At 34.9% G+C, this 72,089-nt stretch overlaps 3 protein-coding genes across 3 annotated transcripts; 1 reads left to right on the top strand and 2 right to left on the bottom strand.

The window, feature by feature from the left end:
* Positions 1 to 7,920: 7,920 nt before the first annotated feature.
* LOC128225850 (uncharacterized) lies at positions 7,921 to 8,421 on the bottom strand. The gene has a single exon (XM_052935747.1). It carries the CDS (start codon positions 8,419 to 8,421, stop codon positions 7,921 to 7,923), a length of 501 nt encoding a protein of 166 aa, XP_052791707.1.
* A 7,990-nt stretch (positions 8,422 to 16,411) lies between these two features.
* On the top strand, positions 16,412 to 46,096 carry LOC128225849 (receptor-type tyrosine-protein phosphatase epsilon-like). Its single transcript, XM_052935746.1, has 28 exons — positions 16,412 to 16,595; positions 18,109 to 18,233; positions 18,485 to 18,610; positions 18,886 to 18,978; positions 20,275 to 20,415; positions 20,578 to 20,718; positions 21,160 to 21,300; positions 25,113 to 25,203; positions 27,161 to 27,301; positions 28,164 to 28,298; positions 28,566 to 28,677; positions 29,046 to 29,173; positions 29,503 to 29,630; positions 29,973 to 30,060; positions 32,805 to 32,878; positions 33,062 to 33,098; positions 33,263 to 33,360; positions 33,670 to 33,792; positions 34,066 to 34,217; positions 35,000 to 35,135; positions 35,356 to 35,505; positions 35,812 to 35,893; positions 36,030 to 36,103; positions 36,756 to 36,893; positions 37,481 to 37,606; positions 38,625 to 38,785; positions 45,015 to 45,153; positions 45,969 to 46,096. Exons 1-28 carry the CDS (start codon positions 16,412 to 16,414, stop codon positions 46,038 to 46,040), a joined length of 3,336 nt encoding a protein of 1,111 aa, XP_052791706.1. The 3' UTR covers positions 46,041 to 46,096.
* Positions 46,097 to 48,651: 2,555 nt separating this feature from the next.
* On the bottom strand, positions 48,652 to 54,691 carry LOC128229366 (uncharacterized). The gene is made up of 3 exons (XM_052941250.1): positions 54,578 to 54,691; positions 53,480 to 53,645; positions 48,652 to 48,839 (listed from the first exon to the last, which is right to left on the bottom strand). The coding sequence occupies exons 1-3, from the start codon at positions 54,632 to 54,634 to the stop codon at positions 48,715 to 48,717; spliced, it is 348 nt and encodes a 115-aa protein (XP_052797210.1). The 5' UTR covers positions 54,635 to 54,691; the 3' UTR covers positions 48,652 to 48,714.
* Positions 54,692 to 72,089: the final 17,398 nt, after the last annotated feature.

Genomic DNA, 72,089 nt, shown 5'->3' with positions numbered 1-72,089 from the left:
ATTTTGAAGTGCTACTAAGGTAAGTTGATATATAAATGTAAATATAAACTGCCTATTTCTTACATGACAATAATACAGTCATAAAAAGGGGTGATAAATTTAATCGTGCAAAATGAAAGTGATTCGTAACAGAGTTTAAAGGGACTAGTTCATGTTTTTGGTAACCCGTTTACCCGAAAATACATCGGAAAACACCAATTGCTTAACTCTATGATAGCGAAGTTGCAGCAAAAATATCCAATTGAATTATAATAAATGATTAATGACAATCAGCCAATCACGCAACAGCCTTTTGCATAAGAAACGTTTTTGGTAATCTTTGACTAGAGAGTTTTAACTGTCAGTATCTTAGTTTTAACACTGGTTTGAAACACTTTATTACGTATTTGAAATCAATTCGTAAAAAGTGCCTTTTAAAACCATGAGTAAGCCTCTATCAATTACTGATTATAAATGACGTATTTTAGATTTGGGAGCATTGCAATGTAGATAATGTCGATTTCATTTCGGACTTATTGTAAGAAGACCAACAACGGATGCTGAGCTGTGTTCAGCGAGAAATGCCCCACGAATGGCTTTAGATTAAAACATGGACATGCGCAAGCTTCTAGAGTACTCTCTGAATAAAACTAATTAATGTATCAATAAAAATGAGATGCGTCTGTTCGTCACTTCGATGAAGTTTGGCTGTTTTGTAATCTGCTTAATTGACTCTACGTGCATGTGCATCTGTTTGGCGATATGCATGAGCATGAACACTTAACAGTGTTATCGTTTGAAAAAGGACAATGTTTAAAGTAAATATTGATGGGCCTTAGCCATTAAAACTTTATTACGATATGAATTTAAAGATAAGCCCAATTTAATGGCAGAAAAGTGCAAATGAATAGAAAAAGTCGTTTAACTTATTCAGAAAAGTTGGTAAATATTTAAATCTCATTGATTTCTGTCCTTGCCTAAGAATAATTATCTTCATGATCTTCTCGAAGGTCTTTATGGATATTTTTTGTCCTGGGCAAGCTATTAGAAATACTTATAGTACAGTCGAATCCCGTTGGCTCGAACTCGCTTGGCTCGATTTCCCATTTGGTTCGAATTCGATATAAAGGAGCGATTTTATTCTATTAAGTTTGAGCATTACCGCTTGGCTAAGATTTTCTAAGGCTCGAGGTATTTTTACCGGACCTTGGGAGTTCGAGCCAACGGACGATTCAAGTTTTAATATTTTTTCTACCTACAAAAAGGATTGGACCACATATCACTACCACAACCACGCATATCAAATTTCAGATATAAGCTGGTGCGAGAGACAAAGTATATCCGGTGATGGAACTTCTACAGCATTACCACCGCTGCCTCAACAACAACCATCACCACCATCAACATTCCTACCACCTCTATCATCGTCATCATCATTCTGCGCGTTAGCATTTACGCTACTAAGCACGAATATCTGTACTGTAATATTTCGTTTTTAAGACGATGAACATTTTAATGATTTGATAGTTATTAGCTTGAAATTTCAGATTTCCATTATAATTACAAAATATTGTCTTTGTAGGGTCGGGTTCCCTTGCAGAAACTATTTCATCACTGTGCATTAGTAGTCACTGGCAAGCTCCTATTTTGATGTCGTATTCTTGGAACAAACGCGTATAATAATGATAATGCAGAATACGCAATTTTTGGACTCATAAAGATAAGATATTATTGGGAAATTTCTCGAACACCAGTTAATTTCATGTATGTTTCTAGATTCAGAAACCACAACAACAACAACAACAAAAAAAACACAATAATAATAATAATAATAATATTATTATTCTATTATTATTATTATTATTATTATTATTATTATTGTTATTACTATTATTATTATTATTATTATTATTATTATTATTATTATTATTATTATTATCATATAATCATAATAATCATAATCATAATCATAATAATCATAATAATTATAATTAACATAATCATCATAATGAAAATCATCATTATACTAATCATTAATATCTTTATTACGCTTTGATAAAGGCTTTATTAAAAGTGACTGGCAAGGTTCATATGAAGTAATGTCTTTTCACTTCAGGCTCGTTTCTGTATCGTAAAGCTGGTCATAATTATGATCGTTGACTTTCACTAATGGCAGATCGTGAAATCAATCTGAATTAACCCCTGGTATTGTTATAAAACAAAGTTAAATATCTTTATTTTAAGAGAAAATCAAATCCTTAATATTGAGAATAGTGTATTTACTTTTATGACCCTTGAACTGAATTCGATTTGGGGTTATTTATACCTCTGCGGTATTTCAAACCTAAATGTTAAGATTAAGGAGGGTGTGATCGGTCAATTTATATCAGTTTTTATCAGTAAGTTTAAGTTTGTTGATGTTTAGCTTTAAATATTTGCCGCTGATAGTGGTAATTTGTAAACTTCCTTGTCGAATATGGTCCATTTGATATGTGTTGCTGGATAAATAGGAATATTGTTTTAAAAAAGCTGGTGAGTGCAAATGGCGCTTGTTCTGGTAAGCATTTGCTTTTTAATAATTACCTCTGCCTTTGCAATTATATGTTTCACCTACTTGTGACGTTTTCAAATTTTAAATGTGTTCACATTATTTAATAAGTCTTCATTTTATCAAAGTTTTATCAAAGTTTAACTTGGTGGAAACGTTTGACCCCGACGCGTGAATTTTGAAATACCAAATATTAAAGCAGACGGTGGAATTTGTAGGGCCTTAAATGTAATCCGATTCAATTTTTATGAACTATTAAACTAAACAAAATTAATAAAAATGCCACTACTTGTGTGACAAGTAAAATTGTCAGTGAAAAATATTTTGAACTTATAAAGAAATTTTGACAATCGATTTGAGATTTTACCACAAACAATAAATTACTTTCAACAGATTTTAGCGTAACGTAAATAAGTGGTCTAGCGGCGTGAAGTTAGCGGCCTTGCGGCCTAGCGGCGTGAAGTTAGCGGCCTAGCGGCGTTAAGTAAGCGGCCTAGCGGCCTCATAGCCTAAGCCTAGCAGCCTCACGGGCTAGCGGCCTAAATTTGTTCTTTAGCAAGCAATTGTTGTTACGTTTTCTTGGAAAACAATGATTAATTAAATAAATGTTTGTGTTCATGCATTAACATAGCGGCCTTAAATTATTTCCTTTTTTAGAGCGTTTTTATATGCGTTTTCTTCTAAAGCATTTTTTTTTCAAAACGGCGATCAAGAAGCCAGTGGCGTTTAGCTAGCGAACTGGCGGCCTATTGTTGTATTGTTTTTTAAAGCATGAATATCATTATGGCCGTGGTTTTACGTGTTCGGGCAATAACTTTTCTAATAAAATATACACAAGTATACATGAAAAAAGTTCATATATCATTGTTTTAAGGAAAAAAACATGTATAGATGCTTTGAAATAGGAAAACATTTTAGGCCGCTAGGCCGCTAGCTTCACGCCACTGGGCCGCTATGTCGCTAAACAGTTTGATCGACTTTTTGGAGAATTTATAAATCATTATAAAATAATAAATGCTTCGATTGCAAATTTGTACATTAATTTATTATTGTTTTGAAAGGAAACGCACATACAAATAGTCTGAAATAGAAAACAATTTAAGACCATTAAGTTAATGAATCAATGAAAAACATTGATTTATTATTGTTTTCCAAGAAATGCATGAATGTTTGCTTTGAAATAGAGAAAAAAGTTGGGTCGCTAGGTAGCTAAGCCGCCAACTTCACACCGCTAGGCCGCTTAATTCACACCGCTAGACCGCTAACTTCACGCCGCTAGGCCCGCACTTACATATATTTTAGCCACTTAAAAAACATTCATAAATAAATAATCATTATTGTAGGTTATAGGCCTTGAAGATATGTTTTGTCATATCGAAGCAAGGGATATTTACATAGACTAATTTATCTAATCCGTCATTTCTTAACCACAAGATCCGGATTCTACTATTAACAATATATTGTAGCTTCGTTCGGTCTAATTTTCGTATCGACGTGTTTCGGTAACGACAATCAAACATTCAGCAGAATTTGGTTCACTCTACCAAAACTCGTTACAACATACGAATGTTGGTATATCATCTTATCAATAACATTAAAATGACTCTTTATACCGCCTACTGTCGGCGCTTCATACGGTTGGCGCTTAATATCGCCTATTTCGGGAGCTTTCTGTGGTTGGCATTTCATATCGCCTATTGTCGGCGCGTTCTGTGGTTGGCGCTTCATATCGCCTATTGTCGGCGCGTTCTGTGGTTGGCGCTTTATACCGCCTATTGCGGGCACTTCCTGTGGTTGGCGCTTCATATCGCCTATTGTCGTCGCGTTCTGTGGTTGGTGCTTTATATCGCCTATTGTCGGCGCTTTCTGTGGTTGGCGCTTAATACCGCCTATTGTTGTCTCGTGATATGGTCCACGCTTTATATTGCCTATTATTAATCAACTATTACGTATTTGACGAGATACAGACACAACTGCGGTATCAATACCAGACAATTGAAGACAATATATGCCAGAATTCGCTCCATATCGACCAAACTCGGCCAATATCAACAAAACTCGCCTAATATGAGTTTCCTCCGTTCTGATTGGCTACAAAACTCGCCTAATATAGGATTTGAGAAATGGGTTATTTTTACTGGCTGTCGAAACTCGCCTAATATGAAAAATTTGATGGAAATTGCTTTTTAAAGGTAGCCATTTTGTTTTCCGTTTACCGACTTTTTAAAAAAGAATGTGCTTCGTATAACTTTATTTGGAATATTTGAACCTATTGAATGATTGAACCACTTTGTACGGTTTGATATAACAGTTGTATTTAACCCGTTTGTGGATTTTACGACTATTATGATTTTGTACGCCGACAAAATGGACGACGAAAGTAAAACATTCGACGTTTTGGCAAACGATTTACAAAATAAGACGAACAGACATGCTTCCTTACAATGTACAGTGCTTTATTCATAAGTATGTGCAATGTCACTATAAGGATGCATGTCAAAATCAGCAAAGTCAAGTCTAGAAAAGCAGACAACATAAATGAATAAGAGATAAATACGGCTTCAATGAGAACTAAAGGTAAGTTATAAGAATGTTTTTAACCAAAACGGTAATAGTTAATTAATAAAATACTTATTAATTAGGTGATTTCATATTGGCCTAACCCTTTCGGGCTCAGGCAAATACAGCTAACCTCGGACAAATAACTAGGCCAATATGAAATCACCTAATTAATAATATTATATTATCGTCTCGTGATATGGTCCACGCTTTGTATCGCCTATTGTCGTCTAGTGATATGGTTAACGCTTTTTATCGCGTATTGTCGTCTCGTGATATGGTCCACGCTTTATACCGCGTATTGTCGGCGCTTTCTGTTGTTGGCGCTTTATAATACATATCGTCTTCTCGTGATATGTTAAACGCTTTATATCGCCCATTGTCGGCTCTTTCTGCTGTTGGCGCTTTATATCGCTTATTGTCGTCTCGTGATATGGTCCACGCTTTATATCGCCTACTGTCGTCTCGTGGTATTGTCCACGCTTTATATCGCGTATTGTCGGCGTTTTCTGTGATTGGCGCTTTTTATCGCCTATTGTCGTTTTGTTATATGGTCCACGCTTTTTTCGTCTATTGTCGTCTCGTGATATGGTCCACGCTTTACATCGCCTATTGTCGTTTTGTTATATGGTCCACACTTTTTTCGTCTATTGTCGTCTCGTGATATGGTCCACGCTTTATATCGCCTTTTGTTGTTTTGTTATATGGTCCACGCTTTGTTTTCGTCTGTTTTCGTCTCATTATATGGTCCACGCTTTATATCGCCTATTGTCGTTTTGATATGGTCCATGCTTTATATCGCCTATTGTCGTCTCCTGATATGGTCCATGCTTTATATCGCCTATTGTCGGCGCTTTCTGTTGTTGGCGCTTTATATCGCATATCGTCTTCTCGTGATATGTTAAACGCTTTATATCGCCTATTGTCGGCGCTTTCGGCTGTTGGCGCTTTATATCGCTTATTATCGTCTCGTGATATGGTCCACGCTTTATATCGCCTACTGTCGTCTCGTGGTATTGTCCACGCTTTATATCGCGTATTGTCGTCTTGTTATATGGTCCACGCTTATTTTCGCCTATTGTCGTCTCCTGATATGGTCCACGCATCATATCGTCTATTGTCGTCGCGTTATATTGTCCACGCTTTATATCGCCTATTGACGTCTTGTTATATGGTCCACGCTTGTTTTAGCCTATTGTCGTCTCCTGATATGGTCCATGCTTTATCTCGTCTATTGTCTTCTCCTGATATGGTCCACGCTTTATTTCGTCTATTGTCGTCGCGTTATATGGTCCACGCTTTATATCATCTATTGTCGTCGCGTTATATGGTCCACGCTTTATATCGCCTACCGTCGTCTCCTATTATGGTCCACGCTTTATATCGTCTATTGTCGTCGCGTTATATGGTCCACGCTTTATATCGCCTATTGTCGTCTCGTTATATGGTCCACGCTTTATATCGCCTATTGTCGTCTCGTTATATGGTCCACGCATTATATCGTCTATTGTCGTCTCGTTATATGGTCCACGCTTTATATCGCCTATTGTCGTCGCGTTATATGGTCCACGCATTATATCGTCTATTGTCGTCTCGTGATATGGTTCACGCTTTATATCGCCTATTGTCGTCGCGTTATATGGTCCACGCTTTATATCGCCTATGGTCGTCGCGTTATATTGACCACGCTTTATATCGCCTTTTGTCGTCTCGTTATATGGTCCACGCTTTATATCGCTTATTAGCGTCGCGTTATATTGTGCACGCTTTATATCGCCTATTGTCGTCTCGTTATATGGTCCACGCTTTATATCGCCTATTGTCGTCGCGTTATATGGTCCACGCTTTATATCGCCTATTGTCGTCTCGTTATATGGTCCACGCTTTATATCGTCTATTGTCGTCGCGTTATATGGTCCACGCTTTATATCGTCTTTTGTCGTCTCGTTATATGGTCCACGCTTTATATCGCCTATTGTCGTCGCGTTATATTTTCCACGCTTTATGTCGTCTATTGTCGTCGCGTTATATGGTCCACGCTTTATATCGTCTATTGTCGTCGCGTTATATGGTCCACGCTTTATATCGCCTATATTGTCGTCTCTTGATATGGTCCACGCTTTATATCGTCTATTGTCGTCGCGTTATATGGTCCACGCTTTATATCGTCTATTGTCGTCGCGTTATATGGTCCACGCTTTATATCGCCTATATTGTCGTCTCTTGATATGGTCCACGCTTTATATCGTCTATTGTCGTCGCGTTATATGGTCCAAGCTTTATATCGTCTATTGTCGTCGCGTTATATGGTCCACGCTTTATATCGCCTATTGTGGTCGCGTTATATGGTCCACGCTTTATATCGTCTATTGTCGTCTCGTTATATGGTCCACGCTTTATATCGTCTATTGTCGTCGCGTTATATGGTCCAGGCTTTATGTCGCCTATTGTCGTCGCGTTATATTGTCCACGCTTTATATCGCCTATTGTCGTCTCGTTATATGGTCCACGCTTTATATCGTCTATTGTCGTCGCGTTATATTGTCCACGCTTTATATCGCTTATTGTCGTCTCGTAATATGGTCCACGCTTTATATCGCCTATTGTCGTCTCGTTATATGGTCCACGCATTATATCGTCTATTGTCGTCTCGCTATATGGTCCACGCTTTATATCGCCTATTGTCGTCGCGTTATATGGTCCACGCATTATATCGTCTATTGTCGTCTCGTGATATGGTTCACGCTTTATATCGCCTATTGTCGTCGCGTTATATGGTCCACGCTTTATATCGTCTATTGTCGTCGCGTTATATGGTCCACGCTTTATATCGCCTATATTGTCGTCTCTTGATATGGTCCACGCTTTATATCGTCTATTGTCGTCTCGCTATATGGTCCACGCTTTATATCGCCTATTGTCGTCGCGTTATATGGTCCACGCATTGTATCGTCTATTGTCGTCTCGTGATATGGTTCACGCTTTATATCACCTATTGTCGTCGCGTTATATGGTCCACGCTTTATATCGTCTATTGTCGTCGCGTTATATGGTCCACGCTTTATATCGCCTATTGTCGTCGCGTTATATTGTCCACGCTTTATATCGCCTATTGTCGTCTCGTTATATGGTCCACGCTTTATATCGTCTATTGTCATCGCGGTATATTGTCCACGCTTTATATCGCCTATTGTCGTCTCGTTATATGGTCCACGCTTTATATCGCCAATTGTCGTCTCGTTATATGGTCCACGCATTATATCGTCTATTGTCGTCTCGTTATATGGTCCACGCTTTATATCGCCTATTGTCGTCGCGTTATATGGTCCACGCATTATATCGTCTATTGTCGTCTCGTGATATGGTCCACGCTTTATATCGCCTATTGTCGTCGCGTTATATTGTCCACGCTTTATATCGCCTATTGTCGTCTTTTGATATGGTCAACGCTTTATATCGTCTATATTGTCGTCTCCTGATATGGTCCACGCTTTAAATCGCCAAATGTCGTCGCGTTATATGGTCCACGCTTTATATCGCCTATTATCGGCGCATCGGTTAATATCCTAATGACGATTTGATTTAGGCGTTATTAAGAGTGACTGTATAGGTTAATATGAAGTGATGTCATTTCACTTTAGGCTCGTTTCTTTATGATCATCTTTAAGCTGGTGATTATTATGATAGATCACTATCACTAATGGCATATCGTGAAATCAATCTGAAACACACCCCTGATATTGTTATTACATATAGTTAAATATCTAAATTGAAAGAGAAAATCAAATCCTTAATTTTTAAAATATTGTATTTACTTTTACAACCCTTAAACTAAATACAATTTGGGTTTATTTATAATTTCATCTCTGCTTTACTTCAAACCTAAATATTAAGATAAAGCTTAACAGGGTACGGTCGGTCGATTTATAGGAGTTTTTATCAGTAAGTTTAAGTTTGTTGATGTTAAGCTTTAAGGATTTGCGTCTGAAAATGGTAATTTGTGAACTTCCTTGTCGAATATGGTATGTTTCATATGTGTTGCTGGATAAATAGGAATATTGTTTTAGAGAAGCTGGTATGTATTAATGGCGCATGTTCTGGTAAGCACTCGTTTTTTTTCTAAAATAATTATCTCTGCCTTTGCAATAATATGTTTCACATGCTATTAATATTTTCAAAATATGTCCACTATGTAGATATTTCTCCATAATCAAATCAGACGGTTGAGTTGTATATTGCTTATCTATTCCATTTAAATTTTTAATGAACTATTAAAGTATCAAAACTTTAACTAATAGTAGAGCTTTTAAAGAATGCAATCCTGATGTTTACATCAGCACTCTCACAGATTGAACCTTTTGACTTTTTTGTCTGTTATCAATCCGTTCTTGTCATCAAATGGAACATGCACTACGTTATATGAATTATCATATATTGTACGTGCTACTTAATGTGATACTTGTTATAGCAACTTTGCGCGTAAATCATTAAAAAAAACTGTATGATATTAAAACGTGTATATAGATACTTAAAATACTTTTATCAATTACGCTATACTTTTAGTTTGTTTTGTGTGTTTAAGAAAATATGACGAATTATCATTATATTTTTCGCATGACGCGTGCTTTTATTTTGTTTGGGTATGTGTTTGTATGACGATGCGGTAGAAATGCTCAAGTCGGTCCAATATTCTATATTATAAACACCTTTTTAAGGTAATAAGCTAAATACATTAAGAGTTGGGCATACCGCTTTCTACCATTTAATGTTAAGTTGCAAGATCACACATGGCATCTTTCGATGCGCAAAGTCAGTATTTTTGCTTCTGATGAATAATTACATAATTATTTGTCACAGTGTCTTATTTGTCATGTATATTTTTGTTTAATTACTTGCAGCGTTTCGTCGGGTGGGTGTTTTTGACCACACAAATAATATCGATTTCAATAGGATGGGAAATAGGTATGTTTGTGAATTTATTCATCCCATAATTTGGCTTAGATAGTGTGTACTGAATATTTGATTAATTATCCAATGTATTTGGTCCTAAAGTGTTTATCCTTTTATTTCAATTAATTATATAATATGTAAACCAAAATCTGTGCAATTCTTAGAACCAACATTCTTGGCCGTCACGAAAGCCCGCTCTGGTAACCATGGTATCTAGAAATCAACAATTATAGACATTACAGCGGTACCGGAAGAGAACAACTGATCATATTTCAAGGGATCCGCATTTCGGTAGTACTTAGGAATAAAGGAAGCTTCGCTCTCGCATGGTATGAAACCACTGGGGGTGTATACCACATACCCCCGCCATCCCCCCCCAGCTACTAACAGTGTAACTAATAATAGTCAAAGTCTTTTATCCAAAGAGAGTGTGTATCACTAACAACTTCATTATTTTCGCTACAGTCAGGTCATAACTTCATCGCCTGAAAAAAACAGATAACAAGAGATCCGATAGATATAAATATCGATGGTTTAAATTGTCTTTAAAAGAAGTTCAGATAAATTAAAGTACACTTCATCGAAGCTTTGACCTCACTATCTCTGTTTAGTCTTAACTTTTTTATCTATTTTACAACGATTGTGAGGAAATTTATATTACCTTATTTCAAGTCTCTCTCGTAGACACGATGTTACGCGAAACTGTGGTCTTATGTTTTTGGGGAAGCCGAAGAACTTGAAGAAAACACTTTTCCGACTTGGTGACCACCAACTAAATTCACATGCGCCGAGGCTATTCGAACCCGTGTCGCCTCCGGCAAATAACAAAACAAATAATTGTGAAACGATTTGCTCGTTTTATTCTGTGTTACATATATATAAAATATAAAACATAATATTCAAGATTACTTTTTCGGCAGTTAGTAAAATAGTGGGGCTGTTAAGGGCAAATTTTGGTAAAATCGTGTACTTTTGGTTAAAAGCATGACACTTGGCACACATATAAAACATCCCATACTGACATTTTTTAGATATGGACTTAAGTCAGCAGCGACCCCTGGTGACCATGGCAGTCATTTTTCAAAATGGCCGCCGAAATGGCCGAACATTTCTTCTTATGCGTTCATCTTTGTATATTTGTCATAGACTCATGTTCCTGGTGTCTAAATATACGGATTTTAGGCCAATGAAGCCGTTGGCCACACACATAATTTGATAAACAAAGTATTTGCTTTCTAAACAACGTTTATATCATTTAAAATGGCAATTATATATAACAGGTGAATCATTGTCAGTAAAAATAGAAACGACTGTTACAACCAATGTACCCAAATATGTATTAAATGTTATAAAAATTAAGGGTTTTTTTTTTACCACAGCGAAAAGCAGTTATGGATTAATACTATACATGTCTTATACGAGCCTTACCCATTACACGTTATTGTACAAAAAACATGAACACTAAGGGTTTTCATGCATACGGTAATCATCGCTTATTGTGCGTCTCAAATGAGAATCATGAATAAAGTTTTATATCACTATCAAACCTACACATTTATAGTCATTCTCGGTACTAGTTGCCTTCGCAAGGACAAAGGGCCCTGATCTGATGGATAGCCTTGCTGCATTTGCACTAACCCCTGCATGCCTTGAGGCAATTTCAGTGTATCAGTACATTACACATGTCTTGTGCCTGACCAATGGTGGTCCATTTATGTGTCCATGAACCATCACTTTGGTGCCGTCACCAGCTGACAGCACTTGTTATATGGGTAATGTTTGTAGTAACTGACTCAGACATGCCCTGCTCTAGATTGATGTGTAAGGAGATGCTGCCTTGCTTCAATTACCTCAGTCTGTGGACATGTTTTATCGTGCAAAAGAACAACATATTTCTTTAGAACTTCAATTGTGCTTGTCTTTTGATGAGCAACAGGGAGTAACCAGAATGTATCATCCGGAAATACAACCCACGTTTCAATACTGTCTTCTTCCCAATGTCTTCACTGACTGACGTTGCGCCACTTCCCGTGAAAGCATACACTAGGCCAATGCTGGTTCTTGAGGTGGGCCTAAAGTATTTAAAGAGTTTGTGCCACAATTTATCTATGGTTACTCCCTACACCAAGTGATATCAAGACTTCATGTGCCATGCAATGCTTGCTAGTTTTGACAGAATATTCACAATATTAGAGTCGTATGTCCCAATCATGGCCAAAGTTATGTACCCCTCTTGTGCGCCTTTGCGTGCATTGGTTTTATCTGCAAATCTGAAATAAATCTCTGCTGAAGGTGCTGAAAGAAGGTTGACCCCGTATGTGCTAAAGACTTGTTATTGTATCTGGAAGGTCTCTGTCTGAAGCCTTTTCTGCGAACAACAGATGAAGCAATTATGTCTTGCTCTCACTAACACAAAGAAAACTTAGTTACTTGGCATATTTGATAAAAGCTCCACTCTCCTCCTAACCCAATTGGGTGTAGACATACAGCATGATATCAATCCTATCGGCATGTTCCAGCTGTTGTTCAAAGTTTGCCATGAGTACTGTTTTAGAATAGTCAGAAAGTGTTTAGAGTTCTTTTGGAGGCAGATATTTAACTATTACTGCACTCTGTATTTTCGCAGTTACTTATGGGTTTGCGTCTACTGGTGTTGCCAAAGCTGCAAGTTCTAGAAGTAAGTCTGCCTTGTTTCCAGATCTTAGTGTCCCACCTTTCAAAAGTGCTGAAAGCTATGGCTGGATTAGTATGAAAAGTACAATCTGAAAAACAGGAAATACTCTTCCTTCATTGTTGGAACCTGGAAGCTTGGTTTTTGGTCTTTGATATACTTTGTTTGATCAACAAACACTTCTTTGACAAAGAGGTCGTAGAGCTTCTGGTCCACTTTGTACGCCTTTTCTACATTTGTATGTACCCTCGAGTCTATAATTAGTTTTTTCCAGTGTAAGCAAGTCGCCTCTAGATCTGTTCTCTTTAAAGGATTTCCAATTTCTTCAAAGACCTCAAGAAGAGCTGTCACTTCCTATACAAATGAGGTTTGCTGTAGTTTAGTGTTCAGTTGAACTATGAATGGTGTCATATTCATACTCTAACACCGTTTTTATTATTTCGGGGCCTACAAACACCTAGCGTTGTATTGCATATGGATTGTCAGTCAAGCCGACAGTCAAGCCATCCCCTTTCACATTGGCATATGCTATTGCTTGATTAAGTGTCATGGCAGATAATGGACAATTTATTTTGTGTGGAATAAATATTTCTGTGACATGCTCTTTGTAAATGGCTGGGTGCATTTCTGACAGAGAGTATATGTCTGTGATATGCTCCAAGAGCCATCTAGCATAATTGATATGGATGCCGCGGAATATCATGACCATTGTATGCGGTAGTTCAGAAAATTTCTTGTCATGATTGATTCGATGATCTGAAATGAACAAAGTTCCATTTCAAGCACAACGGACCTTTATTTAAACTGTGGTTGCTCTTCTTTCATCTTGCCACACCAGTCTGTGTGAAATTGTCAAAGACATCATGCTGCAGGATTCAGATGTCCGCAGCTGCTATCTGTTAGACATGCCTTGTCCTGGTTAAATGTATGGCTTTCAATGGGGTGTCATCGACTCCACTTGCTGCAATTCCCGTCATTAAAGATGACAGTTGCCTTAACACTTACATCATGTCAAAATTAAATGCTGGCATATCAATGTGTATCAACCATGATAAGATATGCATCTTCTCCATGTGTTGCACTGTATTGATTGTATCATTGCAAACAGTGGTTGATCCATTACTAGCACTGGATTTAGTCCAGTGTTGAGGAATTCTGTTGCAACCTGAAACATATTTATCGAGTGTTTTACTACAGTATCCTAATGTGCGAATGCAAGGAACAGGGACATAAGAGCCTCAATTGTACTAGGAGCTGTTTCATTCTGTTGTGTGGAAGTATGGAATCTATACCATGAAACAAAATCATCCTTGGTGAGCTCCTGTTAATTGAGTAGTCCCCATAATTTCTTCAACCAGACTTTGGCCTTTGATGGTGCAACTGCTGGCTTGACTAGTCCTTCGTTGGAAAACAATTGTTAAGTAAGAAAGATTACTGGGAAAATACCATGTATTGTACAATTTCGGATCCAGTAACTTTTATGGATTTCCTAGATACCAGGATTATGATTGTTTAATATTCGTCGATGATGTTGCCAAAAATGGCCATTTTAAATAATATAAAAGTTATTTCTAAAACGAAATACTTCGTATATCATTTTGTGTGCGGCTTGCTTGGCCTAAATTCCATATATTTAGATACCAAGAACATGAGTTTATGACATAAAGTAACAAAGATAAAACCATTTGAAAAATTGGTCGGCAATTTTGGCGGCCATTTTGAAAAATGGTTGCCATGGTCACCAGGGGGTGCTGCTGACTTGGGTCCATATCTAAAAATTATCAGTAGGGGATAATTATATGTGTGTCAAGCTTCATGCATTTAAACCAAGGTGAGTGAGTTTATGCTCCACCGCCCCACTATAAATGTTTGCGGGAGTAATATCCATTGGACTTAAAGGCGGCATAAGCATTGTACAGAATGGAGAAACAGAAGATACGACGTCAGATTGTTATTGTTTAGGTGATTTGTTATAAAAACGGTTATGATAAGTCATTGAACACTAACGATAATCGAGGTAAACTACAGGACATGCCATGTTCTGAGTTCCGCGTTCTTCATACACTGAGTGACCAAGCAAGCGCCAATTTCTTATGAAAATCATTTATTTATAAAAAAAAAATGATGAAATTAAAAACAAAATGAGGCTGTTTGAACACTTGATGGATTACGCCATCTGTGTTTTCACCGTTGGTTTGCTCCGTTTTTTTCTCTAAAACAACACAAATGAAAATACATATTTAAACGTCATCCCTGAACTAGAACGGACTATTTCCAACTTATTGTATGGTTCTTTGATATGAAGTGTACAACTAATAATATAACTATATTGTTTGCTTCAGTTTTGTATCTAATAAATATCAAGTTACTAGAGATAATGTGGTATCTTCTTTCACGAAATCTTATAATAAGTGTTGTCTCTCAAAGAAATATGTATTATTGGCATGAGGCCACATTTATTCTTACTTAATGCGTCATACAGACATGTATCTGGATAATCGTTATTCAGCTACGATCATCCAATTTACATACATCCACACGTTTTTTTATATATATTTTAATTACACAATAAATTATTATAATATTATGTAAGGTTCATTGCACATATGTACCTGTATCATTTTCTTAAAAACAAGCTCTTTTTTTCTGTATAAACAACTGGATCAGATAGTGGGGCAGATATTTGTGGTTTTGAGCATAGTTCAACGAGGGGTAGATAACTGTTGTCCAATTCCTATGATAACCAACTTACCAAATATTTGTGATTGGTCAAATTTCGTTGTTGTTTTTATTTGCAGAAAATATATGTGATGTCGACTGAGCAACATCCGTCATTTGGGCCGCCGCTCTATAACAGCCAATTCTGTTTATATGGTTTACATAAATTTTGGAAATTAATTTCAGTGGTTTTGTTGGATTATCGCACTGACCTTTTTCAGATAATGAGTGTAAAAATAACGCAAATTATGTTTATGTGTAGCTTATCAGTAAACGGAAACTTAGGGTTAATGCACGAAATCTTGTACACTGACCATTTGAATTCACACACCAATGAATTGCAGTACCAAAACATTCAATCTTTTATTCAGTCAATTGAACATTTATTATACTTTGTTCTTTTGAAAGTGTTTTTTTTAAAATATCAAATTGTATTCTTATATATACATTTCAAACAATGAGTGTTAATACAAACGTTAAATATTTTAGAATTTCGATTCATCAATTAAACAAATACTTTTCTGAACTAGAGTCAACAATTTACTAAGCGCATCCAATATATTGCCATTTTTCATACGTTTCAAAAGCCGTATGAGCTTAAAATTTATGGAAAAAATTAAAATTCATAAAAAATTGTTTGCAAGAATGTTGCTGTTTTCGTTTGCGCACATTCATATCATTTTATAGGTGTGTGTAGTACATCTTGAATGTTGGGGTAATGTGGGGTGAATTGCACAGCTGGCTCAATAGACAAGTCGCAGGATTCTGCTGCTAGGCACCGGTCTGTATCGTGTTTTAGGTATTTCAGAAGTGATTATGCCATTCTCATTGCGCGACCATGAGGATGGGGAAGCTTAAAACATTTCTTTTAAGTTTAAGCGTTTTAATGGATACACGTCTAATAACAAGTGCAAATAACGATTCACAACTCGTAATTTTCAGGGGTAAACTTAATACAACAAATTCGCAGTGACGTGAAAGTTTCAATGGCACCCCCAATCGTCTATGGATCGTACAACTACTCCAAAATGAATGCAATTGACAACGTAACTAAAAACAATACCGACGCCTGCGGATGCTGCAGCGCAACTATGGACAATAATTGGTGGCAGATCGACTTGGGAAAGAAATATCTAATAAATGAGATGCGTATTTATGGTAGAGGAGATGGTAGGAATATCATTTTCGTTTGTGCTGTAGTTTTATGACACTCTATTATATCATAAGTATTATAAACATTGTATCACATGATGTTTTATTTATAGTTGAACTTTCTGTGGTAGTTCATGCCTTTGTTGATTGGAATAAAAGTAACCTCGTCCTATTGTCAAATAATATAGTATACATTTGTTGCACTTCAGTGAGGTAACCCGATGTTGATATCGCTTCTTTTGATATTTGATATCGACTAAAACTGAAGGGCAACAATAGCTTTATTGTTTTATCTAAAGTATAAATAACAAAATACATGAAACCTTTTAAAACATGTTTCTTAGTAAGTCATATATATTTTTTTTCGGTCTGAAAATCCTTCGCCATTTAGACATACTGTGAAATCATTAATGTTCGTGGGGCATTAATGTTCGTGGTTTTCGTGGGTTAGGTGATCCACGAATTCAAGATCCCACGAAATATAAACCCTTTATTCACTTTTTCAATTGCCTTGTTACGTACATACTCTAGTATATTATTTACAGAGGTCGCAGTATACAGTGTTAAAACCTGTCTCACTGTATAACTTACGATCATTATTCTGTTAATATATAATAACTGCCTTTAACAAATAATGAACCAAATCAATTAAATGTGTTTTATGCAGCAAATGACAGTTATAAGCACGTGTTAAAACGTGTGCTGTTAATGAAAATCTCCAAGTTTACAAGATGTGCGTGATGAGTGTCTGTACTCGATTTTATTTATTTAATGAAATAATTAATCGATTGCTAGTACATTGAAGGTTACTAAGCACCGAACGTGACAATATACGCACCTTTTCGGTGTTTTCATAGTTTGCAAAATTCTTAATTGGCATTAAATGGCTTCCCCTATCTGTACTTATGATCAGGGTACATCTTCTTTTATTACCTTTATTCCCAATTAAATCGATAAGTGACATGGGTATATGCACTAATTGGCATGTCGTACCACATTAGCGAGTGTCATAAACCGAGTGACGTAGAAGACGGAAATCACGGGCCAGCGCGTGGATATTATGCAGACGATCTAGGACGATCGCATCTTCGATTTTTTTTTTCAAAATGAAAATCCACGAATTTAAGTACCACGAAATTGTTTTTTTTCGGCAAACCACGAAATTTCATGCCCACGAACATTAATGATTTCACAGTATATGAAATCACTATGTTTTGAAATGAGACAGTGCATCATTTCGTGTTCGCAGCATCTTTATTTTCCATTTCTCTCTTGGCGTAAAAGTTTCGTACGTAAGGTATTTTGCATGTAAGAAGCTGCGCACAGGTACATTTATGTTTTAAGCCCCGTCTACGAGTCAATTCGTATATTTTTAACACATCATGTGACCATATTTTCTCCAATGAAAATAAAACAACAAATATGATTTAATAATAAAAACATTCATTATTCAAAGTATTAACAAGTGTTAAAGATTATACATTTGTTGTTGATTTGAATACAAGTTACCTCACCCTTTTGTTTAATACAGGGAAATGGTGGGATGATAACGGACCTCTTAATGTCAGTGTTCGAAACGCCTCCTCCGTGTTGAGTGTTTTGTATAATATGAAAGACGTGCGGTACTCCTATATACTTCCGTTTTCCAAACCAATGGTGATGCAGATAGTCCGAATAGAAAAGAACACTGGAGGAACCATGATCATTTGTGAATTCAAGATATATAATACATGTAAGTAAAAAGACAATATCTTATCTATTACTATTGCCTTAATAATAATAATATGAATTACAATAACAATAATAATGAAATTGGTATTAGTGTTAGTATTAGTTTAAGTATAAATATTAGTATAACCTTTAGTAATTGCATAAGTTTTTGTTTAATTTTTTCTTAAATATTGCAGCTTGCAGTCCTGGTAACTACGGATATGGTTGTCTACATGAAGGTCACTGTGCTGAAGAATACGACATGGCCACAGGGGCGTGCTCAGTTTGCATTCCGGGATGGAAAAATTCAGCCTGTGACCAAAGTCTGTCCGTTTAACTCTTATGATCAGCGATATATTATTGTTCAGCAAATAAAAATCAAGTATTAGAAAAACGAATGCTCCGCTACTAAAGCGTATTGGTGAAACATTGAACTACTCATCATTTTAGCGCTTTGATGAGTATTTAATTTTGATATTTGTTACATATTGCGATCGATTAACTTATAAACGCTTTTATGGATTTTCATGCTATAAAATATTATCTTAAGATAATGTTTAATTAATATTCTGCTTAATCAAGACGAATCCTATTTTAGCATGTGACCCCGGAGAGTATGGAGCAGGGTGTACATTACGCTGTGGTCATTGTAGTGGAGGAAACACAACGTGCAACACGGTCGACGGAAATTGTATGAATGGATGTGCCCCGGGATATAAAGGAGATTTGTGTACAACTCGTGCGTATTTGAGCCCATATAGCCAATGGTTTCACAAAGTATTAATCCACTAAGTGACATTGAAATCAAAATGTGTAAATTACTGTTCAACTTTCTTTTGGTCTTGTGTTTCAAAATTACACGAACACATTCTGTACGTAGGGCCTATTTCGTTGGCATGTCAAATTGCTTAAATGCTGCAAATTAACCTTCTATGGTAGTTTGTGCAAAAAGTAAGATTTTGCCGCAAAACGCATGATCCTAATTGCATTGTGTTCTTCAGACAACACAACGTTGTCAAAATATAGCACATTGTTTAACAAAGGTTAATTAAACTTTAGAGGAATTAACATCTGCAAAATAAGTGGATTTGAGGCAAAATATGTTAAAATCCGGGGTTGTAGTTTTGAACTTACGTACACAGAATAAAGAGCTGTGTACAAACTTGAGTCCAGACACATTTCGCGAAATGGTATACTTGATTATAAGCTTTTTTTAAAACATGGCTTTGTTTTGATGGATTTGTGAATGAAATATTTATTTACATCCTTATTTCTTTTTCTTTTCTGGATTTCTCGTTTTGGCCTTTTTCGTTCTATTTATTGTTTGAGGTGTCTATACTTTTAACACATATTAACTCAGATGTATAATAATTGGACATATAAGTGATGTAAGTACAAAACTTTAACCTTAAATATATTTTATTTGCGTTTTATATATGTAAGGCGTTTCGAGGCGAATTTCAAAATACTATTAGTTACAATAAATCAAGGTACGAGTTTGATTCATGGCAATGTTTAAATACACACACAAATACAGTCATTAATGTTTAAGTTAAATACCAAAAAAACATTTTCTAACGACAATATAAAATACTTGAGCGTTACAAAAACGCTTTAATATAATATATAATGTAATAACATTTTTTGTTTTTATTTCCTTTTTAGCAATCATTGCAAAGATATTATCGAAACCTGCTTATTATAAAGTATTCCTAGAGTTTTAATGTGTTTTTGTATCTTGCTCTCTAGAGGTTACCAAAATGGTTAATATTGAAAAAGATATCCATAATCATAAAATCAAGCTTTTGTTATTTTAATGAAGTATCGCTTTGGAAAACAAATAAACAAAATAGGACATACTTTGATGCGAAAGACTAGTTTGCTGCTTTAAATATACTGTACGTACAAAAAAACATCGAATTGCTAAATTCTTGAAGCACCAGCATGTATAAAGATGGGAGTGTGAGTTAGAAAAATACTTCTACAGAATGCCCCGCCGGAGAGTATGGACTCGAGTGTGCGTCACATTGCGGTCAGTGTATTGGTGGCAACACAACATGCAACACGGACAATGGTCATTGTCCGAGTGGATGTGCATCTGGTTACAAAGGAGAAGTATGCAAGAATCGTAAGTATCGAACTTACTTAGAAAGGAGATTTTCTAAAAAAAAATGTAAATTACAAAAAAGAAGTGTTAAGGTTAATGTTTTGTAACCGTCAAATAAACATTTGCAGTGACATATTAGTTTCTTAAATGTAAAAGAGTAAGTCAGCATAATACTTGTTCCAGTCTGTGATCCCGGAGGGTTTGGCCCTAACTGTGCATCCAATTGTGGCTACTGTCATGGCGGCAACACGACGTGTGACACGCACAGCGGGCACTGCCCAGACGGATGTGCCACTGGATACAAAGGATACTTCTGTAAAACCAGTGAGTTATTTTTCATAAATTCAAATACTGTTATGTAACTTACACCACTATGGTTTAATACACACAATATACCCCTGTAAATTAAACTACGAAATTACAAAAGTGAATTTGAATTTCAATGCATTGACTTTCTACCATAATCAAGTTATTATTTTTATATTTTAATTCTTTTATTGCAATCAATTTTCTTTAGACATGACCGAAAAGTGCTCGTTATGAATAACATTCTGAGAGTAAAGAGATATTGTTGATTTACTGTAGTCTCGTTTTACTTTCACTTTTGTAAAATAGCATTTAAATTAATTCGAGACAAATATTTATACTTCAAAATGTATTGAGCATTTCGATAAACATTTAAAAAAATTTAATTCAGGAAACACACACAACCGCGTAAGTATTAAGGTAGAGGTGGGGGTCTTTATATTGTCAATACTTCAACAGAGTGTAGCCCCGGAGAGTATGGACCCGAGTGTACGTCAAATTGCGGTCAGTGTAGAGAAGGAAACACAACGTGCAACGTCTACAGCGGTCATTGTCCGAGCGGATGCGCATCCGGATACAAAGGAGATGTATGCTCAACTCGTAAGTATCGACCTTGATTAGAAAGGTGATTTACTCCAACAATGTATATTGCAAAAACAGGAAATGTTTAGGTACATGATTTATAACTGTGTAAGAATCATTTGCAGTGACATATTAGTTTCTAAAATTCCAAAATGGTAAGTCAGCATAATAAATGTTCCAAACTGTGATCCCGGTGAGTTTGGACTAAATTGTTTATCAAATTGTGGCTACTGTCATGGCGGAAACACGACGTGTGACACGTACTACGGGCACTGTCCAGCCGGATGTGCCGCTGGATACAAAGGAGACTTCTGTAAAATCAGTGAGTGATATGTTTGTCTTGAATTGAAATACAATAATAGTTCCACCATTCATAATCACATTAACTGATTAGGAACCTTTCAAATTGCAAAAGTTGGTTTGACTGACCAAAATACGAAATCTTCGAAGGTCAAATTGTCAATACAAGGTTAATATTTAGCAAGCATAATACATGTGTCATTTCATACATGTGTAGATGTTTTGAAAGTTAGGCAACTCGTCATGACGTTTTATCAAATTTTGTCTAAAGGGTAACACAATTCGGAATTGTTCAAGATGCAAACATTGTTGATACTATTAAATCAACTATATGTTGCGGTTTTGTTGGTACTGCTTTTATTCTGATATGTATTTGCAATTTTGTAACCAGAAAGTATCTACACGCAAATATTTTGCATACTTCTTTCAAAATATTTCAAACAGCCATAAGTCATAAAATGCAAACAAACATGGTGCTTTGTTTTAATCTTGAAAATAGTGTAGCCCAAGGGTGGTATTTAATATGCAACTGAAGTTATTCTTAGGGTCATGCATTTTAGACTGCATTCACTCATTTGGTCAGTTATTAATAAACACGTAATCCGATTAGCTACATCGTTCTTAAATACTATAAAGACCGATATTGAATACTAGTTCAAAACTGATTAAGACACGAGAATCTAAAATGATTTAGTTCTTGGTCTATGTGCAAAACATCATAGAACATAACACAAGTTTATTTCCACACATAATTTCACACATATATACATCAAAGAAGTAGACTATGATAGTCCATGATCATTTCCATTAATTACCACATGCTCATAAGTCTCACGATGCAGGTTTAGCCGATAACTATTGAGATAAAATATATTGTGAATATCTATGTAATTCTTGTACGAATGCAATATATGATTTTAAGGAATATAATAGCATGGTGATAAACTCCATCATCCACTGTAGCATGGCAGTTAGATCAAATAGTGTTATGTATTATATAAAACAACTTACATCTGTTGCGGATATCGTCAACAATGCAGTGTTGAACAAAGTAATATTCCTGTCGATCCTTACCATGGTATCATTATCAGACAGAAAGTTAATAAGAACGAAAACGAAAACTGCACAATGTAGGAAACACTGAATGTAATCACTTAAATGCTTGTTTTGATTAAGTGAACAAACTTATGATCAAAGTTATATTTCTCTAAGGACGAAATAGAAATCTGCACAATGGTGACATGTAAAATCATCTGCGTTTAACATGTGTGATTATATTGATTTAAACCGAGTGCTTTTTAAAATGCAAATATTTATAATGCAGTTGTATATTAGTACAGATTCAAAGGTGATGAAAAAAGTTATATTAAGGTAGCACACCCCTAATAAAAACCTCCACTTGAAACTCTTAAATTTTTATGATCTAGCCTTTGTTGTTAAACACCGGACTACCAATCTTTTGAGGGATTCATGGTAGCGGTTCGAATCCATCCAGAAGCATCTTTTTATTTTTTTTTATTTTTTTCATTAGCTAACATTTTTTTACAGAAGTTCATACAGTATTTTCATTAAAAAGGGAATAATTTCATTTCCATTCATATATATATAATCTTCTTCGAAAATTTTCTTACTTGTAGTCACGGCTGAAATAGATAGTTGAGAATTTCAATCCATCCTTTTTTAACGAGACCGTAAAACAAACTGACTTTTTTAAATAATGTTCCAAAAATGTTAAAGTTAATTATTAAATAAATAAGGAACAGGTCATGAGTATTTCTAGAACTTGTTGATTGTGCTTGTAAACATCAAGGTTCCAATTTTTGTGCGTCAAAACAGTGTGTTAAAATTGTAATACCATATGTGTATTTCAGTACACTCAGTTTGAATATATTTGTTGATGATGTATTCCATAATGTATAATTTCTGAAAGCAAATAAGTTTTATGTTACTCTGATACCAAATTATTACCAAAATATTGAAACAAAATTACATAAGTTTTTTGTCTTGTCTAAGGTGATGTTGTTTTTATCCAAAAGTCTGAAATGGGGGTATGGTTATTCAAATTTAAATAAAATTCAAATTGTTAATTATCGACGATTAATTTCTTCTAAATTTTGTTGTTAAAACTAGGAAATGATACACATTAAGAATTATGATGCTGATCATGGTTTGATATGATGTACATTAGGGGTGGGCTACCTTAACTCTGCATAGTCAGATCTGACTCCTTATGCCTTCGAAATTTCAACGCTTCAATCTATAAGCGTGTCATCGAGTTAAGATGGTGCTTAATTACTCGCCTTACAAAACAGTATTTTATTTTCCTACCATGATCAAGTAATTTATTTTTTATTTATTTATTTTCTATTTTTTTTTCATTGAAATCACCGAAAAAAGATCAAAACATTATTATTCTGGAAAAGATTAAGAAAATAAAGGGTTTAGAAATGTTTTTGTACTGTTATAATCACTAGAAACTCAAAGATAATTAACTAGAATATAATTGTTTCAGTGTAAGATCGTTATATAGTTCAACGAGTTAGCACAAACACACTTTATTTCAAGAGTGGTGTATCCACAAGTGAAATATTTACTTTTGGTGTTTAAGAGGCTAAGTAACTTATCGCGGTCTGATACTGAAACAAATAATTCATATTTTTATTAAATACCTATAATAAATGACAGTCAATGCGTATCATTTAGAAAAGCGCGCCGAATTGTAAGCGAACGTAAGTTCGAAATTTTGACAATGACGTCGTGGAATTTGTCTGTGAGCTGAAGTTTGATTTGAATGTGAGAGCGGACTGCTTACAGTGAACGGTATACACTGTTATTTCACTGTATGGAACAGTGAGCTGTCATTTTTATATCATTGAGAGCACAAATAAACCACCGTTCACTTTTAATAAAAAAATCAAAAAATGATTCGTAAAATCAAACAGTTATTCTTTGTAGTATTAATATTCACATTTACAAAATAAAATACACCATAACGCGAATAAAGATTGCAGTTTTCAAGATAGTATTTGATAAGATTTACCGTTTACGTTTTCGTTTTTTACTTATTTACAATTGTTGGGATAAGAGTGAGGTTTGTGCACTTAAACTGGTATAAACCCCCAGTAAGTTTACATTTTACTGATCATTCCAAGGCGGTACCTAACAATCCTTAATAAACATACCGAGTTTTCTTGTTGTTTTTTTTGTATGTATGCACTGTGTTGTTTGTGGAGTTTTTTGCTGTTCTTCCATGTTCTTATTTGTGAGGTTTTGTTTTTGAGTTCTATATCTGTGGCGTTTACCAAGTGCCATTAAACCGGGTTTATGTTTAAAGTTTTTGCTACTGAGCTTGTTTCTGTAGTTTTTCACGTAAGTATTTATTGAGGAAATAAATACAACGTCAACGAGCGAAACGTAGGGGAAGCACCAACATCTGTTTAGGTACAAAGTTGGGTCAGTATATTGCAAATTATAATACAGAATGTTCACCCGGAGAGTATGGACCCGGTTGTATGTCACCTTGCGGTCAGTGTAGCGATGGAAACACCACTTGCGACGTCTACAACGGCCATTGTTCAAGCGGATGTGCAACCGGATACAGAGACGATATTTGCTCAGCTCGTAAGTGAGAAGTTTTTTTAGAAAAGTAATTTACTTAATAAACGTGTATTGCAATACAATTTAAGGCCGATATGCATACATTTTTTTTTGCAATTTTAACTTTATATACATTTTATTATTCACTTGTCACATTGCCAATTAGATATAAATGTAGCCTAAATTGAACGTAAAAACAACCTTAATGTTGACGATTTCGAATTGTTATGGGATGTTATTATCATTTTACACTTACATTTAAATTAATATTGTAATTGATTTGACCATGCTGGGTGCTCCAAACAGGCAACACATTGATTTTTAGGGTTTGATTTCATTATTAGGGAGATGAACGCATCCTTCGGACTCCACACACTTTGACCAGCCCAATTGCGTTCATATCCCGATAATGACATCAACCCAACAATTCATTCCTTGATTAAAATAGGAAACATACTTGCAGCATTAATCATCTTCTTTGCAACAATATTTGTTTTCTTTAAACGAGATAATGCTTTTGATTTGTGATGCATTTTATTTATTTTTTTGTGTGTTACATATTAATTTAAATCATTGTCTTACTTTATCACATTAGTTACGTTAAAATGAATACAGTAAAATATGTTGTACTTCTCTATTTCTTATGAAACCATTGTGTTACACAAAATTTGTGCGTGTGTGCGCGCGTGTGCGTGCTTGGATTAGTGCGTGCGTGTGTGTTTGTGCAATAATCTGCCAACTGCAGCAGAAGAGTTTATTATATTAAACGGGTGAAAGGCTTCCAAGCTACATTTACACAGGACAAACGATTCCCTTTCACTCATGGTATATCTCACTTAACGTAATAAGCTAATTTGAACTATAACGTTTCCGGCAATAATGATTCAAGTCCGTACAGACAGCGTCTTAGTTAGTATTATATAAAGCGTTACAAAGATATCTTGAGTTGGGTTAACAAATTTATCTGGCTGGTGTGGTATTCAATATTGAACGTATGTCAATATTATGATCATACATGATTGACACCATTCACTGTTTAGGCTTGTTATTTATCAAGCTATGTTATTAGCTCTATCATTTCAGATCAATATTGAATTCCACTTCTTATGATTCATTTTGCCTAAGTTAAAGATGATGAAGTACGAAGTACGGGGAGGGGGGCGTAGCAAGGCTTTAGCTAGTATTTTAATATATAACTAAAAGTGTATACCTGTAGAAAATGTAACACACAATGTAATCTAACATTTTTTTTCATTTATATCTGTAATTATATTTGTAAAAACAAGTTGTCATTGATTAACCCAACTTTGTAAAAACAGTTATCAGTGTATTGGACAATGACTGGACATTTTTTGTAGAAAAACATTTTTTTCAATATTAGAACATTAATTATCCAGAGCAACTTATATGTTTATGCCCTATTTGTGAAAAATAATATTGTCTTCTAAGCTTCTGCTAGTTACAAACTATAATATTTATACAGCCCGGGAATGAAACCGGGACCCTTTCCTGGCAAGTCAGGTGCTGTACCATCTTAACTAACTGGCCTGCATTACCCACATACTCAATTGTGTGTGTCAGTCAGAACCGTTAAACGTAATCATCCTGTTCCATACAGGATTATTTATTACTTAATGAAAAACAAAATATTGAAAAAAAACAAAAACAAATTTAGATGATAAGATAATTAAAGTTTAGAAGAACAGCATTGTACCCAGCTATCGTGACCGACATAAATCTTATTAGGTATTTCAGTGATCCCGAACTTCCTCCTACATTTGTTGTTCTTTTTATCTACTTGCATTTCGACCATATAAATTATGTTTAATATTATCCAATTTAAAATATTGACGCATAACCTACCTTTTTATGTTTTATTTCATACAATAACATTTGCATTTGCAATTGATAGTTGTTTACGTCTTTTTTGACAATTATACTGTTCAATATCCACGTAAATGATTTTGATAACATTAAACAGTGTGTGACCCGGGAGAGTATGGAGATGGATGCGCATCTCGTTGTGGCTACTGTAGTGATGGGAACACAACATGCAACAAGTTCGACGGCCACTGTCCGAACGGATGTTCCCCAGGATACAATAATGACACATGCCATTCTAGTAAGTCCACCCGTTGTTGATATTTTGCACCAATGTTCGAGCACCAAAGCTTTATATTTATTAAAATTTTCTGTCGGATGTTACATTATTATGTATTTTGGAAGTATTCGACCAAATTGACAATACAATAATGTGTTGTTTTTTTACCTCATACACTTTTGTTGTATTTTTTATTATTATGATATATACTCCCACCAAGTTTTAAGCCACACATAAGACATTCTTTAAAACAAAACTGTCCACTTCGGTTAATATCTAAATCGAATAAAATGGTGTCAATTGGGTAGTTTTATTATAGTGCTTAGAATGCATTACAATGCAACAAATACCATATACATTACGTACGTCACAAAAATGACTGAAGCCGTAAATCAGATATGGAAATTGATTTATTATTTACAGTTTAAAATATTGTCAAAACCTATTTAACCTCCAAATTACTTAGGAAGAATGGTAATATCATAAGATTTGCCCATGCTGATTTTATTATGAAAATACGTAAAATTCATTATTTTTAACACCAGATACCTGCCCATATCAAATATGTTTTAGCATCGTAAAGGATAAATGAATATTGTTTCACATATTAGGGTAGGAAGTAGTTTACATTTCCTAAACTTGTTTCAAGCTTGTGACTGGTAAATATCAGATGCTTCAGGTTTTCGATTCACATTTTTGCCGTTTATGTATTGATAAACATATTTTGTTTTTAATCGAGCGTTAGAAGTATGAGTGGTACATGTCTTTCCTAATTTTGTTTATTTTTTTTCGCAGTTTAAATGAATAAACGTTATATAAACATTTGTTTACACATTTCAATACGTATTGCTACATATTTTACTACTTATTATTTTTCTATAAGAATGCGAAGATAAACGATTTGGGACAAACTGTTCGAAAGAGTGCCATTGTGAGGAGTGTCATCATATCAATGGGTCCTGTTCGTACTTCTCAGAGCCATGTTATTCGGGATACCAAGGGGATTCCTGCACCGAAAGTAGTTATTTTAACTTTTTGCATTATTTCATTTCAGGATTTGATTTGAATTTGAAGTCTTATTAAGTTCAGCTATTAATCAGATTCTTCATTTGCTTCACTGACATTGGAGTAGAATATACTTCATTGTGTACGCATGTGTTCATATACAAGTAAGACAAATCTCACCTAATATGGGCATACGATTAATAAAACTTTATCAATAAAATCAAGCCTTTAACAATCTCAATTCTCAGCAAAGTCTATTACGTGTTTTTTTTTTTTACAGAACTTACACAATCCGAATCAACATCACCAACCGGTGGTATTGTCGGAGGTTTAATGGGTGCACTAGTAGCTGTAGCAGTTGGTGTTGGTGTCTTCTTTATTATCAGAAGAAGGTAATTAGCCCTTTTCCTCGAATACGTGTGCAAATGAGTACGACATAGTTTAACACATGTAAAGATCAGAAGTTACAAGGCATTGGTGTTCACATTGAAACAACACGTTTGATTTTGCATGTTTAAGGGTGTCTTAATTAATATTAGATATACTTAGTAAAAAATCATTCCATATAAATTGGATCTGCTGACTGATATACGGCTTATATGTAGAAGACTTTTTGATTAAAGATATTATTTGTAACACGTTGTGTCGAATGCATTTTAATCTTTATCGATGCATACTTATACAAGAACAGTTTGAATACATATTCTGAATGTCAGTTTTGTATAAATAATGGAATTACATTACATTTCTAATTTCAAAGAAAGCTGAACAGCGATAAGACTACCAAAGACGTTTCAAATAAACCACCGGCAAGATCAAATCCTGGCAAACCTGATTCATTTGAAATAAGGAATAATGCTTCCAACAAACCTTCGTATTCTAACAACGGTATTCTTTTCAATAACAATGATGTTTTTCGGATATTTTCCAAATAAACCGTTCTATAATAGTTTGTCTCCTGTTTAAATTTTATACATAATTTAACAAAACGAAATAAAACCTATAAATGACACGACTCTTCAATTCCCAAATTAGAATACATGCAGGGATCCTTGTCATCGAAAAGGTTAAGACAAAATTCCTAAAAAAAAGACTTTTGTATATATTTGACAAATCTCAGGCGGGAAAAAACATATCACATAGTACAGTTATTGATTATTTAGATGTGTTTAATTACAGTTTCCATAAATTCATTTGCGTCATTGTATATCATACAGAACCTGCAAACGAGGGTGATTACTACAGTTTTAACGACGCCGCCCCTGGAATTAAAATTCAAGATTTGTGGAGTTACGTCAGGGAAAAAATGAAAAATAATCGAAAACATCTCTATGACGAGTTTGCGGTGAAAAACTTTCAGATTGCATTCACTATAATAAATCCACATTAACTTAATCAGCAGTTTTCTGTAATTAACACAATAGATGAGTACTGATAACTGACCCACAATAGATGAGCATAAACCAACTTTGATCTTATTTGATGACAAATGATAAAATTGCAAACAGCATTTGAAATACAAGACACTACATCTTACAGAAATATCGATGTAGATTTTTTGTTTGCTTTACCTGAAATTTAACATAACTTTAAAAAAGAATGTTTAAAAAGAATTATGTTTTATTTTAATTCTTAGCTCTCGTGAATTTACTATTTCCAAAGTTCTATATTTGCTCCTATGTTACAGACGTTGCCAACTGGACTTGTTCATAAACATGATGTCGCAGCTCAGGAAAAGTACAAGGGCAAAAACAGATACAAGGAAATGTATGCATGTAAGCGCAAACCACATGTTTCTTTTTCTTGGGGCAATTGAAAGTAGCTTATGTCGTTAAGTTACAGAAAATATGTTTTATCAATGTATACGTTACGATTCATTATTATATTAACATGTTCACAGTTTATTGAATAGGTAAATATATAGTCCACCGGATTAAACGTTATTGTTTATATCAGTATAGTTGTTTGATTGAATTTGCGCGACGTAATTTAACCAGAGGCATGACCTAACCGGTTTCATGTTTAATCATCAGGGATAAGGTAACAACTCCTAGTGACGTCAACAGAAATGTCATGGACGTCATTAAGTTAATACAGAAAATACATAAACTATTCTCTTTTCAAACTCATTGGTACGTTCATCGTTGTTAAACTTTCTAAAGAGATTAATTAACATGTTGGTACGTGTTGGCTGCAGTTGTCAAGATATGTTAATAATAGTATTATGTTTCCTCCCCACTTATAAATGAGGAAACATATTGTTTTTACTACAGTTATTTGTCCGTCGGTCCGTCCGTCCGTCTGTACATCAAAACTCGTGCCCGCTTTTTATCTTTTAATCCGCTTGAAGGGTTTTAAATTTACTTATCACAAATGTTCACCATATTTTGATGATGTGCCATGAATGTCATACATAGAGGTCAACGGTCATATGACTACATTTTGTGTCCGCTGCAAATCTTTTAAACCACTTGAAGGACTTTGAAATAACTTGCCACCAATGTTAACCATATTTAGACGACGTGCTAAGCACACGTAACAACCATCCTGGCTAATGGTAAATGTCACGCTTAAAGGTTAACAGTCATATGACTATGATTTGACTATATTATGTGGCCGCTTCATATCTGTTGAAGCGTTTGAGAGATGTAAAACACAACATGCAAAACATGTTCACAATATTCAGACGAGCTGCAGAGCGCATATTACAACCAGCTCGGTTCAAGGTCAAAATATTTCATGTCCGTTCTATGTCTCTTGAACCGATTGAAGGATTTTGAAATAACTCGCCTTAAATGATAAAAACGATATGCAGAGCCCATGTTTAACAGCTTGGTTCAAGGGAAAGAGTTCATAGTTAATATGCATTTTCTATCACTAATTTTCTTGTCAATTACATATCTATTGAACCATTTGAAGGATTTTGAAATTACTACCTTAAAATGTTTAACATATCTAGAGAATGTGCAGAGGATATATTACAAACAGCTCGGTTCATTGTCAAGGTCACGCTTAGAAGTCAAATATAATATGATTATATATTTTGTGTCCACTAAATATCTCGTGAATCGATACATACAGGTGAAGACATATTTTTCTGATTACAAAAAAACACCATAGTTTGGTTTAGTTCTAAATGGATTATATCTTGATTTTGTAATATTACTCTTCTTCTCAGCCATTGCAGAGAATTGTATAGACCAATTAGTAAGACACAGGTCATATTTGCTTTTATTTGAAATATGTTGCCATTGTTGAAGTCAATTTGATTTCTTTATATTTATATACGAACATACTTTACTAAGCGGTCCCCGACACCTTAATTGCAAATGGCCTATATTTATTTTAAGATTAGCACGTGAAAATTCTTATCACGTCAATTTTTAACACAAAAAATCATGTCAAATTGATAAGTATGCACAGCCTTATGATATTCACACATTTTAGAAAGATTGGTCATGATGTGCAGATTACCCATAGGGTCATGGTAGCGGTGATCCTTAACACAAAGAACTTGTCTGATAACTGCAGTATACTAGGGCCTACGGTCTTCGAACTTTTAAGAGTGTTTTTTCATGATTTTTAAATGACGTATTTCGAAGTTTAAGATAAGATTTCAAATATAATACTTGAAGTGGTATTTAACACAAAAAGTTTGTCTGATTGAGGGTATTCCTGGCTGTACGGTGCACAATCTTTGAATATAAGAAGAAAAAATGCATCTAATTTGAGCTCAGTAGGTCAAAGGGCACGGTGACTTCGAACATATAGAGCGTTTCCAATTAATTACTACAGAATGCTTGGGCCTACGGTCTTTAAACATGTTTGACTGTTTGGTCATGACCTAGCGATGAATTGAACTGAAACGAGTTTGCGATCAAAAGGTCAAAAGCACGGTGATCTTTAGCATTTATATTTTTCCGATTAATTACTATGCTTGGGAATTTGGGCTTAACATGTGTTAGGGAGGTTCGTCATGCCCTGCAGATAACCCATATTGAATTTGAGATAAGTACGTCAAATGTCATGATTGCGGTGATCTTTGACAAAAAAGCTTGTCCGATTGATAACAAGAGTACTCGGGCTTAAGGTTTTAAAATTGGTAGGAAGGGGAGGTTGGTCAAGACAAGCAGATTGCGCCTTTTGTGGTTAGCACGTCAATGTCACAGTGACCTTGTCGGATCAATATACAGAGACCTCTTGGACCCCAACTCTAATTTACCTATTGGCTGCCTCAATTTATATGGATATCTGTATTACTTGAATGGCGCACATCCTAAAATATTGTATCCATTCAACTAATTTACTGCTGTCAGAAGGAAGCATACGCCTTTGGCGCTTACCCAGTGCCATTAAACCGGGTTTATGTTTAAACATTTTGCTACTGAGCTTGTTTCTGTAGCTTTTCGCATAAATAGTTTTACTGAAAACAAGAACGCAACATTTTCTGTAATAATATATAGAATTAGTCAATAACTTAAACTTACCTTTAAACTTGTTTGGATTATTCTATTCTAAGACGACCATTCACGGGTACCACTTGAAAAAGCAAAGCCAGATGATCCAGACTATATCAATGCTTGTTTCATCGATGTAAGTTGTATATCTTGATTCACACTTAATCTAAAAATAAATATTCAATAACATATATTTTATATATTTTCTTACTTTGTATTAATATTTTATTGGGCTTCATATATTTATGTTTCATAAGTGAATTAACTTTGTTAAATGGTATTTGAATTACGAGACTCACTTTTCCTTGTTTGTTTGTAGGGTTATGAGAAAGTAAACAAATTCATCGCATCGCAAGGTAAATCATAATACATTAAACAAAATTGTTACAATTTTCTTTATATAGTCTGACGGAGAGATTCTCGGTGGCAATTTCATATCTAATTATTGCTTATGTAACCAGTCATTCATTTCAACAAATCAATAATTTATATAAATTTATTTATTTTTGATTTGCTTAAGGTCCGACGAAGAACATGATTGATGACTTTTGGCAGATGGTTTGGCAACAGAAGGCTGACAAAATTGTTATGCTGACAAATCTTATAGAAATGGCCTCGGTATTTGTAATGATCTTACCTATATTAAGCATCTTGCTTGCAATCATTTGGTGTTTGAAGCGTATACGTATATAAATAATTAGTACAAGTTATAATAAACTAATTTTTGAAACAAAGTGTACAAACTTATTGAATAAAATGTTCTTGATTAGTCTATTTATAATAGCTTCTGTATTCGAAATTGATTATTCAATATTGAATATTCAAACATAACTTTTAGTTTTTCTTTGATACTGGAGAATTCAGTCTAATCGTTAAAATGTACATTTTCTCTACTTTAAATAAGCTTCACAACTATATTAACTACAGATAAAATGCATACAATACTGGCCAGAGAAAGGTGACATCTGCTCATACGGTGGCATAGATATATCATACATCGACACGAAAGAATTCAAAGACTACAATATACGCACATGGGAAGCGGAGAAGGTACACCTGGTTGTTAGAGTTAAGAAATAATCCATAATATGCATTAATAACCGTCATATTAAAAAGTTACTCTTTTATTTTGTCAACTTAAAAAAATGGAATATATAGTGTGTTTTGAATTTTCTTTTTTCTTCTTTTTGTCTACACAAATCTGGGTTACATCAAACATTTTAGCCTAGTTTAGCAGAATTTTTTTCAGACATGACTTAGTGCTCGTGTATGTTAATCTTGTAACAGAAAGCATTGCATGGAAATGTTAATTTATATTTGAAGACTGGCAGTAAACCACGTCGAATACGCCAATTCCATTTGAAAACCTGGCCTGACAAGGACGTTCCAGACAGTGCTTGGTGCCTCGTTGATTTCTGGAAAGCTGTTGACACTACCAAATCTGCAAATGAATCGCCGATTGTTGTGCACTGCAGGTAATGCGATTAATTCGGAAACTTAATGTCCTACTTCGAAAATATGTGTCTACGGATAAGTCATAGTCTTCCAAAATAGTGTCAAGCGTTGCCATGTTATACCAACACCATTTTCCTTTACATGACTATATTTACACCTCAACCTCCATTCCTTAAATCAACTGCCTTTCGGCAATTGCGTTCATCAATCGATGAACGCAACATCTTCGGATATGTTCGGATCGCAATGCATTGCATAACAATATACATGAAAACTTATTATCTTGTTATTGTTTGTATTTTGTCAGAAGGTCCCGTAAAATATAAATCAACATTTAAGTTAGTGTCAATTTTTTAAATTTTAAATGTATAGTTGCCATAACTGTTTGAATATTACGTTTAAAAGTGATTTCAAGTGGTTGATTTTTTTCCCGCGATATTGTGACGTCATTTGAAAAAAATGCTTCCGGTTACAGTCGGGTCGTTCTATTTACAGAATGGGTAGCAAAGGGTTACTGAAATCATTTTTTTAAATGAAATTCAGTACATTTTTAACAATTATTGAATGAACTATTGGTGTAAATATAAGTAGTGAATTGCGGGCTTTATGTCATTATCGGGGATATGAAAGTAATTAGGCTGGTCAAAGTACGCGTGGAGTCCTTCGGACTCCACACACTTTGACCAGCCCTGTGTTCATACCCCGATAATGATACCAAGCCCGCAAATCATTCCTTAAATTAAATACATTGATAACAGTAGTTGCTGCTACTCAGAACAACCGAACATTTTATTATTTATAGTGCTGGAGTTGGTCGGACTGGGACGTTCATCGCCCTTGACAACCTGATACACCAGGCAAAAACAGAAAAGTGCGTAAGACCTCTTCAAATGGTGCAGACACTGCGCAGACAGAGGGTGAACATGGTGCAGACGAAGGTTAGTTACGTAATTGTTTTCTTCTTTTGCTATAATGGCAAAATATAACAGCTCATACAAAAACTTAACTAGACCTACACAACATCCTCCATCACTGATTTATAATAATCTGAAGTGTTAAAAAGCATTGAATTAGGTGAATGTTAAAGTCATGTCTTTAACAGTTTGACGTATTGTCAGCACACGTCTTGATCAATAACCATTCATATATATTTCATAGGAACAGTACGTGTATCTCCACGAAGCTATAGCAGAGGCTCTGCTGATCGGCACACACCACGTGCACTCCAAGCAATTTGATAGTTTCTACAAGCACATGATCAGCAAGGAGCCCGGGTCGCTGAGGACGAGAGTTGAAGAACAGTTCGATGTAAGCTACCAACCAAACTGTTACGTATGACAATTTAGATATATATATATATATATATGTATATATATATGAATAAAAAAACAATTTAATTGAGCATGCCTTATTAATTTTCATAATTTCAAACCGACCAAGCTGATACTTGTGTGGATTGGTGACAATGTTGCACTTTACATGTAGTTTGTGCTTCTTGTCCAGAATCTACTTTTACTTCTTTAGTTATTAACAACGCATTTTTAGTTTACTAAAGAATCTAAAGCTGGCATTTATGTATTGTTGATACCATACAAGATTTTAATCGCCTTACAGCTGATTGAAAATGGAATCACAGAAGAAGTGGTACAGGAAAGTGGTCATGAATATGGAAACATGGAATCCCTGCAATCTGAAAGTAAGTATGTTAAGCTAGTATATACTATACTGATTTTTTTCTACAGAACTTCATTTCAATTATTTTAAATATGATATGTGATGTTAATATAATAACTCTTGATATAACTTGAATAATTTGTTATATTCTCTTTAAGTAGATGCATATCGCCCTAAGCTGAAAAACAGAGGATCCAACATAGTCCAAAGACTTGGAACCATTTTCTTGCCGGTGAGTAACAAACGCAACTGAAAGTTATTGCACGCCATTTACGCGATTGATTAGCTAAAACCTAAAACACGGTTATGTTTCTGTTTGTATTTATACTTGTTTATTAAGTCAACGTGACTTAAAAGTATACTAAGAACTTTGTGTAACGCAACACATGCTATACGTTTAGAATACCTGAACTGATAAACAATAAGTCGCAGCTTACTATAAGTAAATGTAAATATACTACAATAGCAACATGTTGATATTTCTGATGTAGTTGCTATACCATTGTTCACCACTAAGTTGGAATTAATGTCAATGGTATATTTTGAAACAAACATGCTGAGAGACATATACTGTAATTTGTTTTACTGACATCATGTTAAATTGGGAAAAGGCCACCCTCGATAATTACGTACTTTGTTTAACAAAATCATGCATTTCATCAAAGTCAAAGTGGCGTTTGTTTTGTCCAGCATTACACGTTTGAGAGAGGAAGTATGACCATTGATATCATGTTTATTCGGCGTCATGTAAATTGTAGTAACTTAGTTGATGCATACAACAAGTTGATATATGGTAGGTTACTGCAATGAATAAGTTTCGTGTCCCCTATATAACTACGTATACGGCTAGTTTGAGATATATGTTTGTATGATTTGCTTTATAGAACTACGCGAATAAGAACACATTTCTGGTGGGCATGTCGCCGACAGAACAAACGTTGGAAGAATTCTGGTCCTTGATTGAGGAACAACACATCACCACCGTCATCATGCTGACGTCACAGTCACATGCCGCGTACAAGGTTATGAATGAATTTAGTTACAATCTTTGTAATATAATAGGTTTTACATTGGGACGGGACTTTTTACCCGAGAGATGATTTAACGAGACGCTTATCTAGTACAAGATACAAAATACAAGATACAATAATCTTTATTTAAAGTCTGGTTTACGGTAACAAGAAACATTAGCTTAATGACCTATTTTCCGACATGGATAACAAACATACATAGCATATCAAAACATAACAATGAGCTGGTAACCTGGAAATGAAACTAAGAAAATGTATATCTGCATAAATCTTCGAATGCCGGATCAAAAGTCAGCATCGTTATTAACCTTTCTTGTATATGCGTTTTGGAAATAATTCTGTATAGAGGCTATTAATAATGTTTGGAACGTTTTTATGATATTTAGCAAAATGCTATACCGTCAGAATATATTTATCATTGTGTACTCGTATGATTAATTGCGAGACGTCACTCGTGTTCTTTGGTTAAAAACAGCATGACATACATAATTCAAATTCAAAACATTAACACACAATCCTCCATTATTTATATTTATAAGCACATTCAATTTTGATATTATACTTGAATGTTACTTTAGACTTGTCAGTACCTTGGAAGCAGTGACGGAAGACAAATCGGCAAGTTTAAAGTCAACTGTATCCATGAGAAGCAGAACAAATCTTTCCAAGAAAAGTGTTTCTCATTCAGGGACGTAAACCACGAGGTAAATGAGATGACAGACTAGCAAAGTGTTTTATGTCTATAACTTGTTTCATTGTAACTTTGGAATGGTGTTTTGACGACTTCTCTAACGTGTTATTGTGTTACAACTAAACTTTGACATAATAACACGCTTGAAAAATCACTTTAAAAAGCCCTTTTGACCTGTCTAAATGACCTGTCTATATATGACCTGTCTATATAAAGACAAGAAACAGTTTATCATATGACATTATCATATAGCATGCTGTATCATGTTATAAAACAGGTATTTACTTTTTAGCTGTGAAATATGCAGTTTATATTGACAGCAAATTCATTTTTTGGTAAATATGACAGCATGCGTTTACAGGTTATATTTATAATTTTATATTAATTTTAAGAAGACAACAATATTGCTGGTCACTAAGTTTCGTTTGAACAAGATCGCAATATACTTTGACAAGTCATGATCGCAACTTAAGATAAAATAACATGGCATTTGAACAAATAGGGCAGTTCCCTTACATGACTCACTTTTATCAAGACATCTCCCATCTCCATTACACAGGATAACAAGTAGTGTATAGAAGATGAGTATTTATGTTGAAATACCAATACGTCCGATTGACAAGATAACACATCATGTATAGAAGTTACACGGTCATGACAACGTATACGGTTGACAAAATATAACAGCATATTAAGAAAATAGCATAAATAAACGTAATAACACATCATTGTGACAAGATGGCATAACAGTTAAGAAGATAGATTACCTCATTGAGAAAATAGTAGGCAATTTTTAAAACAATTGTTTTAACAAGTAGGACTTTAAATGATCATATCGGCTTGAAATTGCAAAAAATAAAACAGGTTTTGCGTTGCTTAGAGACAAATTTAGGTAGAAGAAGGATTTAACTTGTTATTTCTAGTATTCCAATTATTTTGTTAGACTAAATAATGCACGGCAAAACCTAGCAAATACACCATTAGTCAAACGGTTCCTGTTATTTTCTACGCCAATGTTTTGTACATTTAAGGATGAGGATTATCTAACGACAATCCGCCAGTTTGAGTTTTCGGCGTGGCGGGAATGTGAGGAAACGCCTATCGCGGTACAGCCGATGCTTGATATTTTGGAGGCAGTCAACAAGTGGCAGCCTCACCTCGGCGATACTAGACCTATTCTCATACATTGCGAGTAAGATCATTGAACTATTTTTCTTTGCTTCATAATGGTGTAGTCACACTCTAGTGTATGATAGAAACGTATGTATTGCGTGTGAAAATTTGAGAAAAATTACTTATACGCACAGTTTTCGAGCGTTTAAACCCGAGCTATCGACGACAGTCCTTTACAAACGTATGAATAGCGTGTGAACAGCGTTTGTATAACGTATAACCGACGTACAGGTAGCGCATGAGAAACGTTTGCGTACGTGTGTTAGCGTATGTCAACTTAAGTCACCGTCAGTGTAGCGTTTATCACCGTGTGGGTAGCGTATGCAAGCGTATGAGTAACGTATGCATAACGTATGTGAGCTTATGAGTAACGTTTGCATAACGTATGTGAGCTTATGAGTAACGTTTGAGCTGAGACTGCATGTGCTGAGATGCAGAAAGACCTGGAGGAGCCTAACTCTGTCCATTCATCGTCTAGAAAAAGACCTCAGAATCCAGACAATGACATCCTCGAGTCCTTGCAGAAGAGAGTTGCTGATTCTGGCAGCATCCTTAAGATGGGAAGTTCCACTTTTTGAGGAATTTGACAGATATGTCACGCCACCCCTCTGGAGTAGTGGGGCATTTCATCACCTCAGGCAAATACCCATCGATTATGGCTTGGCTTTTGGCCCCTCTAACAACGACTGACATGGTGTTTATGCGGGACCCTCCATCCATACTGCATGTTTGCATAAGGGCTGCCAGAGGCAAGATGACGAAAAGTCAATGCAAGCTTCAGACCGGGCTTTAGGGAAGGCCTGTACCTAGTATGATGTTTGGACCCACCCTCTGTAGCAGCTCATCATACATCTCAGGGGGCATACGCAAGAAGGTTTTGAACGATCTCTGGTCCTCATTTCTGAGTTCAACCATGAGCTTGTCATACAGGCCAAACTGACGTCGTCGTCCAATCCATGGTCTCACCCAGATTTGCCGTCTTATTCTTCTCCTCCTTCTTCCTAGTCTTCTATTTCGTTGAGCATAATAAATTGTTAAATTTATAAGTTCGTAATGGTGTTGGAGAAGAGCTACCTCCATAGTATATCTGTCGATCTACAACTGACGAAAATGAGGAAGTGGAACCCTATATATTTACAGCTCAACTGACTTTTTTCATGCCATCGTATGAGATGCGTACTTGACATATGAGTAACGTACCTTTAGCGTCACTCTAGCGTATTAAGCTTATGTCTAGCGTATGATGAGCATATGCGTAACGTATATTCCCTGAATACCATTCTATAACCTCCTATAGAAAACAACAAAATCAATACTTTTGAATGGTATTATTTTGGAAGTCACAGTGAGTGAAGCACTTGGGAAACCGATTAACACATACAGCATGAACTAGCAACATGAGCAAAATATTTCTTGGTAACAACATGTCTGACAAAAATGGAGCTTACAGACGTGGTCGACTGGCCGAGGAAAAACTGAGATAAAACCCTCCTTCTGGGGAAAACTCAGAAGCCTCTGCCCGTTTGTCATCCACATTTACAGGATTTGTCTTGTACCACTAGATGTCGAGCCTCATCACCCATATGCTCCTTAACAAAGATGTATAGAAAACATATCATTTTTATGATTCATGTATACGTACTTTATCAAGTTATACAAATGTATATTGCATGATTGTGTTCTTTGAAGACAAATGAAAAATATATTTATCATTCATATGATGAAATTGCATAGTAACAGAAACCTTTTACAATAATCATTTTCTTGTAAAGTTTAACAATCAATTGAATCGATGTGAACGGATCGGTTCCCCAAAGCTGAATGCCTTTAGATTCATATTCGCACGAATTCCTCGTGCTTATCAATCGCCACCTGGCGGTTATTTCATTATAAACAAGGGAAATTAATTTCCTTCGAATTCGTTTTACTCAAAGGTAGGAAATTATATTTCCCTGAAACCATTCTATAACCTCCTATAGAAAACAACAAAATCAATACTTTTCAATGGTATTATTTTGGAAGTCACAGTGAGTGAAGCACTAGGGAAACCGATGAAGTTCAAAGAACGGGTAAGAGGATAATAATAACCAAATATTCTTAATATGATGATCTTTTCCCAAAATACTCATAATTGACATGGAATTTAAGTCTTCCGTTTACAGACTAAATGCCGATTTCAAACAATAAAGAAACCTTTACACGTATCTTTGTTTAATAGATTCACTGAATTAACACCATGTTTTTGACATTCTGTCCTTAACTCCGTTGTTAACACTTGTTTCTCCAGCAGATCTTAATAAATGTTCACTGCTTTTAATATCGTCATTATCAGGTGCAAGTGTCCGAATAACTTCATCTCATATATCCGTACAAGATGTCAATAAACAAAATATCATGTATAGTCAGTACGCATTTCGGATAAAATCATTGAAATTGACACAAGCTGGAATGAGTAAACCGTAAATTGATTCCTACTTTTCCAACTGAATGAACAACTTTCGTTCGAGAATAATACTTTTGGCCATCCACTTCTTTAGCAGTTCCGGGAGAAGATCCATCTTGCCCGCCAAGCCTTCTGGTAAAGAATCTGGTAAAATGTCATCCTTATGCATCTGCAAAAATAGACGTATACACGAAAATGTTCCTGCAAAACCATCATTTATAACTTATTCACATAAATCAATTCAGCTAACAAACATGGCTTATGACTGAGCATTATTACATTCATATTAATCAACAAAACATCAATATTTACATATAAACTAGTACTGATGATACCACCGTGTACTATAATCATCATTCATTTCTGACGATCCCGCCATGAATCAGAGTTGCCATTTTAAATAACTTCATAATAGTATCTATAAATTAACTAGTACTGGTGATTCCACCGTGTACTAAAATGATTCATCTCTGGCGATTCCGCCATGAATCAGCGATGCCGCTTATTATAACTTCATATGTTTCACATCCGGCCATTCTGCCATAAATCATCAATGTTGTTTTTATAACTAAATAACAATATTTACATAAAAACTATCACTGGTAAAACCACCGTGTACTTTAACGAATCATCTCTGTCGAGTCCTCCATGAATCATAAATGTTGATTTTATACACTTAAAACAATATTTACATTTATATACTATTACTGGTATTACCACCGTGTACTTAGACGAATCATCTTTTTGACGATTCCGTAATATCTCTAGAATATCGTTTGTTAAAAACTTTATAACAATAATTACATATAAACTATTACTGGTGATGCCACGGTGTACTATAACAAAACATCTCTGACGATGCTTCCATGAATCAGCAATGGTGGTTTTTATAAGTTAATATCAATATTTGCATATTTACAAGTACCGTAACTGGTGATGCAACCGTAAGTTATTATTAAAATACGGCCTTTATTTTCACTAAACGAACCTGCAGATAAGCAATCATTAAGTGCTAAACTTAATCATTAAGAATTTCAACTTTCGCGCTTGTCATATATTCCGCCTTCTTTCACTCGTTCTGTACATAATCCCTGCGTCATTGACAATGCGTCAACCAATGAGGAATAAACTTACCCCGCCTCCCCTTAATCATCAAGAATTTACTTTATGTCATCTAAATTGTATGTATTCATCTCTGGCGTTTCGCCGTGAATCAGCGATGTCGCATTTTATTATAACTTTATAACAATTGTATAATCTTGGTGATGCTGCCATTGAATCTACGATGCTGTTAAACTTTAATCTTAGGTAAAGAGAAGCAACAACAGACAAACTCATATGATCTTCATATTATCGTCCTTATTATTATTATTATCATCATCATTATTATTATTATTATTATTATTATTATTATTATTATTATTATTATTATTATTATTATTATTAAAGTTCCAAAGACATTGAGTAAATAACAGTTTGACACTATACACCCAGGTCTAAATTCTACTTGCAAAAACTGAAAAACTGATGTGTAAAATGCCATATCATCACAATCAACCACTCCAGACAAAGTACCTCATTCATCATACAAGTGTTCTCCATACTATTAAATATAACACTATCTTTTAAATCCAAAAACTCTTTTTGTAAGCAATATAATTGTTTTACGAAAATATATGAAATCTGAACATACCAAACATGCAATCATTCTGACATGTTGCGAGCAGTTTTATTTAAAAACTTACTACTTTTGATAAGCCTTGCGTATAACTTAGAAATGCCTTTCCCATCGACTTTGAAATATTGTGAAAATGAATGTATATACACTTTTAGAAACAGTAAGTACTTGAATATGTCGGTAGTATCACACCATTTACAAACTGAATATTGAATAAAGAGTATATGAATTCCTTTTATATCTAACACGTTCTTAACTGACATACACACGGACAGACTCCATAACGTTCCATACACCTCATCATTGAACTTAAAGCCAATGGCTCTGCCATAATTATCATAACTTGTAATGCTTTGCAGATTCAACAGCATTGCTTCAAATATTTCTCTTTCAATTAGAGATGATTGAATTTCATTTATAATACTTATCTTTTTGTGTTGCCTGTATGGCCACAACTATGGCTGACGCTGTCTGGTGATATTATAACAGAAAACCACAACAGTCGAGGGAAATCCACCGGAAGCGTGGCACATGAACAGGCGATGACATAAACCCAAAACAGTTGTAACGAGATGACCAGCTTGACCAGCTCATGCGTTCAAACCCACGTGGTTGAACCGCGGAATACTGTAGCCCCGACTTCATTGTTTTGCATCTTTCTCCAACGTGTAGCTCGCAAAACATAAATAAAAATGTCACCTAAATATTCTTTGATAATATGTCAAGAAAAAACACTCTTTATAAGTAAAACTCGAAGCACTAAATATGAAAATAGCGGAAATATTTTCTCTAGCACAAATTTAAAGATGCCTTTAAAAACCAAAGAACATGTTCTCACTAGTATATATGACTGAATTAACTCATCATTTCTTAATTTTTCACTTTTCCACTACATAATTATATTGAATAATTATGGTCATACATGTAATTCGTCATGTCATATAAATCCAACAAACATTTTCAATACGACTTACCCTCTGCACGAGGATTTAAACCATGCTTTATACGGCCTATTAAGTAAACACGGACTTCTGCTTACTGCCCGGTACGACCTCAAATTTAACAATATTTTGAATCGATGTGAACGGATCGGTTCCGCAAAGCTGAATGCCTTTACGTTCATATTCGCACGAATTACTCGTGCTTATCAATCGCCACCTGGCGGTTATTTCATTATAAACAAGGGAAATTAATGTCCTTCTAATTCGTTTTACTCAAACGCAGGAAATCATATTACTATACGCTCGCATACGCTGAAATTTTTTGATCGTGTTAAAAAAAAAATTTGGCCTCTGCGTATAAGAACGCACACTGACGTATGTCAGCGGGCTTGAAACGTTAGCAACTTATGCCTAACATACCCCTAACGTATATCAGCGTATGCGAGCGTATGAGCAATTTTTATCGTACGCTCACATACGTTAATGCCATACGCTATAGTGTGACTGCACCATAACTATTAATACGGATTATGCCATACCAGTCTAAATTAAATTAAATTAAGTATACACGATAAAGTTGAACATATATATTTTGAGTTAAACAAAAAGTTAGAGAACAAACGTTTGCAAACAATAATTGTATTGCATGGTTTAATTTGCAGAAAGGTAAAATGTTTGCAAACCAAACTGTTTACATACTTGAATTGTGTGAACAAAAACCCGCTATCTTATGGTACAGATTTTATACTTTAACATGTCCAGGGGTGTAGCCAGCGTTAAGCACTTACGCACGTGCGTAACATCAATTTAAAAAATGAAAATAAAATGGCCAAACATGGCATCAAAGTCGAGGGCTAGGCTATGTATTGAAATCAGAATAAAGCCTTTAAGGGAAGATTAGCTATAGAAAGCATTGTTTCTCTGTGGTAGATAGCTTACAGAGTCTACAAAATCACTTGGTAACTACAGTCAGCCGCCTCAAACCTATAAATCCCGCCAAATACACATCAGTGCTAAACATGATAGTTCCATTTCCCATTTTTTCCGTTGGGAGCAGCCCCCACCCCCTCCCACATTTGTGCGTAGCATACAGTACAGCCTAGCTACGCCCCCGATGCCATGTGTGCACGTTTGGTGTTCAATTAGAAGCATTCCATACAACAAACACATTATTCTGATTTTATAGATCAGGATATCGCGGCAGTGGGGTGGTAGCTGTACTTCTGAATGAAGTTCATCGGGTGCAAGACAACAAGGGCCAGATAAACATCGTGGAGAGCGTAAAGACCATGAAACAACGGAACAAAGATATAGTGCAGAATCCGGTAGGATCGACTTACCAAGTGTTAACATTATCATAATTATACACTGGACGACATATGGTGTTTGAATGAACTAATGTTTCGACCGTCCTTAATAAGTGTGTGTAACCGACATGATAAAGTGCTTCATAATTGCTTCGGCTAAAAGCAATATTTGGCTTCGAATGAAGACTTTAACCAAAGTGTACTTTACTATTTCTTTACCATTTTCAATGAACCATATCGCAGTCTATGCCGCTCACAAAGACCCGCCTTCGGTGTTTTACCATAGTTTAATTGAGAGTTAAGTTTACTAAAACACTTCGACAAACTTTTTCCCAAACCGCCGCCTGATGGAGCTCTGTCAAACCATTATTTAGGAAACTGGTTTGTCGAAGTGTCTGAGGAAATATATCACCTTATTAACTTCCGGAATAAAACTAAGGCGGGGCTCTTTAAACGCCAAATTATGCATTTTGTTTCATTTAAAATAGTAAAGAAAAGGAATCGTTATATTTGTTTTAAGTCTTTATTCGCAGCAAAATATTGCCTTTCGGCTCAGCATTTATGACATTATTTATCACGTGGTATGTGGTATACTCACTCTGTCATTTACCGACTCAGAAGTTGCTAAAGCTTGTATAGATACAGACACAATTTTCGTGACCTCACTTCCGTATGTATCAAATATCAATCATATGTAATTACAGAACTGATAAAGCAATTCAGTTTGATACTTATTTTGTGTGCAGTAAAACATATGTACAAACTTAAATCTTGTTTGAATACACAATGATCACCACTAAGATATGAATTAATATTGGTTTTCTGTTTTGCAGGCACAACTTCGGTACATCTACGACGTCATGCAAGAACATGTCAAACAGATCAATATCTATCAAAATCTGTAGGTCAAAACAGAATAGTGATTCCCATGTGTACATTTTTTGTCACAAATATAGCATCAAATGACAGTTTCCTTTTTAATAGTATTGTACATTGAAAACTGGTATACGCTTTCTGTTATTACTCTTATTATACGGATGTTATTGTTATATATAGCCTTTATAGGGGAACTTATTTATTTTCTGTGCATTCGAAAACGAAACACGTCATTATTAACTCCAGAAATATCATGTTAATGATTTTATTCTGAACATTATCACATGAAATGAGGAAGTAATCTGTAGCAAAGCATTGGAAAAAGAAATTTCTAACATATAATCATTGAGCAATTTTTGACTCATGCAAAGCTACTGTTAATTGATTATCCGCAATTTCTTGAGTCGTATTGGTCTATGATGCTTAAAGCTGCACTCTCAAAGATTGACAGTTTTGGCATATATTTTTTTAAATGTCCCAGAATCGCTTCAGTTTGCATGAATGTCTTCACTCCAGTCATATAAGATAACTCACATAAAAACCGAGTTAACTTTCTGGAAAACCTCTAAAAATTTAATATTTCTTAAGCGTTAGTAACGCTTAGAAACATAAAACATACGTTTTGGAAAAGTAGTATGAAATACTGCGATCCACTGATACTGTTTTCCAGACATGTGCAAAATCGTTGGCACATTCTTAGACATCAAAAAGTCAAAACTGTCAAACTGTGAGAGTGCAGCTTTAAAATAGTAACCCTTATGTTGCATTTTGTTGGTGTTGGGATTCCAATATGTTCGTCAGATATTATGCATCTTTTTTATGTTATGTGTATTTTAATAGTTATATTCAAGTGCTTAGTTTTATTATTGATGTTTAATTGTATAATTGTTAATATATATCGTGTCAGAATCAAAATACTTTTAAGTCTAAATATATAAAAAAAAAAAACAGGAATATATACTGTATCTTAAGTATTTTTGATCAATTGTGTATGCATTTGACTAATTATCCGTTCAGCACAATACATTTAAATGACACCTACTGAAGAAAGGACATTAATAAAAATGACAGAATATAAGTGAGGCTGCGCCAACGTATGTGGATGATTGAGCCTTTGGTTTCCCGATGGTCGATCCGTCTCATTCACCGGAAGGAGCGTCGGTCCGCGGTCATTTGTCACCGCTACCGGCTGTTTGTCGACATAAAGCGTATCCGCAGCGCGCGGCTGCTCAGCAACCGGCGTTTCCGGTGCACATGGCGCTGCATCAATGTGCCCAGCGTCCATGGCCGGAAGTACACGTAATCCACTGTTATAGATGCGGGACCCCGCTCATTAGCCGTCGGAAGCCTCTAAGTCAAAATGGCGGAGTATTACCCAGAATGTCACAACTGTTTCTGCGTGATCTCCAACCCAAACCAGCCCCAACGGTGCCTGGCAATGACGTGTGGACAGCTAACCGACATGAACAAACTTGATCCGATTGTAATACGTGTAAATCTTATATGGATTGTTTATACATTTTTATAATACCTCTTATAATGCAGATTTTGTGATTGTGTTCTATATAAAGGTATTTCCAGCTTTCCATTTTACAAAGACAGACATCGAAATATTCAATTGTATGTGTAATGTGAACGTAGTGACTGTGACTGTAACAAGAAAGGCAAGTAGGCGTTGATCTGTATATTTATATTAAAAAAATGACGGAACATAAAGGGGGTATGGGAAAACCATAGCAACCCTTTTGAAAATTTGATGATTCCCGCCGTCAATTTAAGAACCCTTTTTCAAATAAGTATTTATCAGTTATTGTATGGTGTTTGTTAGCTTTTGAACAATTTAACTTGATAGCAAAACAATTGTGAACACCATGAACTTTGTGATACTTTCCCTCTTAGATGAATTTTGAATGTAGACCCGTTGAGTTCTGGAACCAAATTAGTATGTTGTTTTCGCTAAAAAAGCTTTCTACCAACACTTGCTTTATTTAATCATAACTTCCATATCCGATCTTTGTTTCATTAGTGATCAAACAAAATAAACATATCAGGGTCTGTACATGTATATAGTTTTATTTCTGTAGTAAAACATGATCGGAATGTCAAAACATTTGATATGCGTCCCATCCTAACAAATTTCCAGCATCGGTCATACCCAATATTAATATCAAGTTCTGTTTAATATGTATTAAATTGTGTTTCTGTTACTAACTTTATCCAAATGATATACAATTTGACATGCGTCATAACCGTCCAGCCGTTTTCAGCAGGGGTCATACAAAATAAATCATTCGGAACTCCTCGGCCATTTTTATCGAAAACAACCCAGGATATATTTGGACGGTTTAGATACTCAAAATGCGGTACGTTTAAGTCCGCTGCAAGTAGATTGCGTAGTTATTTTAATAAGCACTTAAACTTTATGACTGAACTCTTGGGAATCTTTATTATGTTTGCAATAATATACTTCAATAGCAATCAATTTAAACTTAGATCAATAAATACAACTTTAAAACACTACATTTAATTAAGGATATAATTCAAAAATTGACTTCAACTGATGTATCGGCATATATCCGAGGTTGTTTTCGATAAAAATGGCCGAGGAGCTCCGAATGAAAATAAACATATCAAATTGCGTTTATTATTCCAATTTTATTTCTATAACAAACTATATCAGAAAGTCATGATACGCCACACGTCCTATCCGAGCACGTTTCCAACTGTGGTCATACACAGACCATAGCCGTGTTGAAGCAAAATGGCCTCAGCGTCATGGACAGGGTCGGGGACTGTTAGGTCGAAGTGGATCTCGTCACATACTAAACCTGTGTAGGAAAATTATAAATAATAATGATGAATATATTGTCAATTCTCATGTTAATCAGTTAAGTGAACATCGTTAAGAGTTCTGTTTAATAATTGATTTAATCGATGTGAGAACTCGTGGCAGGTCCTCTTATAACACAGAGATATGACAGGACGCATACATGTTTTTATTTTGAATAACATTCTGACGTGAAATTGTCTATTTTGCATTATACAGCCATAATGTCTTTGTTAATATATATATAAACTAGATTCGTGATGGCATGTCTTAATACAACATACATAAAGTTTAGGGTCTTGATGTCATATCTAAATACAACATACTGGGCCCATTAGTAAACTGAAGTCTAGAGAAGCAATTACATATCTAAATACAACATAACGGGCCCATTAGTTAACTTAAGTCTAGAGTCTTGATGATATATCTAAATACAACATAACGGGCCCATTAGTTAATTAAAGTCTATAGTCTTGATGATATATCTAAATACAACATAACGGGCCCATTAGTTAATTAAAGTCTATAGTCTTGATGATATATCTAAATACAACATAACGGGCCCATTAGTTAACTTAAGTCTAGAGTCTTGATGACATATCTAAATACAACATAACGGGCCCATTAGTTAACTTAAGTCTAGGGTCTTGATGACATATCTAAATACAACATAACGGGCCCATTAGTTAACTTAAGTCTAGGGTCTTGATGACATATCTAAATACAACATAACGGGCCCATAAGTTAACTTAAGTCTAGGGTCTTGATGATATATCTAAATACAACATAACGGGCCCATAAGTTAACTTAAGTCTAGGGTCTTGATGATATATCTAAATACAACATAACGGGCCCATAAGTTAACTTAAGTCTAGGGTTTTGATGATATATCTAAATACAACATAACGGGCCCATAAGCTAACTTAAGTCTAGGGTCTTGATGACATATCTAAATACAACATAACGGGCCCATAAGTTAACTTAAGTCTAGGGTCTTGATGATATATCTAAATACAACCTAACGGGCCCATAAGTTAACTTAAGTCTAGGGTCTTGATTATATATCTAAATACAACATAACGGGCACATAAGTTAACTTAAGTCTAGGGTCTTGATGACATATCTAAATACAACATAACGGGCCCATAAGTTAACTTAAGTCTAGGGTCTTGATGACATATCTAAATGCAACATAACGGGCCCATAAGTTGACTTAAGTCTAGGGTCTTGATGACATATCTAAATACAACATAACTTGCATATAAGTTAACTTAAGTCTAGGGTCTTGATGATATATCTAAATGCAACATAACGGGCCCATAAGCTAACTGAAGTCTAGGGTTTTGATGAGATATCTAAATGCAACATAACGGGCCCATAAGTTAACTTAAGTCTAGGGTCTTGATGACATATCTAAATGCAACATAACGGGCCCATAAGTTAACTTAAGTCTAGGGTCTTGATGATATATCTAAATGCAACATAACGGGCCCATAAGTTAACTTAAGTCTAGGGTCTTGATGACATATCTAAATACAACATAACGGGCCCATTAGTTAACTTAAGTCTAGGGTTTTGATGACATATCTAAATACAACATAACGGGCCCATAAGTTAACTTAAGTCTAGGGTCTTGATGACATATCTAAATACAACATATCGGGCCCATTAGTTAACTTAAGTTTAAGGTCTTGATGACATATCTAACGACAACATAACCGGCCCATTAGTTCACTAAAGTCTAGAGTCTTGATGAAATATCCAAATACAACATAACGGGCTCATTAGTTCACTAAAGTCTAGAGTCTTGATGACATATCTAAATACAGCATAACGGGCCCATTAGTTAACTTAAGTCTAGGGTCTTGATGACATATCTAACGACAACATAACCGGCCCATTAGTTCACTAAAGTCTAGAGTCTTGATGAAATATCCAAATACAACATAACGGGCTCATTAGTTCACTACAGTCTAGAGTCTTGATGACATATCTAAATACAGCATAACGGGCCCATTAGTTAACTTAAGTCTAGGGTCTTGATGACATATCTAAATACAACATAACGGGCCAATTAGTTCCCTAAAGTCTAGAGTCTTGATGACATATCTAAATACAACATAACGGGCCCATTAGGTAACTTAAGTCTAGGGTCTTGATGACATATCTAAATACAACATATCGGGCCCGTTAGTTCACTAAAGTCTAGGGTATTGATGACATATCTAAATACAACATATCGGGCCCATTAAGAAACTGAAGTATAGAGAAGCAGTTACATATCTAAATTCAACATAACGGGCCCTATTAGTTAACTTAAGTCTAGGGATTTGACGGCATATCTAGATACAACATAACGGGCCCATTAGTTAACTTAAGTCTAGGGTCTTCATGACATATCTAAATACAACATAACGGGCCCGTTAGTTCACTAAAGTCTAGGGTCTTGATGACATATCTAAATACAACATATCGGGCCCATTAAGAAACTGAAGTATAGAGAAGCAGTTACATATCTAAATTCAACATAACGGGCCCATTTGTTAACTTAAGTCTAGGGTCTTGATGGCATATCTAGATACAACATAACGGGCCCATTATTTAACTTAAGTCTAGGGTCTTGATGACATATCTAAATACAACATAACGGGCCCATTAGTTCACTAAAGTCTAGGGTCTTGATGACATATCTAAATACAACATAACGGGCCAATTAGTTCACTAAAGTCTAGGGTCTTGATGACATATCTAAATACAACATAACGGGCCCATTAGTTCACTAAAGTCTAGAGTCTCGATGATATATCTAAATACAACATAACGGGCCCATTAGTTCACTAAAGTCTAGAGTCTTGATGATATATCTAAATACAACATAACGGGCCCATTAGTTCACTAAAGTCTAGGGTCTTGATGACATATCTAAATACAACATAACGGGCCCATTAGTTCACTAAAGTCTAGGGGCTTGATGACATATCTAAATACAACATAACGGGCCCATTAGTTCACTAAAGTCTAGAGTCTTGATGACATATCTAAATACAACATAACGGGCCCATTAGTTCACTAAAGTCTAGGGTCTTGATGACATATCTAAATACAACATATCGGGCCCATTAAGAAACTGAAGTATAGAGAAGCAGTTACATATCTAAGTTCAACATAACGGGCCCATTTGTTAACTTAAGTCTAGGGTCTTGATGGCATATCTAGATACAACAAAACGGGCCCATTAGTTAACTTAAGTCTAGGGTCTTGATGACATATCTAAATACAACATAACGGGCCATTAGTTCACTAAAGTCTATGGTCTTGATGACATATCTAAATACAACATAACGGGCCCGTTAGTTAACTTAAGTCTAGGGTCTTGATGACATATCTAAATACAACATAACGAGCCCATTAGTTAGCTTAAGTCTAGGGTCTTGATGACATATCTAGATACAACATAACGGGATCATTAGTTAACTTAAGTGTAGGGTCTTGATGGCATATCTAGATACATCATAACGGGCCCATTAGTTAACTTAAGTCTAGGGTCTTGATGACATATCTAAATACAACATAACGGGCCCATTAGTTAACTTAAGTCTAGGGTCTTGATGACATATCTAGATACAACATAACGGGCCCATTAGTTAACTTAAGTCTAGGGTCTTGATGGCATATCTAGATACAACATAACGGGCCAATTAGTTAATTAAAGTCTAGAGTCTTGATGGCATATCTAGATACAACATAACGGGCCCATAAGTTAACTTAAGTCTAGGGTCTTGATGACATATCTAAATACAACATAACGGGCCCATAAGTTAACTTAAGTCTAGGGTCTTGATGACATATCTAGATACAACATAACGGGCCTATTAGTTAACTTAAGTCTAAGGTATTGATGACATATCTAAATACAACATAACGGGCCCATTAGTTAACTAAAGTCTAGGGATTAGTTACATATCTAAATACAACATAACGGGCCCATTAGTTATCTGAAGTCTAAAGCAGCAGTTACATACCTTAATACAACACAACAGGCCCATTAGTTTACTAAAGTCTATGGTCTTGATGACATATATAAAAACAAAATATCTGGCCCATTAGTAAACGGAAGTCTAGGGTATTGATAACATATCTTTATACAACAAACATTAGTCAACGGAAGTCTAAAATCAGCCCCAAGGAGAAAGTCCCTTCGAGAAAGAAAACACTAGTAATATCCTGCAGAAATATCTAACAGCCAATTGTTCAAGACCGTTTTTTTTTCTTTGGTTTGGTCAAAGTTATTAAAATTGCGTATTGATCAATTTGGTCAATATCTATCCAATAATAGTTATCAACCAATCAAATCGATTTAATGAAATCAACTTGCAAAACCTTAACCAAAGGGATAATTTATCAAAGTTTTATATAATTGGATGCTGATGAATGTAGTGGCAAAATGAAACCATCATGAAGCGAAATTAAGACTGCGATAGTATTATGAGTATTTCAAATCAAGAGCGGTTGACTGCGTATGAGGCGAAGTGGTTTGTCCCCCATCCCATTCCCCCCCCACGCCCCCCAAAAATAGGAGAAAATATCCGTTGTTTTCTAAACAGGACTCGTATCCGCTGAAGATGCTATACATATAAGTACCTTGCGCACATCCGCATGGATATAGTTGGTATGTAACATGGTGGTTTGGAAGATGGCAGGGCTCGGATAAATGCGAAACATTATAACATTTCGCAACAGGATGACGGTTGTCAGAGAAGCAACATCCATCTGGACAGTCCGAATCAGTCGTGCATGCGTTGGCATTCTAGTTAGTATAAATATATTTAAAAAAAAACGTGCTGGTGTTACATAGCGACATACATTCAATGGGTGTGTTCTTTTGACCTGCTGACGTTAGTCTTATGGCAGTTGTCTAGTAAACCATTGTTAATTATTTACTTTGGTTGACAGACACATGGATTTAACAACTTACAAGTACACAATTATGACATTTAACAATTCATACATATATTGCAATATGGAGTGTCGAACTGTTTAATGATAGGAAAAATATTTCTCCCACCTCAAAATAAGTAGATCCAATAATTTAACCAGGCTAGAAATTCTTATCTTGCCCACGGGCAAAGATATTTGCCTGAATGGAAATCCTTTTTAATGGTCATTGTAATTACCTCCCTTTTTGAAGACTGTCGTCTATAGCATCATGGAAGCCTTGTCTTGTGGCAATATTTAGAACGCTAATTAATTATTTCTCGCTTCAAATGTCACCATAAAACAGTTTTCACGCACCTTTCAAGAAATAATGCGTCACTCTCATTAGGACTATTTAAAGACCGATGTGACTATAACCATAATCTGAATCACTGCGCACATACACATGACGACCACGAATTATCGCCTATCCATACGCAATTATTTTTACTAACCACAATGAGTTCCAGCAAAAAAATAATGTTTTACTTAATTTTGTTTAACTGAGTGGGCGAAAAAGCATCTACCATAGCCGCTCGTGTAGGATAGGTTCATCCCGACCCTCGCCCAGAAACTCGGTAAACCTTGTTTCCGCAAAACACCCTACGCTCGGGTCGGAATGAGCCTATCTTACACTCTCGGCCATGGAAGATACTTATAATCCTTAAACATGTGTTCATTTTCTAGATCTAATATAAAAAAAATATAAATTGAGGCAATGATTTTAAATCCTATGCAAGACACACGGTCTTTATAAATGCTTACCGAAATGAGAACCGTCGCAGCAGCCAACAATAAACCAAACATCACACACAGTTGCATAGTTATTTCACGACTTGCTGTACTGGTCGAACAATTCTTTCACCTCAAATCGTTATCGTGATGTACATGAACAACAGATGATAAGAAAACTATATTAGAGAACGATCCTATGAACTAAAAATTGACACATAGCTAGGTCAATAAGTCATTTACGTAGGGATTTTATCGTTGCACATAACCAAACTTTGAATTTAATTTAAACTTTTTGATATTTGATAACAGCAAGGTTTGTGATACACTTTCAAACTCAAGTTGCATAAGTAACGACTTGCAGTGTAATTCAACTCTTTTATGTAACCGAACGTTCATTTTATTCAGAATAGAAATAATTAATAAGTAAGAATAAGTTGTGAAAATAAAACTCTCAAACAAGTTTATTCAAACATTTACAGTATAAATTATCATCACCGAGTTGAGTTACTTCATAAAGATTAGTATTAAGAATTTAAAACAAGACACTACGAGTTTCAATTATTGGATTTTTTTACGTTTATAACCTGCAAAAACTGGCAAAGTGTAGAACATTTTGTGAGCTGCAGACTGAATGCAAGCAGATCAATGATACAATTGGTGAACTTACCATTGACCCACATGAGTCAAACATGAATTATTTTACCTGAATGACGATTTCTTGCAAACTGGCGGGACTACTAGTAAAACATCCAAGCAGTATGCTCAGTATTCAGAGATGTTCATTCCAAATGAAAGGGAAATGACAAATGAAAACATAAAATCAATTTACAGAAAAGAGATTCTCAGTATCACAAAAGACAAATCATTTATGAGTATTTGGCAAGTTCATGCACTGTCATCAGTTCTCAAAACCCCTATTCAATCAGTATACCCTGAGCTAGGCAATAGAAATGTGAGGAAAGACATGCACAAACTGATCAAACCTGTTTCAGGAACCAATAAAGAACCCTCAGTTTTTGTAATGTGGACATCAAACAGGGATGATATGACTCCGTTACACTGGGTGCCAAATCACTTTGTGCCATTGTTGAAACTTCCGGAATGGTATAAAATAGATGATGAAAATAATAATGATTTGGGCGTATCTCACAATTACCAAACAAAACAATCACGTATGGAAAGACCAATTGAAGTTCTGCACATGATATATCAAATGCTACGAAAGTTCATGTGTGTGTGATTTGACTGCAGAGATGGGAACGGCCAATGAAATCAGAAAAGCTGATGGAACGGAGTGCACATTCAAGGAATTCATGGAAAGCAGTGTTGACAGTTTGAATATAGGAATGGGTAAGGTAGACGGGGCAAATAATGGGACAGAAAGTGATAGTAAAGATACCAGTTCAAAGGTAAATGGGTCAAATGGTGGGACAGATAGTGATAGTAAAGATGTTGATGAGAAATTAGATGGGGGAAATGGTGGGACAGGTGGTGATAAAACAGATGATGATGCAAAGGTAGATGGTTCAAATGGTGGGACAGATAGTGATAAAACAGATGATGATCCAAAGATAGATGGGGCAAAAGAAGGGACAGATAGTGATAGTAAAGATGCTGATGTGAAGGTAGACGGTTCAAATGGTGAGACAGAAAGTTATAGTAAAGATGCTGTTGCAAACGATGATCGGGAACAACATGAGACAGAACATGTAAATACCGATTTAAATGACCATGAAGGTGTAAGTATGGGAGAGAAACATCGGAACAAGATCAGTGACATTGACACAAATTTTGACACATGCATATATAAAGAGAAACATGTTCTTGTGAATTTCAATGGAAAAGCACATGTTGGTATTGTGAAAGAGACAAACTTGTCATCTGTATTAGTAGACTGTATGCGCCGAAATGGTAAAAAAGATGAAAACAGTTTCTGCTGGCCAATAAAAATAAGAGACACAAATTGGTATCGGCTTACAGATGTTATTGCTATTGTTGAATGCTCCAATATTCCTGGACAGAGAAACAGGTATCAACTAGATGAAAAATCATGGCAAATGTATTCATCTCATTGTTGAATAAATATCGCAGCATTCAACAGTAGCAATGCCATCTTATAGTACACTGTAACATCTTTTACTTGACAAAACATTTTGTATGATCCATATTGTAATGCAACATTCATGATGTACAGAATTTGTTTGATGTAACAGTTTATTTCTTTCATGTAACAATACATTTATTGAAATAAGAAAAACATATATCCAAGTTTTGTTAACTTATGTTAATAGTATATTTTCTTGTTCACCGGATGTTGCTGAATTGTTTACCCTGTACTTTTGATGTTGACAAAACATTATGTATGATCCCTTTTGTAATGTGAAAGTATCAATCATACATTCATGAATAAAATTTCTTTGATGTAACAGTTTATTTCTTTCATGTAACGATAAATTTGCTGAAATAAGGAAAATATGTACCCAAGTTTTGTTAACTTATGTCAATAGTTTATTTTCTTGTTCTTCGAATGTTACTGAAATGTTCACGCTGTACTTTTGATGTTATGAAGTTAAATAAAAGATTTAAAACTTAAATTGTTTGTTCAAAATTCCATGCAGTAACAATACTAGTCCCTTATGTAACGTCGATTCCTTGACATAACATACCATGTTTTTGGACATTTATTTTGGTTATATTTCAAAAACAGTCAATGTTCCTGCTCAATGAAGAAGATCTATGTAAACACAATGACTGAGAATGAAAATGAAACTAAGGATGTTGTTCGCAGTTCAAAAGAATGAATTTTATATGTTATTTATTGTGAAAATTTAAATGCTAATGAGTACATAAGTAACATATCAAACACTGCGATGGTTTTGCAGATTTGTTTTCATTTATTCAAAAACAAGAACATTTCTGATGATAAGAGGTAATAAAATCCTAGTTTTGCTTTAATAATAGTTTATTAATCTCTATTTAAAAAATTGTTACATCAAGGAAACTAGTAATGGGTGGCTAATTACTTTGCCACATATAGTACTACACAGAGTTAATTAAGGGTCTATTTATGTTTAACTGTATCAGATTTGCCCATATAAACATGTAAATAGACCAAAGAATTGGTTCCAGAGGACTTATTTTTTCTTTAAATTGACAAATGAAAATGTTGCAAAAAAAAATGTTGACTCATATAGAGCCTTATAATTCAAGTTATAATTCGGCTTTCACAAACGATGTCAAAGTGTTGGGTTTTTTTCAAAATGATACAATAGGATCAACTATATCGGCTCTCTAACAAATCTCACAAAAGGCTGATAATTGAATCACTTTTGATAACATTACCTCAGTCACGTTTGCCACAGATACCGTAGGGTCTGAAATATCTATGACCAATAGCAGTTAAAGGGTACTTTTCCTTTTCTCACATACTGTAGCAGTCGGAAATTTTAGGTTAGCCGCTCGGGGCCTTTAAAATTTGTAGAGATAGAATATGCGGCTGCCGTTTTATATGGCGTTTTAAGTGATAATGCACGGTCTCCCTAGGGCACTCTGTGGCGGCTGTAGGTTTTTGACAAATACCAAGGCAGATGTAAGGTGCACGCATTAGCAAAATACGGGTATCCAACGCCAGGGAGCCCGTGGAATGCATACGGCCCCCGTTATTAATAGTCCGCAAAAGTCAGATGTAATTCGTAGGCCGCTATTGCAGCCGCACGGTACACGCGAGGCCGCCTCACGCCCCATGTTAACGCAGTGGAACTGTTCTACGTCATGGCTTCGGCATACCTATTCAACGGCGAACGTAGAAATGAAAAAAAATCTTAATAAATATAGGGATAGGTCGATTCTGTGGCCGCCATACGTATCTCTCGATTTCGGATGTTTACGGTCGCCGTGGCCTAGCCGTTTTCGAACAAGTTACTGAGGTAAAAGTAATTAGTAAACATCAATACTTTTATTATTTCCTTAAATTATGTTACAATCACTTATTTAAAGCTCAACGTATAGAAATAAAGCAGCAACAATACTTAAGCATCAGTGAAGTGTATTCACTAACACATTTACAAAAGTAATTTCAAAGAGGTAATTGAAACATCACCTTAGTTCTACCTGGAATAAAGCATTACGTAAAAACTTTCACACACTACCTTCCTTTTTTGTTTTTAATGCCCATGTAATTTAATTCATATGAAATACTGAAAACGCTAGTAACGCTCAGTAACCAGCACTATTTAAATTGAACAACACTTTCAGAATTATTGCTACAAAATGTTGAAATATTATCGTCACAGAATAATTTGATGAACCTCAAGATATTATAAATATTATAGTACTCTAGAGAATACCATAATCAGAGAAATTTGCCCTTTTATACTAACTGCAAATGTTCAAGAAATGTTCTTCAAACATTCGTCAGAAACTTTTAAATGATATGCAATAAATATCATGCTTATCCTGAGACTTCACCGATGGACTGAACAGAGTATTCTAGAACATTATACACGTCACAATGATGTTGGCACTAGATTATTATACACATGACAGTATAAAGGGATTGTAAATACCATTTTACAGAAATACCGATGTGACACCAACGTTATATATTTACATTCACACTTCATTCCTTAACGATGGTTATTGTTTATCAATTGCACTTTATTTCTGTATAAAGTGCAATGGCATTTCCCATCGATATCGCGTGCGTTTGTTCGATACTTCTTTCCTGTCATTGGGCGCAATAATACCAAGGGGCGGGGCATATTTACTACGGAACTATTTTTTTAATGAAATCGTAGTAAAATTATTGGCAACATGCAAAACTGTAATCTGCAGTAAAGCAGTTAAAACAAAATAAGCAACGATAATTTGATTGATTTTAATGTAGATAATTTCATGATGGATGGAACAGTTGAAGAATCATTTGTGTTTAAAAATGCTGTTAAATGTCACGAAAATGCAAAAACAGTTAGTTCAAAATAACCTCTATAACGGGTGCTTGTATGACGTCATTAGTGATGTCATTGAAAAAGTTTTCCATTAAGCTCGATTCGGGCCGCAACATAACTCGGCAGCTGCATTTTGTTTTGACGCCATTTTTTGCAGTGTTCATTCGTTTTGAAAGTGTTGTTTTTTCGAAAATTGACTGGATTACTGGGATTATTTACACACAATACCTATTGGGTAATCAATTAATTACCTATTCCGTCCTGCTTTAACCATTATTTGTTTTGATAACTAATTTAAGCCTGAAATGTTTGTAAACATGTTCTTGATTAAATGTACAGCATCTTCAGCATCAGAGAAAAAATATTTGAAATTTCTTTGTTCATTGCATACGACGTAATGGAATCATGTCCATATAAGTCGTATGTTCTGAATAAAATCGACAGACATAACTAAAGTTCGGAGGAGTTAGTCGTTTTAGACATAATTTAGTACTTTTAATAGTCAAAACAACTGCAGAAAACACTATTTGGTAAACACATCAGCTTGCCAGGAAAAGACAACTCAGCAGAAAATATGTAAGTTATATGTGGTTTATTTCATGTTTTGGTATTTGTATGCAGCTACATTATATATTCTAAAATATGTTTTGTGCAAAAGTTTGCATCGTTGACCAACTTTCGGTCAGAAACCAGGTCGCTCAGCCTTCATTGTTATGATGCGGGCCCTGAAAGCGCATATGTAAAACAAAAAACCGGGCATTAACGGTACGTGAATTTCCTGAATAATGCACGTTTTCTACCGATAATGCCCGGGTTTTTGCGTTTTAATAAACCACGATAACGGACCGAGAACACACATTGTATGCAATAATACGTATTTATAATATTCTTGACCTCGAAAAGATAGAAACTAAACATATAAATAAGGAACTATTTTATCTGTGCATTCATTGTCGTATAAAATTAGGTTACGATAGCTGTTCTAATTTACCCACCGCTGAGAACAACGAGAGAAAGAAAAGAGAAAATGCTCTTGAATAATCAATTTATTTTAGCAGAAATGTAGATTTAAATGAATGTAAATATAAGTATTAAAATTCGACATGTTGCATTTTATTGGGGTATGGTATGCAGTGGGGCTGTTCAAAATGTGTGGAGTCCGAAGGACTCCACACATTTTGAACAGCCCCACTGCATACCATACCCCAATAAAATGCAACATGTCGAATTTTAATCCTTAAACATGCCATTGTGTACGACCAACCAACACCCCAGTCTCCTGCAGTTAACAATTATTCCATACCGCATCAACCAACACTTTCATCTCCTACCTGCAGGCTACTCACATTCCATACCACATCCCCGAATCTCTCATACAGTTAATACATATTCAACACCACATCAGTCAACATCACATCTCCCTCCTGCAGTTAAGACATATTTCATTCCACATTAACCAACATCTCCGTCCCTCTCCTTCAGTAAACACATTTTTCATTCCACATCAACAAACACCTCCGTCTCCCTCCTGCAGTTAACACACATTTCATTCCACATCAACCAACACCTCCGTCTTCCTCCTGCTGTTAACACATATTTCATTCCACATCAACCAACACTTCCTCTCCCTCCTGCAGTTAACACATATTTCATTCAAAATGAACCAACACCTCCATATCCCTCCTGCTGTTAACACATATTTCATTCAAAATCAACCAACACCTTCACCTCCCTCCTGCTGTAAACACATATTTCATTCTAAATCAACCAACACCTCAACCTCCCTCCTGCTGTTAACACATATTTCATTCCAAATCAACCAACACTTCCACCTCCCTCCTGCTGTTAACACATATTTCATTCCACATCAACCAACATCTCCGTCTTCCTCCTGCAGTTAACTTATATTCCATACAATATCAACCAATACCTTCATCTCCCTCCTGCATTTAACACATATTTCATTCCAAATCAACCGACACCTCAACCTCCCTCCTACTGTCAACACATATTTCATTCCAAATCAACCAACACTTCCACCTCCCTCCTGCTGTTAACACATATTTCATTCCACATCAACCAACACCTCCGCCTTCCTCCTGCAATTAACACATTTTCCATTCCACATAACCCAACATCTCCCTCTTCCTCCTGCAGTAAACATATTTCAAATACCCCACAAATCAACACCTCCGTCTCCCTCCTACATTAAACACATATTGAATAACACACCAACCGACACCTCCGTCTCCCTCCTGCAGTAAACACATATCCAATACGACATCAACCAACACTTCCGTATCCCTCCTGCATTTAACACATATTCAATACCACATCAACCAACACTTCCGTCTCCCTTTTTCAGTGAGTACATATTTAATATATTATCATATCCAATACCCCACCAACCAACACCTCCGTCTCCCTCCTGCAGTAAACACATATACAATACTACATCAACAAACACTTCCGTCTCCCTCCTTCAGTGAATACATATTCAATATATCATCACCCGAAACCTACGTCTCCCTCCTGCAGTTAACACATATTCCATACGGCATTTACCAACAGGTCCGTCTCCTTCCTTCAGTTAATACATATTCCATACCACATTAACAAACACATCCGTCTCCCGCCTGCAGAAAACTCATATTCCATGCGAACGAAGCCGTCAGTGAGTATGGATAAATATAGTCGATAAACCATAACGTTGTAACGTTAATAAACCTGGTTAATCCTGTATAGCGTTTATTTACCGTAATTTAAAGGGTTATACACGTTACAATTTATTGTTAACGTCGACTTTCAACTGTCAATAACCAGCGTCAGTAAATTATTTTGTTTATAAACGTTACCACAATGATTCATCTCGGCAGTGAATACCGTCAGTGGCACCTGTAAGAAACAGCGTCCGTTAATACAATGTTTAATATAACATTGTGTGTCTTCCCGGCACTGACTTGCCAGTAACCAGAGTCGGCGAAAACAGTGTGTACTATAAACATAACTACACCGTGTGTCATTCAAGAAGTGACTACCACCAGGGACAACTGTCAGTAACCAGCGTAAGCGAATATAATGTTTAATATAAACATAAATACCAATGGTTTTATACCGTCGTTGACAACCGTCCATAAACAACTGCCAGTTTCATATGTTATTGCTCTTTTGTAAACATAATTATTTTGCATACAATTTATATGTACACTTACAATCAAATAAAACAAAAAGAACAAATGGGTTGGGCTACAAGTTATTACAACATTAGTTTCAGTCCTTTCCAGGCGTCAATATAGCGTCAATGTCGTATAAATCTATGATTAAACGTAACTAGAAAAATGAGAATACGTTAGGTACTTTAGAAAAAAAAAGAAGTTGTTGCCAGCAAAAGAAAATAACATCCAAGACCGTTTATATCGTGATTGAGGGTAATATCGAAAGAAACGTTTCGTTAATTTATGTACTTAAAAACTTCAAGAAAAAGCACACTGTTTTCATCGACTGTGTTATCTTCTATCCCAAATAATAATTTATTTGTACTTAAAGGATGAAATATATGCGTGTATTTCAAAAAAAAAAATAACACGCGTTCTTCGTCGTATCTACTACATTTAAAAAAATGTTCTGCATCCTCTGTGCCTTGTCCACAGTCACAAATAGGATCATCACGAAGAAAGTTTATGTGGAGATGTGCATTAAGGTTGCTAGAAGCATTTCTGATTCTTGTATGGTGTATATTTGAAAGTCTGTCCCCGACAAGATAATATTTCGGAACAATTGAGCCTTTGTATGTATCTTTTAAACGTGCCTGAAATTCATTATGCGTGCTACTGTTACGAAGGTGAACATCAAGCCGGTTCCACAAATCTATGACAGATGGGATTGTTGATTTCGAGTAAATACTTAAACATATAAGTATGGTGACATAATTATGTCTGTTTCGAAGCGGATAGTTGGTGGTTTGTTCAATTGTCTGTGGTATTTGTTCGCGAAGACACTATGGCAAGCTACCGAACTTTTGACGATACATGAAAATTAACTTTTGCATTTCCCTGCATTCACTAAGTGGAATCCAACCAATTTCAATTAAAAGTATATGATTAGAAACTGATGAATATTCAAGCAAAGGTAGCATAAACGAGATGTTTATTTGATTTAGCGTTTTTCTACAAAGTTTATATTTTAACAACCTCATTAACCCAAGTACTTTAGAGACTGATTTAATAATTTGGCTTATATGTTCGTGCGGTGTTCCATTAGCTGTAAACCAAAGCCCTAAGTGTTTATGGTTTTGAACAAAGTTCAACAAGTGGCCCTCGAACACGATATTCGGTAGAATCTGATTGCACAGCGTAAAAAACATAACTTCTGTCTTTAGGGGATTGAACTGTACAAACCATTGATTTGCCCAATTTGAAATCTTTTTAAGATCGCTATTTAACTTAGATTCAATATGGCTGGTGTCTGTCGAAGAAACGGCTAGAGAGCTATCGTCTGCAAAGAGTCGCGTTGTACTTACAAGGGAGTCGGCAATATCGTTTACATAAATAAGAAAAAGCAGCGGACCAAGTACAGACCCTTGAGGTACACCAGCATTGACATTGCGAACTTCAGATAACGTTTGTCCAACAATAACCTTTTGTGACCTACTCGACAAATAATGATAAATCCAATCTTTCACATTGTGTTCAATGCCCTACTCTTGTATTTTAAAAATAAGACCTGTATGCCAGACTCTGTCAAAAGCTTTGGAAATGTCACAGAAGACCATGCATGTAGATTTCTATTCATCAAATGCCTTACGTATTTGATTGAAAATGTCAATCAACTGAAAAACCGTTGAGTGACCAGGCAAAAACCCAGATTGTAATTTATAAATAAAACTATAAGCATGTAGATGATTGTAAACATATTTGAAGACAATACGTTCCATTATCTTGCCTACACAGCTTATTAACGAAATTGGTCGGTAATTGGACGGAAGAGATCTATCAACCTTTTTAAAAAAGGAGTAACATTGGCAAACTTCCAAGAAGCAGGATACACACAGTCACGAAGCGATTTGTTAAACAGTAATTGTAACGGATATGACACGGCGGAAACCGTTTCCTTTAATATTTTATAATTTATCAGATCCGGTTCACATGCTTTATTTATCACCAGATTATATAAAATGTATTTTACGTCATTTTTAGTTACAGTAATGTCTTCAAGCGAATTATTGCATTTTCGTATTAGTTGGGGTAGAACGATCCCAGTTTCATCAATATTAGATACGTAGGTAAAGAAATCATTTAGAAAATTCGCTTTGTCGCCATCTGTGGAAATAAATGTATGTGTCGTTGTATTTAAAAGTGGTGAAATACCGCTTGTATTATTGTTTTCCTTCTTTGTCAACATTTTAACTAATTTCCAATATTGTCGCGGGTTTGTTTGGCTTGCATCACTTATATTATCTTCAATATTATTAAAGAATATTTCTTTAATGTGTTTCTTTATATTTTTAGCAGAATTCCTTATTTGTTTATATTTGTTCCAGTCAGCGACCTTGCAGGAATTTATCGCAATACGTTTCTGTCTGTCGCGTTTATGAAAGATTCCACGAAGGTTTGTCAATAGGTCGAATTGTTCCAACTTTCGATGGAATACACACCCTTGCCAATGCTATAAATTTAGAAGTAAAAGTTTCGCATGCATAATCCACAGACGAATTTGTAATAAAGAACCAATCAGTTGTCAAAATAAGATGATTAAATAGTTGATAATCTCCTCTTTTATAATTCCAAACAGTTCGAGTGTTTTCATGATTAAAACTACTTTTAACGAAAAGGTACGCTCCAAAATGATCGCTTATCTCGATAGGGGTGTTTAAAATACCGAAGTCTAATGGGTGTATTGTTTCAGAAATGGCAATTGGGTCTAAGAGCGTAGAGGATGTAGCCGTCACCCTAGTTGGTTTAGAGATTATATTTCGCATATTACTTATTGCTAAAATGTCGCTAAATTTGTAATTCTTTGAATTAAGTTAATCTTCATTTATATCACCAAGGAGAATAATGTTTGTCGTATTTATTGCTCATGTGGTCTACTGCAACGATCAACCTGTCCCAAAATTCAACAGAGGAGGTCTATATACAACGCATATAAAGAATACTTCTGATTTATCGCGTACAGTCAAGCATAGCGACTCTGATAGTAAATTTTCATAACCGCGAATTAATTTTGGACATATCTGTGTACTTGAATATACGGCAATACCACCTGAATGAGCTGAATAGTCGTTTCGAAATATACTTTCATAGCCTTCAATAGACACGTCATCATCACCTATCGCGTTTGTAAGATGTGATTCGGTAAAACACAAAATATCGTAGTCAGAGTAATTGTCTTGGATATATTGTATTTTGTTACTAAGTACCGCTTTATGAGTTGATATTAGGTAAAACCCCCGCTAGATTACATATCATAGTATACAAATGCTTATATTTGAATATCCTTGCGTTAAGAACATGGAATGAAAGCATAGCACATAGGAAAAAATCTAGAATAATGCCCAGAAAGGTTGAACATTTACGGAATTAATTTTTATAACAAGCCCTCTGTAGTGAAATCATATGGCCATCCGCAAAGCCATTATATCGTTACCCATTAAGATCTATGTAAATGCATTTAAAACGAATTATAAGCGGTGACCTTAGCGCAAAGCAAAAAACGGACTGGGCTAGATTATCAATGGAAAAAAAGAAGTACATGGTGGAAAAAAAAACATCAGAAAAAAGTCTAAACACTTGAAATAAACAATGGTAATCAAATATGAATACAAAAATCAATATAGCCCAAAGTAGGCCGTAGTGCAATTGTTCATATAAAGGAAAAACACTGTATTGCGCATTTACTTCGCACCCAAAGAAGACTAGGTTTACATAAACCAATTCTGATTAAGTGTCGTTGCACCTGACTGCTTTTACATTATAAATAGTACTGGACTAAACTGTCATTTTAAATAATTAGGATTATAATATAAAAATTAAATATTTGCACAAACTATTTAAGATAAATATCTAAATTTCTAAGTTTTAAATTAGTAAACCCTTTCAGTCAATTATACTCAAGTTCAAATCACCAATTAGTTTTAATAAAATCCTAGTATTATAAACATGAATTTGTGTAAATATATCATTTTACTTATGGTAAATAATTAACGTGAAAGCACCAGTTTCAACCAGTAATACAGCTAGCTGTTAATACAATTTGATGTTGAAAAACATGCAACTCGAAGAAGTACTGATGTACAAATATTTTGACATTTGTTGAGAAGTGTAAAACATAAAATTGGAACTATAAACATCCTAAACGTATATACATATATGTTTAACCAGTTGGACTTATCGTGAATAAATCTGTATAATGATTGATATATAAACAAATTTTGTGAATTTTTGGATAAACTTTATCAAAAACAGATAAAAGCAAATAATTAATGGCTCAAAGAAAATCATACATATACATGTACATTACATCTTATGTCATGTCATGAGTTATGTATTTTCTTAGGCCAAATATTCTTGTGAAAGTAATGTGTTTAGAGATCAAAAGTTGATCATTCATATTGATTCTATTCGGATTATATGGATTAAACAGGAACATTGGAATAAATATGTAGGTCAGTGTCTTCTATTTTATAAGTTTGTATTATTATGAATTCCTTTGGAATGAAAATCTAGAGATTAGTTCTCATGCACTGATAGAGGTGTGCCATCATTGAGACACTGAATATCAACCATGTCCCTGATGACCTTGGTCTGGTTATGCTGGTCTGGCCTCTGGCACTTGACTTTGCAGCCGGCTACCCAGCTTTTGCCCAACACTTTCTGCTGTACAAGTTGCCTTGCTTCAAAAGCAAGCTTTTCTATTAGAGGTGTAAGGTTTTCAGTCACAAAAATACCATGGCCGGCCCATACTTTTTCTTGCCGAGTATAGTTTATCTCTTGCTTTTGAGGACGAGAACTTTATAATAACTTTCCTGTTTACCATATCTCTTGGTCGCCCCTTTCTGTGAATTCTGTCAATATCAATGCTGGTCAAGGCTACGCCAGCCTTGTTTGCCCACTCAATTACTTTGTGCTCTAAATTCTCACCAGGGGCGTAACCTGGTATATTGGACACGTCCAGACACATTCTCCTGCCATATTGGTTAAGGTCGTCTATATTTCTCTTATGTACAAGATGGCTGTTTTCAAGCTGTGTTTTGTCTAGTTTAAGGGTCTCTACCTCTCCCCTGAGACTATCAATCTCCTTGTGAACTTGTGCATGTATTTCAGATGTTTTATTATTGTTTCTTTCATTAGCTCTTCAATCATAGGAGCTAACAACGGGGCTAACCTTTTGGCTAGTTCACCGAGATCGCTGTCAAGAGAAAGACATATCGGAGTTCGTTGGTGTTTTCGGGGTGGGTGGGGTGTGTTTTTTTTTGGAAAAGTTCTTCCTAAGCTTCGAAATTATCATATGCTTCACTATCACTTATCAATGGTTCAGGAGTACCGAAATAGTACTTTTTAACTATTTGTTTTTGAGCTGGAGACGATTGATTTCGTTTACGACCCTTCCTTTTGACGGCATTTGAAAAGCAGAACACAAAGCTAATCAGGTTTCAGTTCATATTTTACCCGTTAGGCGTCAAACATGTTTAAATGTTTATTCGAATGGTAAACTATTTTCCTTTGAAGCATTCAATAGTCATTTGATCAAACCAAACCGCTGTTTTGAAGGAAAAACTACATTTCTGTGTTCATGGCAAAAATGACCGACATTGTTGTTTACAACCGGAACCGGTCAGTAACCAGCGTCAGCGAATAAAATAATTAAAATAGCATTTAATTCCAATTACGGTATTTCATCAACGTATCGCGATATGTAAAGGGCTACAGTAGTTTGTATTAATACCACTATTATTTCGCTTTCTGTTTTGAGAGCGTTATACATAAGAAAATAATGTCGTGACCCGGTTTAATATTGTCGTGACAAGGTTTTAAATGACCCCTATTAATCCTAGAAATTACCTTCAGGATAACCATACAAGGTGTCTTCGTTAACCAATTGCATGTTTACCTACGGACGTTTGCATGGGTATCGTAGTCGAACTACCCCGAGCCTGTCAAATCCAGAACGTTAACCGGTCAGTGTCCTCAATCATTAACCGTATTACATAATACATAAATGTCACATAATCCAACATGGCTACTGTGGCGACCATTTTAAAATAAAAAGTAGTTACAATTTTGAATAGTTTACTGTACTGTAAATATCGGTATGTCTGTGAAAAACTTGATTTTTACAAGAACTGATGGCATAACACTAGTGTTACAACTGTCTAGATAAACAAACCATCTCGCGAACCTTTGGGGTACAATACGTTTGTAAAAAAATATTGTTATATTAAGCCAATTCATTGCCAAATACTTCCAAGGAAAATTATTTTAAATAATAGTAACTTCCCAATATTCTTTTGATAAGCCGTTTACCCATTTAATGCAAACAATGACCATATTTGTCTTCCCAAGATTACTGAATCCAGACGTGGCTCAAGTCCATTATATCAAGCGTCACACTATCAACTTTTTATGATGGCCATTGTCATTCATGGTCAACAGGGATATAGCTTTTAACAATTTAAATTAGAGGTCATTACAAGTGCTACTTCATTTATAAATGTCATTTAATTTAAAATGTAATTTATTGCAACTAAACCGAGAATCTGGCGGTGCCCTATGTTAACGAATTGTAGCCACTAACAACAAACTTTTAGCTGTCCATACCTATGATTTCAGTATTCAGCATGTCCAAAAAAGAACAACTATAGTCAAGTACTATACAAAAGTAGATGTAAAAATGTTGAAGTATATTAATAAAAAATGTGTATGGAATAGTATATATTCTGATTAACAATATGTATATTATAACAAAAGAACATATTCACCTACCATGTGTAGATATGAATGTTAGAAATAAAAACACATGCATACTTTTATGTCAATATTAACAATAAAAAAACTTAAAAGACAAATACACTACACACATTTGGTACGGAAATCAGTAGGATATTTATTAACATTTGTTAATAGTATAAAGCAAAATATACTTAAGTAGTACATAATTAACGTGACACAATCACATTTAAAGATAACAAATAGGAATATTTCAATCGAAACACATTTTTCAGGTAATAATAAAAAAGTTATCGACAATTAAATCTCAATTTTGCTTGAAATATATGTTCTTGTTCATAGTAAATAAAGGTTTACTTCTTAAGCAGGAATTGCTCATTTTCACTATTTGTTTTCCTTCAGAAATTTGCAAATGAATAAAATACACACATTTAATGTAACGTTCCTCATGCTACGGATATTTTGATCTTCGTTGTGCTTAAGGTGGAACGCGACTATGATTTTTTTTTCGAGTTACTGTCTGAAAATTGGTATACGAATAGAAGAGCATATGCCCAGTTAGGGACTGTTTTTACTTTTTCAATATTCGGAACTGTTTTGAATCTACGAGTTTTCAAAATATACCACTGACGTCAATTTTGAGACGTCTGTCATATTTTTTCGTTCCAGCTACAATAACCGATATTTTCATCAATTCTTCGTTTACAGCTATGAAATTTAAACCTCAAGTGCGTCTTGTGAAAACGTTTATGCTCATATATTTTTCTTTCTCTTGTTGAACGTCATTGTTTCTAAATTTGTATATAACGTCATTTTTCGCGGGAAAAAACGGCGTCGTGTTTCGCTGAAAAAAGTGCGCCTTTCTTTAATTCTTGAAAAAACTGCTCGTTTAATTTTTGATTTTTTTAAATACATGTATTCAATGTTTTATTACAAATCGCATGATATCAAGAAAAGGGTACCTCACCGACTTCATTTTTGCGCAGTATCAAATAATCTAACCACTATACCTGTTTCTTTTTCAATACGTAGTGTATTTAAACGTTTAGCATGACGTTAATCGAATTGCTTTTGTTTATTAAATGGAAAAATTAGAAATCTTAGAGTGTCTGATCAATTTTTTGTTAGGGATATTTGTTATTGTTGTTGTACTAAATATCTAATTCCACACAAGACGGGCGCTGAATAACCAGCTTTATGAATCTATGACTTAAATCTGGCGGCTATTTTAATGAGAGGCTTTCTTAATTATTAAGCAATCTCATTTGCCGAATTATAATATTTTGATAAAACACATCAATAATCGTTCCAGTCACTATGCTATGAGCTGTGACTATGCTGATTAGTGCTTTGTTTTTTTTATATAATTATACATCTACAGTAATAACACAACAATAAACGGTTCTACTACTTTATTAGTTACCAATTTCTTTAATAAGTATCAGTAGAGATCTGCAGTTATAAGGCTCTAAACTAAGCAAAAGCATAGTAAATCCAGTGTGTGACACTCATTTCATACACAAAATATAACTAACAAGCCAAAAAATTATAATCGACCGAAATCTGCATTGTAATAAGCACAAACGGATCCCGGCAGTAGAGGGGGTGCAGCCCCCCCCCCCCCTTCCCCCCTTAAAATCATCCAAGTTTTCTTCTGTATGTCACTATCGGAGAAAAATGTAATAGTATACAGATCTATAAAATACGCGACTATAGAGTTCAGTGTCTTGAATCTAAGTTTGATGTAGTCAATCGGTTATCGTTGAATAAAAACATATACAATTAATAAATTCCACTTATATTGGTAACCATATTATTGACTAAGTTTGGTAGTGAATATAACCCTTGAACCTTTTTAACAAGGGTCATTTGTTACGCAACGGTTTGGGGAGGGGTGGGGGATGGTCAGTTCTTGACGTTAAAAAAATGACGGTCATTCTTTGAACAAAAAGAAAATTACTCATGAGGTCATTATATAACGGGGTCAATCGGCGTTAATTTAAAACACACTAAAATTTTAAAGTGAAACTCTTATTCAAATCAATATTACACATGTATAACAAACATTTATTTTGACTGATAAACCCTTACTTCTTACGTAATAATAAACTCATACAAAATATTATTCACTGATAACAAGATTGTAACTTTTTATTTAATAGTAGAAAAAGCAAAAATGATTCATTTTTTATTTGGTGAATGCTAAAGGATTTACTATGGTCTCTTATTTCTTTCAAATTAAACTCTGTATTATTCATAAGAACCATTGTTTTCGATATGTATTTATTCTTATAGTATAAGTTGTGGTAAATCGTATTTGTGTTTAATACTTGTGTTTGCACGGATTGTAAATGATTGAATTGTTTCTATTATCTCATCTTATTAAGGGTTGTTATTGTTCACACAAATGCACTTACATGAACGCCCGTATACGCCCACATACTCGTACATGCACGCACGTCCATACACACGAACTCGTGCACACACACACACACGCACACACACACTATGATAAAATATATGTTCCAAATGGCTCAAATGATGATCTTAAAGTTTATGTTTTAGTGCAGTAAAATGTTTAATTTTGTTAATCAATGCATTGTTTGTTTTAATCCATAACGAGTTATTTTGTTTTCCTGACTTTACCACGCA

This window comes from Mya arenaria, chromosome 3, assembly GCF_026914265.1.
Source record: "Mya arenaria isolate MELC-2E11 chromosome 3, ASM2691426v1".
NCBI lineage: Eukaryota > Metazoa > Mollusca > Bivalvia > Myida > Myidae > Mya > Mya arenaria.
Note: the sequence above shows the minus strand (reverse complement) of the source record. Positions and strands in the feature narration are given on the sequence as shown.

Excerpts from the sequence above, each read along its gene's own strand:
- LOC128225850 (XM_052935747.1), bottom strand. The coding sequence starts at position 8,421 with ATGCGTGGACCATATAACGCGACGACAATAGGCGATATAAAGCGTGGA.
- LOC128229366 (XM_052941250.1), bottom strand. The coding sequence starts at position 54,634 with ATGCAACTGTGTGTGATGTTTGGTTTATTGTTGGCTGCTGCGACGGTT. Across the intron at positions 53,646-54,577 it reads CTGCGACGGTTCTCATTTCG|AATGCCAACGCATGCACGAC; the intron begins GTAAGCATTTAT and ends TATACTAACTAG. Across the intron at positions 48,840-53,479 it reads TCCATGCGGATGTGCGCAAG|GTTTAGTATGTGACGAGATC; the intron begins GTACTTATATGT and ends TTTCCTACACAG.
- LOC128225849 (XM_052935746.1), top strand. The coding sequence starts at position 16,412 with ATGGCACCCCCAATCGTCTATGGATCGTACAACTACTCCAAAATGAAT. Across the intron at positions 18,611-18,885 it reads AAATTCAGCCTGTGACCAAA|CATGTGACCCCGGAGAGTAT; the intron begins GTCTGTCCGTTT and ends ATCCTATTTTAG. Across the intron at positions 27,302-28,163 it reads TAATGACACATGCCATTCTA|AATGCGAAGATAAACGATTT; the intron begins GTAAGTCCACCC and ends TTTTTCTATAAG.